General features: G+C 37.9%; 1 protein-coding gene across 7 annotated transcripts; it reads right to left on the bottom strand.

Annotated features, from left to right (window-relative positions):
* Nucleotides 1-12,452: 12,452 nt before the first annotated feature.
* SESTD1 (SEC14 and spectrin domain containing 1) lies at nt 12,453-67,462 on the bottom strand. 7 transcript variants are annotated; one of them, XM_068138459.1, is made up of 20 exons: nt 67,159-67,462; nt 63,593-63,660; nt 63,044-63,143; nt 54,567-54,646; nt 48,997-49,105; nt 45,537-45,627; nt 43,513-43,626; nt 35,546-35,659; nt 33,714-33,811; nt 33,278-33,333; nt 31,651-31,853; nt 27,524-27,646; nt 24,696-24,890; nt 23,481-23,595; nt 21,652-21,811; nt 18,491-18,572; nt 18,034-18,156; nt 16,610-16,801; nt 14,943-15,064; nt 12,453-13,210 (listed from the first exon to the last, which is right to left on the bottom strand). In XM_068138459.1, exons 4-20 carry the CDS (start codon nt 54,619-54,621, stop codon nt 13,081-13,083), a joined length of 2,082 nt encoding a protein of 693 aa, XP_067994560.1. In that variant the 5' UTR covers nt 54,622-54,646; nt 63,044-63,143; nt 63,593-63,660; nt 67,159-67,462; the 3' UTR covers nt 12,453-13,080. The 7 variants fall into 7 exon arrangements, with proteins under 7 accessions (XP_067994560.1, XP_067994554.1, XP_067994555.1 ...); XM_068138453.1 differs by having other exon boundaries at nt 31,642-31,853; nt 67,159-67,461; XM_068138454.1 differs by lacking the exon at nt 67,159-67,462 and adding an exon at nt 66,789-66,884 and having other exon boundaries at nt 31,642-31,853.
* Between the last annotated feature and the right edge of the window lie 730 nt (nt 67,463-68,192).

Below are 68,192 nucleotides of genomic sequence, written 5' to 3'. Positions count from 1 at the left end.
CCATCTTGTATTTTGAGAAGGTAGTATTTTCATATATCACACATGACAGCATGAGGGAATGAAAGTAAGTAGCTTGTAAGTCTTCCCAGGTTCATAAAGAGACTGTGAAGCCGTGGAAGTCACATACAAAGTTGAGAGTCGAGCAGGAGAGATAGGTATGTCTTCTGAAAGAGCCTTCTTTACACTGGCTGTACAAGTTTCTAAGGTGACAAACTGATTAAAATACAAATGAAGTCTTGCCATTTCTAAAAACCAAAACTAATTATGATAAAAACCATCCCAGCACCAGTAGCACTCAGGGAACAAAGGCAGGAAGCAGAGAGACCTCCTCCCAGATTTCAAAGAGTATGCATGGGGAACAGTAACTTCTAATATCTCTTTCTTAACACTTTAGAAATATTCCTTGTAGAGAACTGCACTACCAGAAAGCAGAAGGAAACTGAGACCCTTACAGAAAGTACCTGTTTTTGTGGGGCCATTGAGGCAGAACAAGTGGTGACAGACAGAAACTAGCTTTCCAGTAGAGCAAGCAATAGTGTGAGCTACTACAATGACCCCACCAAGGCTAAAAGATTCAGACACAGGCCAAATCTGAGGGAATTCTATCCTCCCATGACCCCTGGATCACGTGGGGCAAAGGGTGGCCCAGCTCAACCTCGCACCCTTCATGGCAGTAACGGGTTTCTGCCACCAAACCCCCTCCCCTGAGGTACATTCTCCATGCTCGTAAAAGCAAGGTTACTATTACCTGCAAGAGAGAGAAGGGTTGGGCAAGGTAAATGAGAATAGCTTCAGATAAGTAACAGTTGAAGCATGGGTAGAATTAATTTTCTTGTCAGCTTCAAGTCCATGAGCTTAAGAAAAGGCAGCCTTAAAATAGCCCTGGACAGTGATGGCCCCAAATAGGGAATTGTCTTTGGAAAGAGAAGGCACAGAAGTCTCAGCAAAGGGCTAGGAAACAGTTGTGAAAGAGCACCTGAAGGGTAAGACAGCCCACACCCCTTCAGTAAAAACTTTTTTATGAATGAACCATGTTGTCTGGATTATTGTTTGATAGTTCCCAGATTGATTTTATTTAAAAACATACAAGTATAATGAAGCATTATATCTTATGCCTTCCCATTCTTCCTGTTTATCACCCTGACAAAAACCTTTTCACTCTTGCTCCTTCGTCACCATTCCTGAAGAGACTTTATACCAGCATAAACAGTGAAACTACCCAAAAAACATCATCACACAAAGCAAAGACTGAAAGAAAAAGTATCCTGGTTCATCCTTGTCACACTGAGCATGTTTCCATGAAAGACCTAAACACAACAATTCTAATTGTAAAAACAACAAAGTACTGGAAGATCAAGAAGCTGGCTATCAATGTAACACTAGTATTTCAGTGCAATAGTAAAAGTAAAATCACTATTTATTTGCCTCCAAGGACAACAACATGTAAAAAAGCCATACAGTAAACAGACCTGGGAAGCAATGACAGTTGATACATTTCAGTCCAGCGGTCATTAATTTTTCATGTCCTACTCTTTCATTCCAGAGTATTCTCTTACCTGTACCCCTCTTTGTGGTTCCCAGAGGATTTCCACAAAGCACACATGCTATTTGTACCTGGTACTTGTCAAAATGGTACCTAAATCCCTACTATTTATTAAATCATAGAAGAGATCCACCAAATTTTACTAGGGCTTACAACCACATGTTATATCGCTTCAGCCTCCACTGTTATTTTAAGAAAGCTCATATAGCCTTTAAATATAGAACTCCAGCTTCTAAATGTTATATAAATAAAGACTACTTTTTCTAGCATCTGTTACTATAAAAAACTGTCTTCCCATTCTTTACCTGGCTTACATATGGCATAAAGAGAAATGCTGGCACATATGAAATGCTTACATTTTTATTTACCAGGTATCATACTACTTGAATCCCTGATGAGTAGACAATAGGCCTGATTGTTTTCAAATAATCAGAAAAAATAAACACAAGACTCAAGATGGGCAGCACAGAAAACTGAGATGTTGGCATCTCCACTCAAAAACATTTCTTATTCTGAGAATGCATTGAAATGTTAGTGCTTTCAGAAAGAATCTGATTTTCTTCTTAAACATATCATACAAAAATGTATTTCTTTAGATTATTTACTTGCAAAGAAGCTTGAGATTGCATGCAACAAAAACAATGAAGGAAGAAGAAACATAGGGAAAGGAAAAGAGAGACGGAAAGAGTAGTACAGGTCTGTATGATAATTCTGAAGCCATTGGCAGCTCTGACTGATTAACAGATCTGCCTCTAAGCCAACTCAACTGAACAGGTGTCCAAAATCCAAACACATTAATTGCTAGGTATAATTTTTCTCTGCAAGCTGGATTTTATTTTGCTGTCACAGACAACAACAAAACAAAACCACCACAAACCACAAGCTGAATTTATACCTTTCCTTAAAGTATAGTTCCTTAAACTATAGGAAAGACTGAAACAAAAAAAATTACTTGATGACTATCCAAGTGTAAATCTAATGGCAAAATATAAACAATAAAAAATTAAAGTATAGAAGGGGTTGAAAAGATTAGACCAAAGAGGAATGCATAAGAGTGAAGCACAAAGTGACCACAGTCTCTCACATCCCAGGTGAAGAGACCAGCACATTCTCATCAGTTTGTGAAAGAAATGGCAAGAGAGACTACCTTCACTTCAATTTTCTCAGAATCTGCTGGAAAGTGAACTTACCCCATCAGCACCCCCAGGGAAGCTCAACATTTCTCTCTCACTGGGTGTTGTCCAAAACAAATGTTGCACAGCCTATGGAGCACTCCGATGAACACAAAAGTGAAGCAGTTTTAATAGGTCACAGGTGACACATACAGTGGTCAGCCCAATTGCAAGCTTGTCAACGGGGAAAAAGGTGGCTCAGTTTCTTCAAGTCTGTCAGGAGAATGAAGAGACATTAGATAGTTCATTAGTCTATTGCTCAGGCTCCATCAGCAGTAGCAGAGAACAGTTTATTGCACAAGATTAGTATGTTCCCTCGCCCATGCATGCAAGTAAAGCCAGCAGGACTTTCATTACTAAATTCCTTGGGAGCATTTGAAATTCCTTCCTGATGCGGTGTGTTAGCACAGTACAGTATGCACTCTGCACCAAATATAGATGCAAGACAGGCTACGCTTTCTCCCTGTAAAGAAGGAAGATTAAGATGCAGATTGCAACATACATCTGTACCCCAAGGCAGCTGCAAACTAACCCACTACTAAGGCAACTACAATGACAGTTTTGCCCCATGTCACTAATTTCTTAATTTAACTTACATTTCCAGTTTAACTGTGTTAAAGGACCCTTTCTCTTTAATTATTTGTGGTTTTACATTAATACAGATGTTTGTATTAAACTTGTGAAATAAATACATCAATTAAAAATACCACAATGACTCTTCAAAGAGATAGTTACATCAGTGTAAGAGGGAAATATCTCTCTTTCAATCTAATAGAAAGCAATCAGCCAGCAATAATGCAAGATGATCAGTATGAGTCATTCATTTAAAAGACTAAGACATAATCATGCTACCAACATCATAACATTGAAGCCATATTGCTAGTATTGTTTGGAAGAGCTGATTTAAATGGACACAAATTTCAGCAAACTAAATTTAGAACAAGTACAGAAATATGTTACACAGTCACATCTCTAATAGCACATTACTTTAGACATCTGATATTGGGGTGGCCTTATCCACCCCAAAACTCATCAGGGAAGTTGAATTTTAAGTGTTCAAAAATCATAAGGCTTTAGAATCCTTGTTAAAAAGTAATTTATTGTGAAGTTATAAATAGCAGTGCTTTGTTTTGTTTTAATAAAATAACTCCATTATTTATAAGTGCTACTTGTAGGTTCACACTGATGAGTAATCCTTTGTACATTTTGGTCAAAATTTTCCCTCTTCTAGATCATGGTACCTCAAACAGCAAGGACATGCTGGGTCCTGCCTGTCCCTTTCACATCACATAAGTGTCAAATTTTGTGACTGACTTAGACAAAGTTAAAATGCAGAAAGTATTTAAATCTTACTCCCTCTTTTCTGCTTATTTCTCTGTAACAGGGCTGCTAAGCAGCTGTGTCCTCCCTGCTGACACCTAAGGTAACAGGAGTGTAACTACAGAATACGATGCTGCTGTTCCCAGGTTGTGACCCATCCCACTACAGAATATGGTATGCAACACTTCAGAATTCAAATCCCACATGAATTTTGGAAGCATTGCCTATAATTAAAACAAAAATTCAACCTCTTTCAGCACTAACTGAAGAGCAGTTAAGATGACTTCACAGGTTTCAGAGACATTGTTTGCTATCTGCGATTGCAGCTGTGCAATCACCAGGAATAAGTGATTTGTTCTTCGTTCTGGGCCTCAGTACTCAGACTTTTGAGTTTTATCTGAATGCTGTTGAATGCAGTAGCAGGTGGTTCAGTGCAACAGGGGAGCTTCAGTGGACTTTATACCGCTTCCAAGTAACACCATGATGATTGGGCTGTTTGCATGGCAGTGTGTACTAGAAATACCATAACAGGGAGAGCAGTAGAGTAGAACAGAATAGAATAGACCAGACCAGACCAGGCTGGAAGAGACCTTCAAGATCATCGCATCCAACCTATCATCCAACACCACCTAATCAACTAACCCATGTAACCAAGCACCCTGTCAAGTCTCCTCCTGAACACCTCCAGTGACGGCGACTCCACCACCTGCCTGGGCAGTCCATTCCAATGGGCAATCACCCTCTCTGTGTAAAACTTCCTCCTGACCTCCAGCCTGAACCTCCCCTGGTGCAGCCTGAGACTGTGTCCTCTTGTTCTGGTGCTGGCTGCCTGGGAGAAGAGACCAACCTCTGCCTGTTTACAACCCCCCTTCAGGCAGTTGTAGAGAGCAATAAGGTCACCCCTGAGTCTCCTCCTCTTCAGGCTAAGCAGCCCCAGCTCCCTCAGACTTAATGCTGTGAAGAAATCATCTTGAATGGACATATGCTTTTCCTGGTGGACATCTTGTGAAGAAAAACAGGAGCAACATGTTTTTCCTAAGACTCCTTTCTGCTGGAATGGCTTTCATTGTAACTGTAAGTAACAAAACAGTGCTTTGAGAGGCTGATATGCAATGAATAAACACAGCTAGGAGTTCACCTTAAAACCGCAGTATTGATGCAAAACTAATCACCAAATGTGACCATCAGTGACCATGCTGTTGATGTTAAACCTGAAAAGTATAGGTTCCATTTACAAAGCATAGGTTCCATCATCTACTCTGATCATGCAAATAAACCAAGTTCTCAAACAAATCTTTCACAAGAGCTTTATCAGCCTCAGTAACATCTCCAGGATCCTTTTGCCAGGACAGAAGTCTTTTCTCAAACTAGCTTCATCTGAAGTATCAGTACTATTGTGAATTCTGCAGTCAGCTGCTTTAAGAATCCCTATTGATGAATTACCTTAAATTTTACACAAAATAGGTTTTCTCAGGTCAATAACCACAATCTTTGTTTGAAAAAGGATATAAATTGAGGTTTAATGTTGTTGTGGATGCAAGATTTTCTGGTATGATATCCTGTGATCTTCCTCAGTGTGGAGGCAAGCAGTCTAGTTGTAATACAGTCAGACACAAAGCTACACTGGGGATTAGAGGAGAAAGGAAATATCAAATTAGTAGAACTGTAAGCTTATTGTATTTTTGAAATTGCACAGAGGTTCTTGTTTTGTTTTTAACCTTAACACAATTTCAGTATTAGAATGCTTGAGGAAGAGTCTTGAGGGATATATTCTCAGGCAACACATTAATTTGCCTGAATGACCAGGGAAGAGTGCTGTGCATTCACTGGCAACAATAACATCACCAGGGTGCTGAGGTAAAATTCACATGATACAAAATGACTTTCAAATTAAAGTTTTGACAGGTCACATTAAAAATACCATAGCAGCACTGGCTGTGAAGTAGGTTTAGCTCCAGTCTGCTCTATCCTCTAATCTGAAATCATCATAAACCAGGGTGTTACTCCTGAGGCATCTTGCCAGGTCCTGAGGTAAAAGGGATAAAGATCAAGTACATTTAAGATAATAATAATGGTAATGGAGCTCCACATCTTTAGATGTGCATATCTGTCTATTTTTTGCACTGGTTCTTTAATATCATGCAGTGTGTTTTACAATATGCTTCAGATTTAAAAACAAAACCAAAACCTTAGATAATCTTCTAAATTTGCAAGATGCAGTAACAGATTTAGCTTTTTCCCAATTATACAATTACTGGGGGCTTTCTATTCCTTTAACTAAATCTAAAGACATTTTTTAAAAAGAAACAATATCGCTGCTGCTATTTAAATTACTGAACTTGAATCCCAGAACTTGGCCTAAACTAACAGAAAATTTCCAGTTCATCATTTCATCACATAGAAGCTTTTCGGAAGGCAGAGAGCCTATAGGTCTCACTACCATGTACAGGGTAATGCCCCATCACCTCAGCGTTCTAAGATGAAAATTATTTGAGCTGTGCTTTTTATACCCTCTTAGGAATGTGTATGATTTCCATGACATCACAACCACTCTTGAATATTAATGAAGTTTCCTTCCTAACAACCCCTTGAAGCAGGGGACACAGCTGTCACCCACTCTCAGCACACACACACTGGCATCAGCAACCAATTCATCCTTAAAGTAAATCCTTCCCTGAGAACAATGAAGGAACTCTGTAAAACTGCTGTGTCACTTGAAATGTCTTTGACAAAATTGTTATCAGAGAAGACAGTTTAAAAGTGGACCTATCTATGATAAGGTCCAGAAACTAAGACAATACCTAGAGAATAGGTAAGAGCTAACAGTGAATTGAAGAATGAACCCAAACAGGTCGCAGTTCTGTCACCTGTAAGAGCAAATGTCCTGGCTTCTTCATGAACAGCTGCTTCTGGAGAGGTAATGTACCATGAAATGATGCCTGCAAATGGCAGCTACCTAATGAATTGACCATATACAATGGGTGGAAATAAAAACCTTACAAGGCTTATTGAGCATTTGGCTTGTTGCAGCCTTTTGATGCTCTTTCAAACAAAACATTAACAAAAACTCTGGATACAGGTGACCACATTACTCTGTTTCTTTGGATACATTTGTCTTGGAGAGAAGGCAGGCCATGTTCTGAGAGGCAGTGAGTGATATAAAGCAGACAGTGGAGCATCACAGTCACATCATCACCACAGATATGTGGAGCAGCAGTCAAATGTGTTGAATACATTGTACAATCTTCACCCTGCTGAGACCAGCTTGCAGTTATCTGTCATCCAGTAGCGGCATGCAGAGAGCTGCATACAAGAGTTCAGAAAGAGAATGGTCTGCACTTAGTACCAGTTTAGAATGTGGCTTGTTTCCAAGTCTCTGAAAGTCAGACTCACACCACACAATAGTATTAAATACCAAGTAACCATGCTACACACTTGCCTGTGGGAATGATTAAGACAAAATGAAAGCTACTCTCTTTCCTAGTAATCTAAAAGCCTTAAGAGGAGAACAGAATGTTAAAAGACACTTATCACTTGGCCAAGAACTATAAAAATCCCAGCAAACAAAACAAACAAACAAACCCAAATAAAAACCTTCACACTGTACTTGAGAGAGATGTCCTACTGGAGCTCTCCAGCCCAGTGGAATTCTGCAGCCTCTAATCCTGTGAAGCATGGGGATCATGAGCAATCCAGGCATACCTCCAAATGAACAGTAGCAATGGGGATGTGCTGTCACACATTTGCATCTGCAACTCTTCCTGACGAAATGAACAAGGGAAAAAGAACCCCCAAAACTGAGATGACAATCCATACACTGCAAACATGGTGAACCATGTCAAAAATTATACCACAGAAATTAACAAATTGAGTGCTCCTGTCATACTACAGTGTTTGAGAAGTTTGAGATGTTAATTTACATCTTTGTTCTACACCTTGTAAACTGTAAATATTACAATGTACAAAATAAGCTGAACTTTTCCAACTGAAGTTAAAGAACTGGGATTTTCACTTTGCTTTTGAATTTTCCAACTTATTTCCTTAGCACATTTCAAATTTTAGGAAAGTATTTCCCCCCCCCCCCCTTCTCTCCATTCAAGAGGAGTTTATGTCCTGACTCAGCCTTCCTGTTGTCTTTGTATTATATTACCATAATCTTTGCAGTAGTAGTGACCTATGTAAGCTGAAGTCAACTGACAGGAAAAGAAAAAGTTGCTGCCTTAATTTTCATTGCACATTTTTGTATTCGCATAACTGATTTTTTTTTATAGTCACACAAGCATCTATCCTTATTAATACGTTTTCTCCCACTCTGGAGAGAATCAGAGATTTTCTCACAGGTTCCTTTAATGATTCACCGTCAGGTTCCAAATTAACCTTGAAGTCACAGAAAAATGGTCCTAAACTACCACGTTTTGAGGTCTGTACAAAGGGACCCATTAAAAGCGGGAAACCAAACTCATTTTTGGGTGGGTTATTTACCTGTATTTCCAGATGGTAAGTCTCCACAACAAAACTACCTCCACTAAACATCAGAGGAAGAATATCTTAAAGAACTCCTTGCCTCTCTATCCTTGCAAAAGGCATGCAATTAATCCATTTCTAATAGAATTTTCAACTCAAATGCAGTCTTGACAGGCATCAGTATTATAACAACAGGAGTATTTAGTTGGAGAAAAAAAAAAGTAAGATGGACTGTGGGAATTAATGATTTTTTAAATGATGACCTAGTGTACTTTTCTAGCATCCAAATTCAGCTTCCCAGGAGTAACATAGCATAGCAACCCTACAATAGCCTGTGCATGATGAAATTGTGGAAATTACACTACAAAAAAGGTTCAGTCTACTGAGAATTGAAATGACTATGCAAGTTGCAACCAGAACATACTGCTTGACTGTTTGCCTTTGTACTGTATTTCAGAGTAGATCACTTTTTACACACCTGAAAAAGACAACAGACATCTCTGCAAAGAGAGATCATGAATTATTTACCTTGTAGAACAATGTTATGCAAATTCCAGGTACTCAAGCATGTTTTGGTCCTGCAGTTTAAACTGTTTTGTTTAAACTAGAAGTCTAACATAACTACTAAGCATTTTTATAGTGATGACTCTCTTCTTACTGCTGCAAGAATTTGGAGAGATGGGAGATGGACAGAAGCTAGGAATCACCAAAACTTTGCTTTCATCACTGTTTCTCAGCATTTTAGCTTCAGAACTCACTTAATGTACTATTATAGAATTTCATCTGTAGCTCTAAGAAGTTTCCTTTCTTCCTCCTTCCCTCCTTACATAGATTAAAATTATCCTGTAGAAACATTTCAGGAAACTGGAGGTTAGCGTAATATCATTACACGTCATTACTGTTGTTGAAAGCCCATTGTTGAAAGCTCCTTGTAATCGTGAATTACTGACACATTTAACTGGGATGGAAAAATCTCCCTCCTGTCTTTTTTGTCAGCTAGCACTTATATTCTTAGGCTAGCATGATGGTATAAGAGGTGCTATACAATCCCACTGTACATACAACCCTTCTCCATCTACCCCTGTACGTCTAGAGTAAATCTAAGTTAGCCACACAAGCTATGAGTCTCCATGTTCCAAACCTGCTTTGTTTCCAGGAAGAAAATTACTCAGTCCGACCTGCCAGGAAAGTTGTGGAGTTCCCTTCTCTGGACACTTTCAAAACCCACCTGGATGCATTCCTGCATGTACTACCCTAAGTGATCCTGCTTTGGCAGGGGGGTTGGACCCAGTGATCTCTTGAGGTCCCTTCCAACCTCTACTATACTGTGATACTAATAAAATCTCAAAGTTAGTAGGCAGTAAACAAAATCAAACATTGTTATGGAAACTAATGCAAACACCCACACACCTTTCACAATTAAAAGAGCTTACTGTAGAAGCATTTTATATGAATACCAAGATATCCAAGTGATGCCCAACTGAAAATGGATGACTCCTAGTAAGCTGCCCACCTTTCAGGGGTGCTGTCATGAAAACAAACAAACATAAACCAACCAAAAAAAACCCCAAACCCACAACCACAAACCAAACCACACCACCAAACACACCCCAACCCCCCCCCCCCCCAAACACACTCAGAATTACATTACCAGAAGAAAGTGACAAAGATTACATTTCCTAAATAGACTAAAAAATACTTACCATTTTTAAAGCATTTCAAATGTATCCAAACTTGGCAAACAGGAACTTAGAAATTCTTGTTATTGGCTTTGTTACAATGGAACACTGTTGACTCTGTACCTTCCAAGTCATTAATTGTAATATATTTAGGAGCATTATAACTACAATTCTTAGAACCAATCCTTCCTACCTTCTATTGGTATCTCCAGACCTCACAGGTAGCACTATATCGTTCACTGCAGCTGATTTGTTTAAAAAAATAAAACAAGAAGCCAACACCCACACAAAACCAACAAAACCACCCACAAACCACCACATATTTGCATCTCCTGAACTCTGTTGTTTGAATTGTTTTTGCAACCAAAAAGAGCAGAGAGAGAGCCTCAGCTAAGAGTCATCACTACCACATGCAGTAGTAGCTGCCCAGACAAGTGAAAATAGATTACTTGAGCACAAATATAGAGACATGCTAAAAGGCAAGTACATCACTGACTTTGTATGCAATTAAGGATTGTATATTCCTAAACATTCAGTAGTAGTTACAATCACAGATGGTTGACTGACTAAGACAACCAGCATAAAAATCTTAACAGATGGTATTTATTCCATTGAAGAGTTCATAGGAAGAAGTCAGAACTATCTGGCAGGCTCATGCAACAAGACCTGGAAAACTACTTACCATCACTCCTGATACATAGAAAATAGGCAAAGTGCTAATAAATAGCACCTTAACAAGCACCTGATTTCCCTAAAAGCGTGGGATTCCACAGAGAAAAGGGAAGGAAGTCCAAAAGCTGCCATAGCCCAGCAGGGTATATTAAGACTAGATGAGACACTAAATTCAGAATGCACTGGCTTCTAGGAATGCTGGACAATGGTTAAGAACAGTCCCAAGGTTGGACTTCATACACTGAGCCAAAATTAATGTGGGGGGTTACTACGGTGAACAGTCACCTGTCCAAATTTGTGCATGCAGCTATCTATTGTTTTAAGCTAAATGGCCCCTCTAGAAAGGACAAGGAGGGTGGGGTGGTCAGGGCTACCCCCCACTCAGTTGCACAGAGTAACAGAGCAGGCCAGATCATGCTCACTGCACATGCTCACACCATGCTCACTGCATGACTGGAAAAAAGCTGGCCAGAGTTTATGGGACTTACAATATATTTTATGGCTTGTGAAGTTTCCTGTGTCAGGTTTTTGCTGTTTCTTCCCCAGTTTCTGGGCTGGAGTTTGTTCCCTTTGTTGTGGTTTCGGTTTGCACATGGCAGCAATGGTTTTCACAGTTTTGTCTGCTGCAGGCACTGGGACCTTATCTCAGATGACAGTCCAGCTTTCCCAGCTCCTTTCCTCCTTGCTCACCCAGAGCAGAGCAGGGGAGAGGAGAAAACCCCTCTGTTTTAACTGGACTGCTGGGACTCAGCTGCCTGCTGAGTTAAAACCAGGACAGAGGAAAAGATACTTTTGTCACTAAAGTTACAGATAATTATCTGTAACTAAGTAACACTAAAGTTAAGTTATTATTTTAACACAGAAGTTGCTTTACTTTTTTTCCTCCAGGGATTATGTGGGAAAAACTGAGACCAATAGCCAAATATATTTGAAAGACAGATCCATCAAGAAAACCTGAAAAGTAGTAACAATGCTCAGAAGAGCAAAATGTAGTGCAGTAACAACATTGGGTACTTAGACCTATAGCTGATTGTTTCACACACACTATTTTAACATGCTCGGATACCACACAATCTTTCAGTAAATATAATATTGAGTGTATCCAGATTAAATCCTGAGGAGTAAAGAGTTCACCAATTTATGCACACAGCTGATTTTTAAAATCCAATTTCCTTCTCTTAATAAATTTCTCTTTATTACTGCTCTCCTGGTTCTAAGAACTTCATGTTAATTTTTCATTAGATGAAAACCCTTAACCTCAAAGGGATATTCACAGTATCCAAGATTCTTCACTCCAAGGGAGACAAGAGTTAGAAATGAAGCGCAAGAGCTGTGTACCAGTCCTACATGGGGACAAAACCATTATTAATCTAACACTGATTTATGCAAGTACTACTATCAGAAAGCAAGGGGAAAAAAACCACCACAGACTCACTCCTATTAATAATGGTTCAAGAGCAGCCCGCCTTACAGCTGTGTGTTAAAGAGTATTTCATAACAAAAATGATACAGACTTCTGAGAAATATTCAGGGAATTATGATTTTTACTACCACTTACCAAATGTATCACAAATGATGTTAGGGAACACAGACCAGAACAAATTTGTATTAGACTTCAAAAAGATGTTTTTTATTAAGCACAAACAGCTTTTAATACATTATCAATACAAATAGGAAAACATCTGTTTAATGAATTTGATATATCAAAGATTTGATGGGCAGGTTGCATACTGGCACAATAAAAATGATCTTTTTGTTAAAAAGCATTTCAAATTAAAATTATAGGGTCAACACTGTCTACACTGCAGGAACTTCACCTGCAGTCTAAAATTACTACATCACCTGGGCATAGGGGGAAGCAAAGTCTACAATTTCATAATATGGAACTCCTAACACTTTAGTTAGCACCATTCAAAGCTTGCATCAGCTGTTTAACTATGAAGCAGCTGACAGGTCAGGTAAAGCTTTACAGCAAATTTCAGTGCAAAATTTACAGTTCCTTTTCATAAGATACTTGGAATCTATGGTTTCATAGCATGTTAAATAATTATGGCTTGATAGATGTACGGTGTTAAGATGCTGAGAACATTTACTTTGAAAAAAAAAAAGATGAGACTTATAACAGCTGTGAAATGCATTTTAATATATTATGCCAATTTCTGTAATATGCAAACACCATGCTGGATTACAAACTGAAGTCCTATTATGAATTCATAGACATGGGTCAGTATTAGCTCTCTGGGGTAATAGCTTCTGGTTGTCTCAGCTGCTGCTTTTTCAGGCTAACTAGCTTCATCTTCTCTCTAATGTGTTCTGCTGCAGAAGCCATATCACTGGGACTCCCAAAATACTGCTCAGACCTGCAAGAACCCAAACCACAAAAGTTACCACTGAAAAGTACAACACAGGTCAAGATACACACGGTTGACACTGTAAAACAATACAGAAAAACAGGCACTTTTCCCTCTTGAAATTTAAGAGCCACGTTAAAAAGGCTTCGCAGACTCAGTGATGAGACTTGACAGCGTATCTTTATGAAATTATTACAAATAATTACAAAGACCCTTTTCATACTCAAAAGATTCTCTTCACAGCAGGGCACTGTTCCACAAGGGCAACTACATACTTCCTAAAACTCCTTTTTAACCTCCTCCTCTGGCTACCTGCCAAGTCAGTCTGGCAGTTTGGAGGACTATGACAATCAAGGAAATCTGTCTATACATGAATCCTGAGGCTATACAACTGCTGCATTATAGAAGCGCTCTGTGAATGTGAATTCAGCCCACATGCTGACAAATTATGTCATCTCTCTCAGACCGAAAAGTACATGTGTCTATAAGTTCATTTCTCCCATTCAAATACAACAAAAGAACAGCTAAAATGTTAATGAAATGACTAACCAAGCTGTCAACAAAAGGAGGATTTGAACAGAATACACATTCCAGCAAAATAACAGGTATCAAGGAAGACTTTGGAAACAGTGGCAGGGCAAATAATTTCATACAGAGCAGGGGGGATAAGCCTAAGTGGACAGAAAAGTTACTTCATGCAGGTGTAGACTAATTTGGCTAGGGAACTCCAATGACAGACTGCATGACAGTGCCCCAGATGACTATATGGGCAAAAGTCTTTCCTAATACAGATTAGGATACATGAGAAGGACAGAGAATAGGAACCTGGATACTTTCAAGAGAATACTAACAAAGTTTGAAGGACTGAAAAGGCTAATGAGAACGCCTCCAAACATTTTATGATGTTTTCTATGTCCCTACATTTCTTAAATTATTTGTGAACCCTCCGTGAATTGCTTGTTAAATGCTTCAAAACAAGAATGTCTAGAGATGATGAGCAAGGAATCCTAGAATTCAGAACACTAGGATCCTACTCTCAGGAAGCGGGACACACAGAACTCTGCTAATATGCAAGAGGGGTCTACAAATAATGTTCAGGACTTAGTCACTCAAGTCTAAAACACAGGTGTATATACAGCTATAGGAGATTTATGTTAGGACTTAAACCTCAAGGTGTGGCAAGTGTCTTTCACTGAGAGCTGTTCCAGGTTCTAAGGTTTGCTTTCACTTTAATAATTACATTAATTTAAAGCATAAGTAACAGTTGCTATTTTTACTGGCTCATTAATATCTGCTATGCCCTTTTTTTTTCCCAAACCTGGGTCCAACCTGGTTTATTCTATTCTATCTTCAGGCACAGCACTCCTTACTAAAGGAAATAATGCACAGGGAATATGATACTTTGTTGCCTAATGCATCTGCCTGATACAATCTCCTACAGTTTCAGTCTCTAATTCAAAACACTAATTTCAGGTCTCATTCTTTACAGTGTGGGATCCTACACACCCACCAGAAACATTCCAAGCTTTGGTGTGAAAAAGTCACTACCTTTCCAAAAGTGAGCATGTTGCCTGTGGAAAGTTTCAATGTGCTTTCTGTGAAAGATGGAAAATAAATTTTGATAAGTATTTGTGGGCTGGTTTGTTAGTTTCAGCAATTTCAGGACTCTTCTGCATGAAAGACTACTATGAAATTTCACCAAAAGAATACTCAGAAGGAACTAGAAGAACATTTTGCATACCCATCGGGATAAACTACAGGCACTGTTAGTCTGTCCAACAGTGACTTCCCAACTGCTTCAATTTCATCAAATTGTTCCACGTCACTAAAAGCTTCAGGCTGCTCTGGACATTCTTGCAAAATCTGTTAAAAAAAAGATATAGAAGAGACAGAATGTAGTTTTTTTCAGTGCCATTAGCTGATAGAGTCAGCATCTTCATTGACACATTTATATAAGATTCATCAAAACACTCATAACTGGAAGAAAAGAAAATGTGAATTAAACTGTATTAAGAAGATAGTCAGGGCTTCCACTGTTCTGTATATCTAAGAGGGAATAATGAATTAGTTTTACTAGACAGCAACAAATATAAAATGCATAAAAATATTAACTTCCATCACGAAATGTACAAGACAGTCATACAAAACAAAAGATACAGAGATAACAGAGGGTCCCTTACAGTTTCAAAACTAAATCCACATCTAATACAGAACAGGTGGGGTAAAAAAAGTCTGAGCACCAGTGTTTCCAGACAGGATTGGGACCCAGTACCACCCAATGCTCGTAATACGGACTGAGATAACCAGCTCTTTCAAAAGTTTATGAACCACTGAATTCCAATTTTGGTACCAGGTAAAATATTTTACAGACATCTGTGGCAGCATATAGATGATATATTTATTTTGTGAACCTCCCATCAATTACCAAAGCCTACAAAGCACCTTTAGGTAATACAAAAAAGAAATTAATACAAGCAAGGAGAACACAAAGCAACTTCACATCTATGCTTTCCTTGTATGACAGAATGAAATAACTGACCATGCACAAGGTGGGCTTTTTTTGCAGTTATATGACATTTTATTGTCAGTACTAGAGATACTCTAAATACCTTTTCCAAAATGTGTCACAGGCCTACCTCTCATTCTTCATTAACAGACACTGTCTTAAATTCAGGCATTTGAGAACTCTCAACATTCCTCCACAGCAATAAGTTGTTAGTGAGCAACAATTATTCCTCCTAACACTGTTGATTGCTCATCCTGCTCTGGCTTCTAGCATCACCCAACTGAGTACAGAACTGAGACAATTGCATATGGGAGTTTAAAACCATACCAAGGCAGAGGTGTGTTCTGAAAAAAAAAAGCCCTTCAAGTGCAAAATACAAGATGCAGTAACACAGAACACTGAAAACTAAATTCCTTTACATAGTTTGTGAGGATATCACATTCAAAAATGCTCACAACTTAAAAAGGCAATACTTCTTTTAACTCTCCAAAGATTTTAAAAGATACCATAGCTTTGTATTACACCTTGCAAAAGCACACAGATCAAGAAGAGTTCCTTGCCTTTAGGAATTAGTCTAAAACACAAAAAGTAATGTTTTGTGATCAATGTCAGAGTTCCCCTCTGAAGAGACAAACCCATATTCTTCCCTGTCCCAGATCAATGCACTTGAACATTAGGGCTGCCATTCTCCTTTTTGTAAAGCAGGCCCTATACAAATATATGTATCCATGCATGCAGTAATTGCATTAAGTATCAAAATTAACCATCAGACAAATAGGATTAAATTAATTTTTCTGCATTTTTAATCTATTGGGGGATACACACTGGCAACTTCCTTATTCTTACACTTTGTTGGCTTAAATTCTGATATGAAATTTTTCTTTTGTAAACACAACAATCACCTTTTCAGCACTTGAATGAAATGCAACAGCTGTTTCCAGTCGGTGTACTCTTTCTTCAGAAGTTATTGTAAACTGTTTCCACACTCTATTAAGTCTTGGAAGCGTATCCCCCGAGGACCTTGAAGTACATCGCAGGGACTGGCACAGAACAACAGTTGCCTGCAGTAACTGTCTCCCATAATCATAAGTACTCTAAATGTCGGAAGAGATGGAAAAGAACACACAAAACCCCTGCATTTAACTTACAAGCTAATTGACATCTTAAAATAACAGTACATGTGTTCACGAATGCTCCTCAGTTTGGGTCCACAAAATATATTGAAGTCATCTGCTCTACTAGAATATGCTGCTGAAGCATGAATAAAACAGAAATGACCTAACAGTGCTTTTTGAAAGAACAATAAAAACGTGTAAGCTCCTGTTGACTGACATTCACACTGGCAGAAGAAAGAGCTTCCTGAAAATTTCAAGTAGCTGCATGAATGATCTTACAAGGGATACTTGATATCTACTGTCAGCAAGGTGACTGTCTTGCTGACTTCACTATCACCACGTTTGTGGACACCCAGCATCTAAGTGCATTGTGGCACATCATTGTAACAACAAGCTACCCTCCTGTCATTATCAGCTCAACATAACCAAAAGAGGACGTCAGCTCCAGTGTAACAGATGCAACTCAAAACCATCACATCTATGAACTGGCAATTTTGAATAAACAAACTCCTAGAAGCAGTATACATCTGAAAAAAGCACCAGAGAACAGCTCAGCTTTCATACTTCCTACTCTTCAGTGACATCTTTCACATGTATCTCACACCTGCTGGCATATTCAAGATTTGCAAACAGGTGTTTAAACATGGCCTATGGCAGCAGCAATTTCAGTAGACTCAGCAGCAGGATTCCTTAGTTGGCTGCTACAGTCAAGAATTAAAGCTGTCAGTTTTGCTCAACCACCAACTCTGCTAGTGCCAAAACTCCTTGTATGAGGAGGACTACCATACACCAACATTCAACTCTATCTGGAAAATTAATAGAAAGACAGGCTCCATCTCATGAAATACCTCAGGAAAAACAAAAGACTGAAACCAAGTGGCTCATCTGTATTTCAGTCTTCTATTGGAGTCTTTCCAATCTAATTATAAAGACTGTTTGAAATATGTGCCTTAAGAAATTACATGTAAAGTCTGTATTTTGTGGTTTGCACTGCCCATGTGAAGCAGATAAACTGAGATAGTAAACTACAGTGCTGCTAATATTGATGGAATGTCAAAACTTCATTAGGCTCATCACTAGTTCCAGCAATCATCAGGTCTTCATTCAAAGATATCAAGACTAACCATTAAGACTAGTAACAGCTGTTCCATGATTGTCCATTAGACCTTCTGAAACTGTACAAACCCCACATTGCTAAAAAAATATTTCACCTGTGCAACATCAACAAACTTTCGATGTTTCTCCAATAGAACTTTTGTTTCTTGAGTATCATCTCCCAATCGGATGTGCGTCTTCAGCAGAGCATCCAAAAGTTCACTTAACCATTCTACTGCCTTAAAAACAGAAGTTAAAAGCATGTAAGTATATTAAATTAAAACAACAAACTTTACAAAAAAAAAAAAAGGGGGGGGAAATTCCAGAAGGGTGAGCTGACTTGAGTAGAAGTATATACTATTGACAGGAAAAAAGTTAGGAGAGATATCATGAACTGGTAGATCATGCACGCAATCACCAATCACTTTCAGTCAATGCTACAGCCTTAATTTTCACAGCACAAATAAAACTACATTTGAGAGTGACAAAAGTACTGTACAATTATCAACACCACAAATTTAACCAGTGCACTATGAAGTCCAGAACGATGAAATTCTGTAGGTATTGCCATACCTGGGCAGCATCCTCTTCACATTTGAATAACTGTACCATCTGAAGCATCTTCAGTCTCCGCACATCAACCATATCCTCACACCTGAAACAACAGCACAAAAAGACTCACCAACACATGTATTGCAGACACACAGAGTTTGACAACGTTTTCAGCAAGCAACGTTTTGATGCAAGTGCTCATAAAAAGCTGATTAAAGCATTTTTGCCCTGCTTACCTTGACCAAAATGTATAATGCTTCACATAACAAATACGTGATAAATAGAACTATGCAACAGAAGCCTCCGAAATCATGAGCCTCAAAATTCATTGCAAGGCTAACCTGTAAGTAGTAGTACTAGCACTATCTACAAGGCCTTCTGTGGTGGTGAAAGAAGTTCAGTTCTCGCCCCCGCCCCCTCCCCCCCCCGAGAAACCACAGCTAACTCAGTCGGAGGAAGAGATGGAAAAGCAATATTTTACAAGCAGGATGAAATGCGATGAATATATACACAATATACAGTATTTACAGTATATACAAAAATATACAGCAAAAAAAGTAACACAGAAGACCTGCCCCTCCCCTCCCACTGGAGGAGGGTCCCCCCAAAAAAACCCCTTTTCCCCCTTCCTCCCTTTTTTCCCAAAAAGGGTTAGAGAGAGAAAAGTTAAGGGGGAAATTCTGTTAGTTTAGAGCATATGCTAAGGCAAGAAAAAGAATTAGTTTCTTATCTCATTAGTCCAAGGTCAGCCAAGCACAGAAAGCCAGCAGCTACCTAGGCAGACAGAGGCAGACAGAAACAGACAGACTGGGCTAAAACTAAAAATCCCTAAGTTACATTGCTACAAATCCACCAATGAAATTCGTTTAGAACTACCTTGGTTTTAACTTTTCACACCAAAACATTCAGCTAGAGTGCTCCAGCAACTGTCTCTTCTTAAAGGCATAGCCTAAACCAGTCACACCTTCCAGCAGCATTTTGTGTTCCTTACCTTGCTGCGCTGGTAAGATTCGCCACACAGATGCTTACATGGCTAAGACAGAGTTTATTTCAACTGAAGTCTAGGCGAAAGCTACGCTTTAACCTAGTTCTGATTTGTACTTTAAGCTGGTGGCAAAATTTTCTTGGTGAATGAAATGAGGACTGTTTGAGAGATGTTAAAACATCTTTCCATTTGTCTTTTTATCAAACATTATGATAATCAAACCCTGATATGTCCTTTGCTGTAACTTGTTAAGAAGCATTTCAAGAACCAATTCATATAAAAACTTATTCTAATTCTTTTGCAAAATTAAGCACATTTTACATTTCTTTCTATAATTAGAATTTTTTAAAAAATTAAAAAAAAAAACTTTTCTTTCCACAGCAAGAGCTAAATACATTTACCAAAATGACCTTTTCACTTGAATTTCTGAGCCTGCTAAGTAGACACAAGATTCAGAGTCCTGCCCAGTGCAAATGGAATTACTGATGTCAACAGTCACCAGCTTAAGTGACTGCAGAAGTCAGTTTGCATGAACCTGTTTTTCCAAACTAACTGCACACAGAAGCACTTCCAAGAATAGTTTGTTAGTGCACTGCATTTTGTACCCTGTCCTCTAGTGCTGTGATGCTTACAGAATGGAAATTTATTGCTCTAATAATGCAAGAAAGTAATTTCTGGGTTCCAAATACCTAACTAGAGCCAGCAGAATGTCCCTAGAAATAAACATTATACTTGGTGCATGATAAATAATGAGAAACATTCAACAGAACTTGAACTGTTGCAAAAATTACTACTGAATGCTACTGAGAGATGGTAGTCTATTGTACTTTTTTGTCTCTCATCCAGGATGAAGAACCCTATTTAATCATACATCATCTGGAAGCTGTTTCATACCTTTCCCTGGACATTTGATTGACTTTTTGATTCTCTAACTGCCTTCCTACACTTATATATCCCTTCTGAGAATACAGACCAGAATTGTGCAACAAGCAAAACATGGCCTACAAATTTATAAAGCAACAAAATTACATTTCCTTTTTAGTTTTCTATTCCTTTCCTAACAATCCTTAAAGTTCTACTTGCTTCTCACAGTACAACTGAACACCAATCTTTCTGAACATTTTCCAATGTTTAACAGCTGCTTCAGAGTCCATTACTATGCATTTTAAAGCTTTTCCTTCTCCCATGTGCATCTTTTATTAGTTCCGAATTCCAACTGCCATTGTATCACACAGTGACACATGCTTACACTAAACTTCCTAAGAAAGCAATTTGTGACTGGTAGAATTAATTCCTAAAGTGAGCAACTTGATGCTCATTAAAGGCACTGAATTCTTTTTGTTCCTAGAGGCACCTTTTTGTTCGGTCTTTGCACTCAAATTTCAGGCACTTCCTATGGAAAGTATTGTCTTAGGGGTTACAGTAGTAATAATGAGCAACTTCATCTAAGTCTTGCACACTGGTGAGTAGAAAAGGAGGCAGGGTTATAGCCAAATACCAGTACTACTGCATTTTCAGGAAAAAATAATCAGCTAGAAGTCTTGGAGAAAGAGGATGATGGCAAAAATCTACCCTTTCACAAATTCAACTCTCCTCAGCATTTCTCCCTACTACAACTTTATTCTCTGCTCTACCTTATTCCAAAACTCACAAACCCCCCACATTCTGATAACTGAACTCTGTGCCTCTGTTTTGTACCCTGTCCCACTGACACCATCTTACTTGTCTTCCTGTCTTCAGGATTGAAAAGGCTATGTTCAAAGGCTAGAAATTGAGAGAAAGGAGAGGAAAAACGAGTCTACACAACCAACACGGAAATTTCAGATCCATCGTCACTACTGTGGTATTATTATACCTTTCATCTCAAACTGCTAACATAAAAGGTGCCTCTTGTATTCATTCCATAACTCATGTAAGAGGAATATATGACTCTTGATGAGCATTTACAAGTACAGGAAAGCACTCAATATTCCACCTAGTACTAAAATACAAAAGGTGCTTGGATTTAGAAATATGCCAGAATGGATTAGGCAGGGATGTTTTTGGACCATTTAAGTACATTGCAAATATGTAAGTTTCTAACACACATTTTCACACGTATGGAATTTTTTAGGAAAAAAATTGACAACATTTTTTCCACACACTTATCAGCACACAGGAAGTCTAGTCATTTAAGACATTTGTGGTTTATTTTTACCTTTGTTTTCTAAGCTGCATGTCTTCCATTACTCCCTGGATATGGTCCACATTTTCTTTGTTTTCAATGGTCACATCTTTTCCATAGGCCCAGGATGCCTGGTTGGATATCTGATCAAGAAGACTTTGACCTTTCTCACGCAAGCCTTGCAAGCCTAAGTCTAATGGGGAAAAAAAGAGAAGGAAGTCTACGTTCACTTTTACATACTTGTTAATTTTTTCCCCCTAAGGAAATATATGACATGCAACAGAATCTAAAATGGAAGGCCTGAAAGTAAAAAGGACATTACTATGTGTCTTTCACTGCCCTTTCCAACTTTTGAAGGATCACTTGTCTATATTAACTAAAGCTTTGGTACTTTATGGCCTAGCTGATAACATGAAAAACAAATAAAAGCTGACAGCAAGTATTAACTTTTCAGCATACAAATACCTCATTAAATGTCTTTCATCCACACAGTTGCACAGTACTCAAAATATTTATCACTGCCAAGCAGTTGCAGCCTAAAGGCTCTTCAATAGCTGGCAGAAGTTACTATTTCATAATACATCCCAAACAGCTGATACATTTTTCTACACTGAAATATGCCAGCCCTTAGAAACTGCTGTTCTACTGTTTGCCAGCTCTATTATCTGTTTTTCTAAAGGAATATCTAGTTTATGCATCAAACTGTTATATTCAAATCACGACTACTTCAGCCATGCATGACCTTCAAAACTCTTTCTACAACACTGTAGATTCCCCCCTAACTGAAATATTCTAGTATATATTCTTGACAGTGTAGCAACCTTAAATCTGCCATATATTGACATGGATATAACCGAAGCTAATGCAAAACACTTAGTACAAGTACTATAAAACTGAATAGGTAACAATCTTAATCCTGGCCTGCATTAAGAATAGTGTGGCCAGCAGGAGCAGAGAAGTCATTGTGCCCCTGTACTCAGCACTGCTTAGGCCACACCTCGAGACTGTGTCCAGTTCTGGGCCCCTCAGTTTAAGAAGGACACTGAGACTCTTGAATGTGTCCAGAGAAGGGCAACGAGGCTGGTGAGAGGCCTTGAGCACAAGCCCTCTGAGATGAGGCTGAGGGAGCTGGGATTCTTTAGCCTGGAGAAGAGGAGGCTCAGGGGTGACCTCATTGCCCTCTACAACTACCTGAAGGGTGGTTGTAGCCAGGAGGGGGTTGGTCTCTTCACCCAGGCAGCCAGCACCAGAACAAGAGGACACAGTCTCAAGCTGCACCAAGGGAAGTTTAGGCTTGGAGTTAGGAGAAAGTTCTTCACTGAGAGAGTTGTTAGGCACTGGAATAGGCTGCCCAGGGAGGTGGTAGAGTCACCATCCCTGGAGGTGTTCAGCAGGGGACTGGATGTGGCACTTGCATGCCATGGTTTAGTCATGAGGTCTGTGGTGACAGGCTGGACTTGGTGATCTTTGAGGTCTCTTCCAACCTTGGTGATTCTGTGATTGAGGGGCAGTTATGGAGACAAAAAGAACATCCAAGTGCAATATTCCTAAGATACTACAATTGATTAGTGGGAGGGGAAAAAAAGTTTCTTTAAAGATAAAGTGCATGATAATGATATAGAATAAATATATATTACGCTTAAACCAAAAACATTTCTAAGTATTTTTCCAGGTAGAACTATGCAGAAAACAGAATAAGCAATTCAAAAGTAACTAGGTGGAATATGACTTAGCTAGGAATCAGAAAAAGGTAATTTTTCTTTTTTCTGTCTTTAAAGGGGGTGAAGGGTAAGTGGTTGGGTATTTTTCTCCTTTAATGCACTCACTAGAATGTATCTGAAACAAAGAAATACTTTGCTTACCAACACTTTTTAATTTTTCTTCCAGTAGTTTTAAAGTTTGCTGAATTGATGCTCCATCTGCTGGTGCCACATCTACACACAACATTCCCAATAAGCCATCCAGTTGCTGAGACAACTAAAATGAAAAACAACAGAAAAGTTATCTTTAAAAGGAAGCTTCAGCTTCAGACAGTTCTAAATGTTTGGAAATCCGTCATTTTAAAAGTTTCTCTGTTCATCACAGGAAATTCAAACCAGGATAAATGACCCATCTGCCTATAAAATTGCAGGAGCATACATCCCTAAATGGGGGCAGGGAGGCAAGGTATGATTATTTTTCATTGACAGATATAGGAAAGGAATAAATGCCAATTTAAAGAAAAACAAAGAACATGGTAGGTACATCAAATTGCTGTTTAATTAACAAAACAAAACAACAAAAACAAAAGAGGCAAAAAGGCATCTTTTTAAGTAGCAACCATTTTCTCTCAAATGTTATTGAAATGTAAGACATATTACAGAATAAAGAATTAACCAGGTTGGAAGAGACCATCATGACCATCAAGTCCAATTTATCACCCAACACCATCTAATCAACTAAACCACAGTACTAAGTGCGCCATCCAGTCTCTTCCTAAACACCTCCAGTGATGGTGACTCCACCACCTCCCTGGGCAGCCCATTCCAATGGCCAATCACTCTTTCTGTGAAGAATTTCTTCCCAATATGCAGCCTAAACCTCCCCTGGTACAGCTTAAGGTTGTGTCCTCTTGTTCTGTTGATGGCTGCCTGGGAGAAGAGACCAACCCCTGGCTGGCTACAACCACCCTTCAGGTAGTTGTAGACGGGAACAAGGTCTCTCCTGAGCCTCCTCTTCTCCAGGCTAGACAACCCCATCTCCCTCAGCCGTTCCTCATAGGGCTTGTGCTCCTCACCAGCTTTGTTGCCCTCTTCTGGACATGTTCAACTCAACATCACCTAATCTGGGGGGTCCAGAACTGGACATGGTACTCCAGGTGTGGCCTAACCAGTGCAGAGTACTTACAAAGCAATTCTCACCTAAAAAGGGGAATTCCAGCTTCCTAGTGTTTCAATTACAGCAAGTGAAGACTCACAGCATTTTCCATGTAACATTATGTTTCTCCCCATCCTCTGAAGACTTTTTCCAACATTTGTAATACCAAAGAAACAAAATATTGAGAAGTGAACCTATGAAAAGTGAAAAAGAAAACTTACATCCTGGGCAACACTGTGGAATTCAAGTGCTGCTTGTAATAGATTCTGCCTGAATTCCAGCTGACTGGCCTGTCGGTAACACACATCGCTCAGCTGTTGCTGCAATGCTTTCAATTCCACAAGGTCCTCCTCATCCCCTGCATTTAGAAGAGCTGCTATCTGCTGATTAAGCTCAACATAAACAGCAAACCACTCCTACAAACACAAGAAAATTAAGTATTAAAACAATTCTATTTCAAATGGCATACTGTAGACTAATGAATAATCAAATTTAAAGAGGAATGTATTACAGCTTACTCGACAAAAATCTCACGTGGGCAGAAAGCACACTCCTCATGTCCAATCAACTCAGAGAATGCTTAGCACATTTTAATATAATTACTGTGGCATAAAAAAAAAAATACAAGGTACAGAAATCTAGAAAGATTACAAGGCATGACTACTAGCTCCCAGTACAAACTCCCACTCACACTATTTAATTGCACCAGCAGTGGAACTCCACCACTTTTAAACAAATCTCTAATGCTTACATATCTTTAGGCTCTGCTGAAACAAAAGACCTTTTGCCAAGTGGTAAGCAATTACAAAAAGATGTCACTGAAAGTAACACCTAGATAGTCTTATAAGCATGACTGAAACCAGAAATAATTTTCTTGAAACATTTGGAAAATAATACTAATGTTGACAAAGTGGAGCTATTCTCTTCCGAATAAAACCAAGTATGGACGTACAGAAACATCAATATGACCCTTGTTTCTTAGTTAAGGGAAACTTAATACTACTTAATTAAAAATTTATCGATTTGTTTTTCAAATGCTTTAATTACCGAATGCATACATAGGAGTTGGTTATGTTGTCACAATATTTGCAAAACAGAATAGACCAAATACTTAACAATTTTGGGAGATTTAAAACCAAGTTGCTACCTCAAGATTACATTCATATCTTCCATGACTGAGATGCCTACAAAGCAAAATATGTTTGCTCAACAGCTTTTATTTTGGCCTACAGTAAAGTGACCTTCAAATGCCCTATGCATTTCTAATGCTATGGAACAGCACCATCTGTTGGACTGAGATACCCAATTCAGTTAGCATTCCTGTCACACTCCTATTGGAATGCTTGCAATTTTTCAAGTTATGCCTCTGGGTTTTGCATAATTTATTTACAAAGCATGCAAAACTGAGTATAAATCTCCATATTCTGAACTTTTTTTTTCTTTTAACCAAAGCTGCATCTACCATCTGCTTACAGGAAGAAACAGACTATGAAAAGAACCATGGAGGGAAAGAAGTAATGAAAAGGTTAAATTAGCAATTAGCCAAGAATTTAAGAGAAAATAATTCTGACATCTACCCCAAAAAGGGAACCAAGATGACATAATATGGAAACATCTTTCATTGTCACATATGTACTATAGACATATAGGCTTCAATAAACTCACTTTACACAACATTACTTGGTATTACCTTTAGACACTGGAAACACAAATCTAGCTTATTGAATGTGACAAGTGAATTACAATACTTAAAGAAAAAATTCTAGATTAATACTTTTTTGGTTTTACTTTTAGCATTAAGCAAGCCTGCTGTAGCAACTGATTTTGGTCAAGCCATCAGTGAAATTAAGAGACCAGCAAACCAGATGTAAAAAGTGTGATTCTGATTCTTTTGATAAGGAGTAATTTGGCACAGCTATATGGCACAACTCAGAACCATGGAAAAAAGGCCAGTATTGGCTCAACAATAAAAAGTCTAGTATATTCTTCACAATTAAAATGGAAACCCCAAAATCCAAACAACCCTGCCCCCAAAACACAAACAAGAAACAGACAGTGGGGAAAAAAAAAAAAGCCTGAGGAAATTTTTTCACTTCAGAGTTAACTGAAGTAGCCTTTCATACAAAGCAAGCATTTTTGCAAGTATCTTCAAAATAGAAGTAATATAATTAACAATAAATAGGAGATGAAAGAAAGCAAGCATAGAAACTGTTAATTACTAGAATAGGAAAAAAGAGAAAAGTAGTGAAAGAGGAAGAGAACATTCAGCTGTTATGAGACATTTAAAAACCAAAGAAAACAGCAAAGCACATTTTTCCAGTGCTGCCAAAAAATTGCTTTAATTTATAAAAAGGCATCTAATTATAGGGTAGGCAAGTGGTCTCTCTACTTTTCACACAAAATTACTAATTTTTCTGACTGTTGTTTCTACAAACTTCTGCCAACACCTGAGCAACATTCCATCTTTGTCAGTACTTCAGTGATACACAAACTTTAGGTCAGCATGCAAACCTCAGTGGGATTCGCATGATTTTGAAGACTGTAATTACCCCAGATAAAGCAGAGTTCTCTGTTACACCTATACAGGTGAGAAAAAAAGTATATTCAATCTTGTTTTCTAACACATACTAATATGAATGAAAGATACTCAAAATAGGTTTTGGTAACGAAGTAAGCAAGAGATTTTTTTTTTTTTTTCAATTGGGAATTTAACTGTAAAATGTTTTATGTGTTACATTTCAGAAGTTTTTCAGAGTAGGATGAAAACCAAAATCTACTCCTCCTACTCAACATGAAAAATCTAAGAACTGCTGTAATAAAAATTAAGAAAAATCATAGACAGAAAGTATCATTTTTCTACACTAGAACAAAAACCAAACAGTATGTACATATAATTACCATATATAGTTCTTAAACTGTTTGGGTACTTTCCTCTGTAGCACAAACGCACTACACAAAATTCCTAAATACTCATAACCAAAAGGCATTGTTCGTAACTGCATGTACTTAGAATTATTTTGCTACTTGAAAAGGGTATGGGAAATCTCACACTGTGCTGACTCTCAATCTCTTCATGTTTCTGCTGCAAAGCTTGTGAAGCTCTAATTGAATCACCTATTCCCCACTGGGTTCTTAGCTGTTCTGATCCAGGTCCTTCAAGCCAGTTGACTACCTGTCAGTAAGACAAAGATGACAAAAATAAAGTAGCACATCAACCACAGGAGAACTGGTATAAAAAGCATTTTGTTACACATGGGTACATTTATGAAAAAATACTCTCCCCAAAATAATCTTTTATGACCTATAAAGTCTTCCAATCACACCTTCAAAAGCTTTAACTAGAAACTAGTATTCTTTAATCTCAACTTATCAGTTCCACAAAAGCAAGTGGCAGCTAGCAGATTTGTCACATACATACCTGTCATTTCATATCTCTGTCAATAAAAGAGATTTTATCTTGACTACAGACCTCTTGTGTTTGATGCCGAATTTTGCCCCAAAAGGCAAGAATAACTGCCTAAGAGACTCAGTTTAAGTCAGATAGACAGGAGGTATTTTATTAGCAACGCGTTGGAGAAATCACTAAATGGATTTCTGCCTTTCCCGTAACAAAAGCATGTCTTTTATACAGTTTTGGATGTGGTATTGCATCACATAATCATATCTCTGCATACATATTCATAAGAGGCGTGGTGTAGGCGGAGCGTGGGCGGGGACATCTCTTTTGAGGATCCTCTTGGTGGTCATTCCGGTGGCCTTCATCATGGGCAGGGGTCTTCTGATGAGTCTTCCTCTCAAACTTTTGAACCCTTTCCTAATTTGGTCAATTCCCGGTGTGCCTGGCTTAGTTTTACTGACTGGACAAGGCTGTTAGGGTCAGTTTGACCTTTCTGGTTCTGAATCATGCTCATTTCGTCAGCCCTTATCACTTATCTCCTTTTTCTGTCACAGTGTCCCAGGCCTCAGCTGATTTATTACTCTATGTGGTTTGTGCTCCCTTCCATTGCTTCACATTCTTGAAAGCTATCTGTTTTGGGGCTTCATTTTTAAACAAGAATTTTTTTGTCTAAGTGATGCTCACACCTGAGCATCTTCTCTTTAATTTGCTAAATCTATTAACACTCAAGTACAGGATATGTACTCAGTCCAAAATTAAATTTACACAACAATTAGCTTTTTATGTCTTTCAGCTTGCTCTATTCAAGAAAGAATCCTCTTCCAGATTTTTAACACCCACATCCCATGAGATCTGCCTTTCGCAGAGTCACGGCAATCAATTTTGGACTACAGTACTTGATTTCTGTTATTATGTCAAAAATAGTTCATTCAATATTAGTATTATTTAAAGAAAAGCACAATATCTCAAATTTTGGGTTTGTGATACAAATTTCAATTATCTGATTATATCTATGATAAAAATTTATTATAAAATTTCAAACATCTAGAAAACAGAGACAGCTGGAAGGAAATGTAGCAATAAAGTCACTACTGAAGTCCTGAAGTAAGGAAATGCGAAAATACTCACAAATTATGAAACTTAACGAAAAAGCATAGGAAGCAAGCTTCCTCTCTTTAATGTGACTTTTGTTTAAACAAAGATGACAAAACAGCTTCACACAGTTTTTCAGGAAATAAAATACAATATACAATGTAACCCCGTAACAACAAGTGAAAAAGGGACTAATTGGACCATGTTCCTAGCTCTGCCAAGCTACACTGCAACGGTAACCAAAAATTATCATCCCCATTATAGAAGGCCACACAATTCACCTCAACTTTTAGTCATCGAGTCTGTCTTCCCACTCACTTTTTTGTATGTCATGTTTCCCTTGCACCCAAGAACAACTCTTTATGAGCATAGATTCTTTGCTCCAAAAGTATCTTGAGCCTTCCATGCTTCCATAATTTCTAGGGCAAATTAACTCTAAAATTCTAGGTTCTTTTGGTTTAAACACAAACTCCCTGTTGTGCTCAACACCACAGCACAGCTGTTGCTGATTAAATATGGAACAGACCGAGAAGTGAAGGTACCTATATGTCCTCCTACAACCATAATGTGGTCAGAAAAACTCACATATGGAAACAACAGTTCTCATGCAAGTCTGAAACAGCGTGCAAGACTACTGCATAGTAGTGCCCTCTCTGACCAAGTTCACATCCTCATTACACATTTCCAGCAATTAATACAAGTATTTTTTGAAACTGCTTAGCTTAGCACATAGCCATATTTGTGCAATAGATACTTGAGCTGAAGAGAGAAATGTCACTAGGAGACTTGCAGAAAGAAATGATTACATTTTTCCCAAAATACATTTTAAAATAGTTGATGACTAGACTTCTGCAAGGCCTGACATCTATTTTTGTGAATATTAGAAAAGCAACAATTAACACCTCTGCCTCTGGACAAAGCTAGAATTTATCATAACAGACTCTTCATCTGTCTGTTTAGTAGACCTGCTTGTCAGGGAACATCTGGAAATCATTGTCACCTTTACACTGTGGAATGAAAAACAAAGGAAGGGGAAGCAAAACTATGGCACAGAGGTAAGGCTGGTAGATAAAACAGGGTAGAATAATGAAGGCACAAAGAGAGATGGTTATGAATAAGAAGGCTTTGAGACAGGAGTAAAATAAGCAGTTCACAATAAGCAGAAAATAATGAAAATGAAGCAGGTACTATAAAAGAAATCCAGGAGTGCTTATCAATATAAGAAGCTATACATAGAATTAAATAGGAATGTAGTGGTAATGAAAGCTAACATGATATTAGAACACACAAAATAGGAAACATAAGTTTATTTCCCTTATGTACACACTCGTTCTAATTGAAAACATGACAAGCATGCTATAGTGTAACTTCTGTTTGTTTTAGCAAAATAAATTCCATGCCCTTCTGCCTCTACTGGTTTCCTCAAGTTATCATTACCATCTTTGCTGTTGTAAGTCTCTAGTTCACTCTGGTAAGTGAAGAAGAAACTAAATGAATGTATCAAATTTTGGATTAATTTTTCCTGTAGATTTGTATGCCCTTTTAAATGAATTTCATAAAACTGATTAGCTTGGTAAAACAGCAAAACACATTCTTCCTGTGTGCTGAGACTCAAGCTTATTACTATGTAGCTTCAATAGTGTAAACAAAGTAAATAATTATTTCTAGTACAAATACTGCAAAATGAAGCTGATGTTCCAGTGAACAAGTCTATTGAAATATATTAACAAAGTCTGTTTCCTAAAGTACATTATAAATTTAATTTCAATCAGCACATCTTCTGCAACCACTGTAATTTTTAACACAAGGGGGGAAAAAAATAATCCAACCTGAATCTAACTTGATAATACCTAGGGCTGTGATAGCATGTTCTACATATTTTTTTCATCTCTTATGCATTTTTATTATTTCCAGCTTAACATATCATGAGATGACATATGATTTTCATGTTTTTTAGTAATAATCTGAACTACTACATAAGTGAAAATTATTTCCTCAGTAGATTTCTATTTACACTGCTAGAAAGAACAAGATTATTTGCCCACATCTGGAACACTGTCAAGCGCAAGTACTTGATTTGTACTCCTCATGCATTAGAAATATCAGTATTGATGAGTTAAAAACAGTATCAATTCTATTTTCTGCATATTCAAACTACACAGAGCTTAAAACCACAAAAATAGTAGATTAATTCCATTTCTTTGATTTTCTCTACTGAGACTCTAGTATGAAAATGTTTAAAAGTGCTAATTATATGCCTGTTTTAAGACATGTCTGATAGAAACATTTATGTTCATTGTTGTCAGGGAATCCTTCAAATCCAGAGAGTTCAAACATTAGACAAATAAAGGAATAAATAATGGCTCATCTTCAGTAACAGGAGCAGTTACAGTCAGATGTTTCTTGTTTGTCAGTGTCCCTCTTTGCTAACAGGTCAGGCATTTGCCCTGACAACACAGTGGTACATTGCCACAATACAGAATAAAGGGACACCACGGAAGTTGTTCAGCATAATGCCAAAACATATCACCTCCACATATCAGAATAGCCTTTAAAAATTCACTGTGGGAGCCCTAATGCAAAGTGTCAAGTGAAACAAGCACACAGACGAAGTAAGAAACAGTCTAGCACTCGTCAAACCGCTACCTCACAGTATTAAAGAGGAACTCCAAGCTTACCTGCATTACCTTCTGTTGAATCTCCTCTAGTTGTGTGCGTTTGCTACGCTGCCTGCAAACTTCTTGGTAGCGGGTATATTGCTCTCTGAGTGAGTCTAGGAGCTTCATGACCTGTGGCTGAGCAAGGAGTTCATCATCCATGGGAGACCAGGACACCCCTCCATCTGAACCATTAAATCGACGCTGTTGTAACTCAGATAGTAACTCGTGACCTTTAACAACACATACAATCATGTGGTTAATGTTGTTTAATACAAAACAAAAAATAAGGACATTAAAATTATTATTAGCAAGCATGCCTGCTTTTAGCCTACCAATGGTGTATGTCTGCATTTACTGATCTTTAATGTACAGGGTGCATTCAATGATGCCATTTCATGCAGAGCACTAGCCTAGTTGAGGTGTTGTATCAGTCATTTCAAAAAGGGGTGAAATCATGTGGTATACTTTAGATACATAAAAGACACTATGGCTAACATTCACACTGACAATAGTATTGATTACTGTAGAAACAATTGCAAAGCACAATCCTGAAACATAGTTAAAAATTGTGCGAAACAACTATTAAGTACTCTGGTTCACTGCATAATATTTTGTAGCATCCAGAGCGTTTCTCTCAAATAGTTCATATTCTTAAATTAAAATGGATGACCTAGAAGCACTAATTATGCATATAATTTCTCTTCAGGATTTCTATAGTAAGTACAAAAGCTTCCCAAAAGTCTGAAGCTAGATCCTCAATTTGTTCCCTAAAAGCTCAGTGAACAGGTTAGTAAATGAAACAGTTTGGCCACTACAGAAAGAGTGTAAAAGTGACAATCTGCCAATTTCACACCATCAGTTCTGCAAGTCTTACACTGGTAAAATGCCTGTTCACTGAAAGAAAAAAAATTACCACTGAAATAGCAACTAGCACCTCAAAGAAAATACAGAAATACAAACTCTAAATTCAGCTGGTATTATCTAGACAAAGGCTTTAGATATTGCAGCAAGCAATTTTAAATTATTCAGCATGTATTGTTGTGCAGTGAACATATCTCAAGGATTCAAATACATTTTGCCATAGTATGGAAATACATATCTTTGATCTCATCTTTCATAATACTGTACAGATAGGCACAGATAGCTCCAGAGCAAACAGACTTAAAGGCCTAATACTGTCAATAGGAAGTTCACCCTTAAAAACCCAACACTTATGTAAGTTGAAGAACACCAAACTGTTTAGTGCTGAAGGAAAAGTCTAGAAAGTGAAGACTAAGAAGATTGTATGCTCCACTCTTACAAGTGGTCAGGTCCAAAGCTAACATCTACTATTGGAATATGTAGGAAAATGCTATGTATACAGTAACCATTTGAGACAAACTCACTCTTTAAGGTCAACAACTATATCATCTAGAAACAATGCTTTCTCACAATTAAATGTTAAAGATGTTATCAGGACTACCAAAAGCTATATTTAAAAACACACATTTGGAAGTAAATAACTTTTTAAGCCAAAAATTACATTAATTGATAAGCTTGTTACACCATGACAGTAGATAAGATAAAATGATTATTGTCCTCTGTGCATTCACTTGAGACTTATAAATGAATGTTACACTCTTGACCAACATTATGATTTTTCAACTTACTATACCTGTCTGCAATACCATCTCAGGATCCACTGATGGAAGGAAGTTCAAATCTACAGATCTTGAATAAAGCAACAAACATATAAACTTAATAATGAAGTAGCAAATGTTATAATGAAGTAGCAAACATTATTAATAATTTGTATTATAGTAGCATGAAAATATTCAGCTAAGGCTGCAGTTACTTGATGCTGATAACGAGGCCATAATAAATCCCTCAATTTTTAACTCACTGTATCAAAACAAGTGCAACTGCTTGTAGTTACTAGCCAAATGAGCATCCATACACACACACACTAACTTTGTAGTCTACATACCAAATTTTCTGAATTTCTTTACACATTTCAAATACTTAAGGCACATTGTGTTTCCAGTGTTGTCTGGCTTTCCAATGAAAACTTATCATCCAAAAGCATTGATTGCAAAAAGCAAATCACACACCTTTCTTTTTCTTGTTGAGTTCCTTTATCACTTCCATTGTTAATGAGAGCAAGCTCATCCAGTAAGGACGTTGATTCTTTTGTGAACTTTTCAAATACCTGAATAAGAGGCAGGTTTTAATTTAACAAATGAAATCTGTGTAAAAGTGGTAGCATTGAAGGAATCAGTGGAAATTTACCCACTAGTTCTGTTAGCGTACTTCAATCACTTGAACACGGCTCACATGAACAAACTAAAATAATGAATGTTGTGAAGACTCTGGTTTTAATCACTAGTAGTATAAGCTATGTTGTAATAAATAACTAAGACAAAAGTAGTATTACATGGAAAGAAATATCCCTATCAATTTCTCTGAATACAGAGACTTACTGATTTTAGATAACAAGGTCAGACACCAGGTACCATACCTGACTTGAGGGCTATTCTTGGTTTTGCTTTAACAGACCTGAGCATGATCAGGTGCCATAAGTGACATGAGCAGTACCTTTCAGGTCTTTTTGGTGTTAATAAATTAGTAATCAGTAGTCCGCAGATGAACATTCCATAACCTACATAAGACTACTTAAATTTCAGGGAAACCCATAAAGGACATGAGGTGCATGGCTCATGTGGTTTATAAAAAACAAGATACAATCAGCTGTTAAAAAGGGAAAAACAAAAAATCCATACAATTAAAAACAGCTGTAAACTATTTTTCAGCTGGTACCTTAACCTTTCTGCCTTCTTGTCTAGTTTCAGAATTCAGGAGTTGAAATGGAGAAGGTTCCTCATTAACATATAAAACAAGTGGAATGGGGCAAGAGAGAGAAGAAACTGAAGCTTTTCACTTGTAGCGTGAACCAGATATAAATCAAATGTAAAGCCCTTGTGTCCAGGCACTCTCAGTTTCAGGCAGAGAACAAGTGAGCTGCCGTGCCCTAATTTACACATGCATGAATGCCATGCAACGACCAGTAGATTAAAAAAGGCTCTCTCTTCCCCTGTGTCTGAACACACAATTTGGTGACATTCAGAAAAAAAACGAAACAAAACATGGTACACATAGTATAAGCCCTTAAATTTCTTGAGGGGAAAGTACTGCTGTGAGACTGCCTGAAGGGTATGTTCAAAGGTTTTAAGTAGTTGCAGTATTCCTTGACCAGCATACCATCTGGAGATCCTACATGCAAATGCACATTTTAAGGGTAGCTTGCACAGGAAAGGAACACACTACTTCATTGATGATTATAAATACTGTTTTGAAAATTCAATTTAAGTAACTGAAAAACAAGTATCAAGGAAGAATGGATTAAAAATGTTCTGTGTGCACCAGCAGTTAGAACCACAGGAGTGTATTTGCTCACAGACATTTGCTACATCTGAATCTACTGGAGAAACTGCACTGACAGGTTTATTGTAGGACAGCTTAAAATCTGATTCTTAGACCACAGGAACCAAGGTCTAATAGAACCTCAGAAGATCTGCAGAGTCCAAGTATTTCCTTCTTTGTTTGGATTTGTCCTATCAATCAACAGCCATACAACTTCCCTCTGTAGTGACTATACCCTTAGTCTCTTTTAGAGTGAGGGTCTACAAGAGAGCATTCACTGAGGAACTTTTTGGTTGAGCAAACTGATTACATAAGCTTTATCATCCCTTGAGCAAATCCAGTTTCAGTTATCATTGTAAAACTATTTATGCATTTGCACATCGTCTACACATAGCAACTTCTATCTATTTAGCAGTTCCCATACAAATAAAAATCCATAGCTCAAGAATGAGACATCTGAAGCAAAAAGGTAGACACAAAACCAAAAATACAAACAACCAAAAAAACAAATTAGAAAACTAACCAGCCTCTTATTCAACCAATCCATGTGATCATAAGTGAGGGTTCCTCCAAAATCTTCTGTTAGTTGGCATGGTTCTATATATCGTGTCAGCTTGTTAGCAGATACTAAGATAACCTGAAACAGGAAGAGAAATTTCAGGTACCCTTGTAAGTCATGATTGCATTTCTCCTTAAGCACCTGAGAAGTTCTGTTAAGTGTGTCCAGAAGCAGTGAGCAGATCTATTTGCATTCTACAGGCACCCGTTTTGAGCCCTAGTTATATAAACCTAAATCAAAAATTAGCAAACAAGGTTGCTTGGATGCATGGTATGCTAAGAGTGGAGTAGTTTCTGTGGAAAACTCACAGCTATCTATGGAACCAGACATATTGGCAATATACAGCCAGAATGAAAAATAGCACTGAGAGAAATTTGAGAATCCACCAGATCATACAGCAGAAAGTTTTCCTACTTCTAGTCCGCCTCTATGTTCCTAAACATGTTAAGTTTTCTTCTTAAAATTATCTCAAAGTGTTCACCTTCCACTACTCCATGACCAATCAGACCTCTTTAGATGACTAAACCAATTTTATCTATCAAATCATTAATGAAAATACTACATTTCTGAGACAGGTTTTGTGATGAAAAGACATTCAAGTCAACAATCATTGGTCATCTTTAAAAGCTCAAAGTAGCAGTTATGCAGCATTCAGCAAGCATGGGCCATTCTCCTGTATTCATAAGAGTATTCAGCTGCCATAAATAGAATTAACTTCTAGTTTCATTAAGTAATGACAGTGATCAGCCCAAACCCCAGATGACTCTAGGTCCAAGAAAATGAAAGCCTTTGTTCTTCCTTCTTTAGACACACATTTATATTTCAGGTCATTTTTACATTCCTTTTCATCTCTACGAGCTCATTAAAAAGGAGATAATTAATTTACTCAATCAGGACATTTTGGTATGGAAGCTAAAGAAAATAGGACACCTGGTTCTTAAAAAAAAAAACACAACACACCAAAAAACACAAAACCTGTCAAATAGTCTGAGAAGAATTGAATTGCGTTGAAACTTCTTTTTTCTGGTTTTTTTTGAACTGAGATCCTTCAGGACAGAAAGTTGACATGGGATATGTTTTACAAACCTTTACCAGGGAAACATGTAAAAAACCTGCAAAGCAAAACTTGCTTGTAACAAATGTATCAGTTATACGAAAAAACAATCCCCCTTCTAAAAAAGGAGAAACCATCCCACAAGTGAGATTTGATCAAAGAACATAAACGTCTTCTGTGCCTTATTGGAATAACGTTGAAAAACTACCACAATAGTAAACCTTCTTGCAATTTAGGATGATGCTAAAAAAACAAACAAACAAACCATTAATTCTCCAGGTTTCTTTATTAAAGAACATTTTACTTTATTTCTAAAAATCCTGTCTGAAGAATTTAGTAAACAAATACTTGAATTTTTGACAAGATGGAAGCAGAAAGGAGGTTTCTGAACAGAATTTCACTCTTGTTCTAGACCTAGGCTACTGCAAAATTGCCTTGTTTCTCAGGAATGAGACTGCAGTTATTTTTCTAGTAACATGATTTTGACCTGGGCAACACCACCATTAACATTTATAATACCTAATAGAAGAGGTTTGAATACTATTTGTACAAAACTGATCTCCCTCTACCTGTCATTTGCCAGGTTTTGCAATTATTTTCACCAATCATCTGCAACAAGATACAGCTACATGTTAAGATGAGAGAGGAATTCTGGATTAAGTGTGAATCCTAATTCCCTTCTAAAGCACATCAAAGATTCATCTTTGACTTTGTGGGTTTTTTTTTTGAGTTAGATGTACTCATTCAACAGCAAACACAGCTGCTGTAAAAACTTAAATATGGTCACAACTATTCTCCTGATGCTTTTTCATGAACTATGGAATTGTAAAGCAAAGACTTCCTCTGCCCGAGGCAAAGAATCCCATTGTTTGATGATAAATATTACTTCAATTTTTTGAAAAGCTATTTGATTAAACACCGAGAAGGCCTGAGTATTATTTGTTAATATGGAACACTGATCTGTACAATGATCAGTTGCTTTAACATTACACCATGAAGCACAAGTCAAATATTTATCTGGCGATTATTACAGAGAAAACCAGCATACCAGAAACTCAAGAGCAGCTACCAGAATCCACATTTGCACTCGACTAATTTGTCAGCTTCATCCCCGGTAACTGTCTCCTTCACTTGCAAGCACTCATGGTTTTGCCCACTCATTCACCTTCCTCTCCAGGGCTCATAATAATTATTAACATGCTACCTTTTTTCAATCCCAGAGAAGCGACTAATGGGCACACACAATCTGGTATTTTCCAACACACCCTTCTTTAGGGCTGAATTTAGAACGTGATGTTAACACAGGCTTATGTACTCCAACTCCACAGAGGCAATTCCCTGATTTGGCCCAGGTGTTTAAAAGAAGGGACCCCGTTACCTCCAGCATCGAAACAGCAACAAGAAAACATTCAGAAGACAGATGTATTTAAATAAAAAAACCAAACATACATCTCCTGCAAAGTGCTATGCAGTCTTCATCGTATGGGCCAATATTCTGCATACTAGCATTATTTTTAAAAGTTAAACTAAGTATGGTTGTGCCACAATTAATTTCTAAGTAGAGTATAAAAAGCTATTGTATTAAGGAAGGCATAGGAAAACCAGTTAATTTCAAAGTATCAGCACAGTATAAAAACCTCTTGTAGTAATACAGTAATCCATTCTGGACCACAAAATGTTTTCAGTGGCACGACAGAAAGCAGGCATATGCAAGTGTTTCAAGGGGATTTTTGTATTTTGGAACACTAAGGATTACTATAACCACACAACAGGCATTTAATCACTTCCAGAACAAAGGCTGTTTGTCTAGGCAAGGCAGTATCATAGGTATGTACCAATCACCAAAAGCTAAGGTAATTGTGTAATGGATCATTTCCAGCAAAACTCGATCTCAACTCAGAGGGTTCTTTCAGGTTATTTTCCCTCCCATCCGTGTGAGGGGAGAGGGGCCTGCGTTAACCCAGGACAGTTACACTAGTCCTCTTCGTATGAAAAGCTCACAATCAAATATAACACAGCACAGCTACCAACACATCATGTCACTATCTCAAGTATATTAATAAAAAAAGCCAAAAGCAACACCTCCCAAACCTTCTAAATATATTTAGAAATATTTTTATTCAAATCTAGTTCTTCATTAATTTAAAAACATGAACAGTATTACATTATTACAGCGTAGCATACGCAACATTTCAGCTGAAAGACATTCTTGGAACAAGTAAGACAATTCTGTAATGAAGCATGGGCAGAAGATCAGAAAAAAATGCTTCAGCGAACACACAAATTGGTTGCTAACAAGTATTTTAGTGAGGAATAAAGGAACAGAAGAATGCTCTGCTGGAGGATCAATGGGACTTCACCTGAGGCAGGTCCAAAATCAACACTAATCCTAACCAGGAATGAGGATATCGATTTTACTCAGCTGAATCAGGCCACTTCTTTATACTTAACCACCCAGCCTTTTGATCTCAGCTCCCACATTTACTTTCAGTGCTTTTCAACTGATCACCACCACATGTCACTTTGAAGCAGAGGAATCTCCTCCTCTGAACAGAAAGGAAAGCATTGTGATTAATAGCAAGGTATTAAAAACAGACCAGGTTACAGGAAAAAGGAGGCAGATGTGATGCCCCATTAGAAATCACAGTTACATATCATTTAAATTAAATTATACTCTCAAGCGAAAGCATGAAAGCTTGTTTATTTAATTATTCAGATTATATTCATTCCACTGGTGCAAAAACATTCTTGGATTTCTGTAGCATTTATGTAAATCTAACCCATGGTCCAAAAAGAGGTTGGGTGTTGTTTAGTTTTATACTGCCAGTAATATACAGTTATGCTGCTGCAGATTTGTCAATGAGTTAGCGGATTCCACAGCCTTATCAGTGCCCTGCACTTATATCAGGACTAGAGCAGGGACATACTACTATCTCTAACACAATTATTTGGAGCACAGACAAGGCAATTTTTACTAAGCCAGTCTTCCTAATCACAGATAGCTAAAAGGTAACGAATGGTGAAGAATGAAGGCTTGCATAATATCAAGGGTGCTTCTTCATTACATGCAATAACAATATTTTTCCTACTGTGCTCTCAGCTTTCTCTGTTCTTTAATGAAGAATGCCCTTTGAAAAAAGAAAAAAAAAGGGGGGGGGAGGGAAAAAAAACCCACCACCACCACACCAAGAAAGTGAAGTAGTGCAGAAAGTGCAGCATATAAGGAAAAGCCATGGTATCATACAGTGTCTTCAGAAACATCTATAGCAACTGTACCAACAGCTGCTCATTATCCAACTTCAGTTACATGACAACTGCCCCAAAACTGATGATAGGGCCCCTGCAAGCCAGCAATGTCCCCACTTCAATGCTTCTGTATTGGCAGAAGGGCAACTCAACAGCAAAATCGAGCAACTAAAACAAGAATTCAGCAGTTACATGTTATTATCCTCTATTCATACAAACTTATGATCTGTCCATGCATCAAGCCAAGATACAAAGAGGCATTAGGAAATTAATCTGACATTTTCCTCCAGCCTAAGAAGCAGCTGCTATGTTTTAACACTGTGATAATTATTCTTGTTAAATGACAGATCACTGACTACTTTTGTTATAACTGACACATTTTCATGTGTTTGTTTGAAATGCATCCCTAATACTTAATTATTTTCTTCTTCCTAAACATTCAGAACTAGCAATTTAACAGAATCTTAGATCAAAATTTCAAGTCAGGAAGAAATATTAATACTTCAGTAATGCAAAAGTTGGTTTAGAAACAGAATCCAAAAGATTTAGTTACACAATTCCAATGGTCTGTGCCAAAGCAGCCAGCATCATCACTGGCACAGAACACACTTCATAAAGTTACAAAGCTTTCATTGCACAATTATAATTGAAAGACTCATAGCCAATTCTTAGAGTCAACCAAAAAAAAAATTCCATGTAAAATGATCCCTGTTTCATTAACATATATTCTACAGGCTTTCTGCTTATTTGTCTAGAAATAGATTCTAGCAGAGTCATATTGAAGAAAAATCCACCAAGTATTTCAGAGAATTAATTTCCAAACTGGCAATACCATTATGTATACAGTAACAACCACTGTATGAAGTTCTGTTAAACCACAACTTCAAAGGCTTCCTGAACTTGTCCAGATTAACAGGTGTGTAGATGGAAAAATAAAATTTAAATCAGACAGTAGGGACTGCTAAAGACAGGAGGTCACCTATACTACTGTCATTCTCTGGACTGTGGTGTTCACCCCTGTCCTGAAAGCATCTGTGTGAAACTTAACATTGCAAACTTAAGTCACTTTCTGAAGACAAGCTGTTAAGTCATCCTTTTGAGTACATTCATTGTACTCCAAACAATAAGATAGCTTATAAAAGACAGGCAGCATCATACCTATGTTTTTATTAAAGAAGCCATGACTGAGCCGCCACATGCTGAACTTGACAATGGAAATATACTTTGACCTCACCTCCTTGCCAATCCCCTTGGGCGATTCAGGTGAAGGGACAGACAGAAACCAAAGAAAGTTTAGCTGCAATGCAAGTCACAAGATTATCATGGAACCACTTCCAGTACCAAAATCCCAGACACTTCACTACCTTTATCAGTGAATACCTTGCTGGTTGCAGACTTCAAAAAGGTACAAGTGGCCATGCATAGATTCTTTGAATTGCCTGTTGAACTTGGGCTACTTTTCAAATTTGCCTTTGAAGAATTACTCAGAAAGAAAAGATAATCTTAAATTGTAAAACATACAACCTGAAGCAATACATGCAGGATTTTCTTATTTTAAGACACTAAGGCAGATTACAAAAAAAATGAAGTAATAATAAAAGGAATTTTAAAGCAGATAAAAGATTAACAAAACAAAAAACCAAAAAAGGCAGCTTGGTCATCTGATTGAAGACAGGAATTATACCCCTTAACCCCAGAGCACTTTCACATGCAGGAACTGTTTCTTAAAAATGAAGTCCTGTATTCTAGGCAAAGTGTGATGCAAGAGTTAATGAGACACAGCTCGTACGAATGAATGACAGTATCTCTAGATGACAGGGTCTTTAGGTTTATATTGCTCAGCACTTAAAGGACTTTCCAATTTCCATTTTCCCTGAACTAAATTTTGTACAGGAATATTCAAGAACAATATAATTTTGCCATCAGAAAGGACCACATAACATCTGACAAGGCTGCAAAATGTATCTAATGGAGTCCCTCAGGGGTTAGTACTGGGACCCATGCTGTTCAATATATTCATCAACGACCTGGATGAGGGCACCAAGTGCACTGTCAGCAAGTTTGCTGATGACCAAACTGGCTGGAGTGGCTGACACACCAGAGGATTATGCTACCATTCAGCAGGACTTGGACAGGCTAGAGAGCTGGGCAGGGAGAAATTTAAAAGTTCAACGAGGGCAAGTGTAGAGTCTTGGACCTGGGAAAGAGCAACTCCATGTACCAGTATGAACTGGGGACTGACCTGCTGGAGAGCAGTGAAGGGGAACAGGACCTGGGAGTTCTAGCAGATGGAAGGTTGACCATGAGCCAGCAATGTGCTCTTGTGGCCAAGGCGGCCAACGATATCCTGGGTTGTATTAGAAGGGGTGTGGTCAGTAGGTCGAGAGAGATTCTCCTCCCTCTCTACTCTGCCCTGGTGAGGCCACACATGGAACACTGTGTCCAGTTCTGGGCCTCTCAGCTCAAGGACAGGGAACTACTTGAAAGAGTCCAGCACAGAGCCACAAAAATCATTAAGGAACATCTTCCTCACAAGGAGAGACTGAAGGAGCTGAGGCTCTTCAGTTTGGACAAGAGGACACTAAGGGGTGACCTCATTAAACCTCATGTTTATAAATATGTAAAGGATGAATGCCAAGAGGATGGAGCCAGGCTCTTCTTGGTGATGCCCCATGACAAGACAAGGGGCAATGGGTAGAAGTTGAGGCGTAGGAAGTTCCGTGGAAACAGCAGGAAAAATTATTTCACTCTGAGGGTGACAGAACAATGGAACAGGCTGCTCAGGGGGTTTGCGGAGCCTCCCCCTCTGGAGACATTCACGACCCACCTGGAGGAGTTCATGTGTGACCTGGTGTAGGTGATCCTGCTTTGGCAGGGGGGGGTTGGACTCTCTCAAGGTCCCTTTCAGCCCTCCACATTCTGTGAATCTCTTTCACAGAAAAAATGCTGAGAGCTTTTCAGAAAGCAAGTAGACATTTTAGTGTTGGTGAGCACAGCAAGCCTGTTGTAGTTCAAGCAACATTATCTTCAAAAGTGACTGGAAAAGACTGACAATACAGATAATTTTTTTAAAAAATGAAGCTTCCATTAACATCCCCAAAAGAACAGAACTTCAAACATTAGCATATACTGTTTTGTACACACTCTGCTTCACACACTAAGAATAGTTTTAGCTTCTACAGGCAGCTGAAGGATAGACACTTTTGTAACTTATGTCAAAAGAAATCAAAAACTGAGAGAAGATGCATGGCACAGTAACAAGGTGTTCTTCAAAATGGTTATTCTTATTTAGTGACAAACATTCAACATGCATCTCTACAGTTTATTGCAGCAGTCATGGAAAATAATTCACACTAAACCCTGTACAACAGTTTTCTTACCCAAATTTCACAGTATGCAAACTGCTTTATCTTCTTGCTGCACAAAGCATTAAATGCCATACATATCTAATTTGAGACCTACTTAACATTTTTATTGAAGGAAAAAGTGAAAAAGCCACTGTAGTTTGTAAAGGATATGCACAAAGCACCTGGAATATAGCTATTTTTAAGGAGATATTAACTTTCATCTAATTATTCTAGTAGTCTAGAAATGGTATTTCTGACTGAAGTAGACAGAAAATTCTACATACCTCAAAGCCAAGTCTATCTTTCTCTTTCCAAAAACAGAAATGTGTAACCTTCTTATCCCAAAATTCATCTGGCTTTACTACACAAACAAGTGATACCTCAGCTGGAACAACATTCTGTAAAAGAAATGGAAAAAGTGAAAGTCAGGATTAAACCTTCATTTACCACAGAACTGAATTCCACTAACATGTCATCGTCTATTCAAGAACTGAAAATCTGCAGACAGAAATTAAACTAAGTCTGCTGCATCAACATTACAGGTCAGTTCCATCATGCTTTGGAGGCAATTGCACTAAATTTCATCACAAAACTGTGTCAGAACTGAAAATAAAAATCTAATCTCTTTATTCCCAGTCCTGAGGCCTAACCATTAGTCCATGCTACGTTAGTATGTAAAAACATTAATTATTCTCTAGACTTAATTTATGACATTTCGTTAAAAAGAAAGAAAATGTAAGGAAAAAGTTCTCAACCAATGTCATACACTATGTAAAATGAAAAAGTAATCATAAGAGTTAGAAAATAACTGTATACTTTGTTATTAAATCACATGTCAAGATTATGTTCTATTTGTCTAGTACATATTGCTTAGACTACAATGAAAAGGCTTAATTGAACATTTCACTATATTAATGCATAAAAGTATTACCAGCAAAACATTTCTCAGCCTAAAGTAGTAATTTCATCATCATTTCATAAAGTTGATTTTATGTTGTCACACTGAATGTAGATCAAGGAACAGAGACTCTTGATTACTCCTAAGTCATCAGCTATAGCAATAAGCAACAGTTAGATAATCACAGTACAGACAAAGGTGACACAAAATACAGGATTTCTCTTCAAACACCTCATCTCATTCTCACACCATGTCAATGGATAGGCACAAACTATTTAAAAGTAGACAGTATTTCTGTTGCAGAAGTGTAAGTCTGATGACCAGCCAGCACCTCTGAGAGCTACAGGTGTCTAAGCAGAAAGAAATTTCAAGTGGTCTGCACAAGTGATCAGTTTACATAGGAAAATCTTCCTTTATTGGTTCAAGTTAGGTACAGATGTGCAGCTCATATTTCTGCAGGTTTCTGTCAGGAAGCATGCTGATGGGAAGCCAGTGAAATCTGAGCACAGGCAGATAGATACCTTCCCCACTAGCTGAAGTTCCCACTAAATGTCACAACTGCACATCAGCTAACATGAAGGTTCAGACAAGATCACAATCAAAACATAGTGGATCCAATTATTATAACTCTATTAATAGGAATGCAACCTTAGGCAAGGTGAAAGACACCTTGAAATGGGCTTAAAAATCCAGGAGCAATAACGAGCCAAAAGGACAACAAAACAAATTTGTTTTGTATTTAACACACTTTCTGAGGCTTCATCAATGAGGAAAACTGCTCTGATAAAGCTAAGTCATCTGTGCAATAAGAAAGGAAGTAGTCCAAGTTCTTTAATCTACTCAAGAGTGCTGTAATTTGTATTTTCTTTGACTACAAAGACCAGAAAATAAGCTACCATATTTAGCAGAAATAAGACTTCATTGTAACCCCACAGTTCTGAAAAGCTCAAGTAATAAAGTTGCTATGAATTTCTTTAATTGGGAATTGTCACTTTTTTCCATCTCCTACTCGGTATAGCAATAATAATAATTTTTGACTGGGAGTTCTACACACAACAAAGTCAACAATAGCCAATTCCAATGGAAAGCAAGTAGTACAGCACATTGATTCCATCAGCACCTGCTCAGCTGCACTACTGGAATGAGCTGCTGTCCTGCAGACATTCAGGCTACTCACAGTAGAAGTCTATTTCTGTATTTAACTAAAACTCTGTTTTAACTTGTGAGGTATATCATCTACTTTTCAGACTGTTTCTTCTTGCATAGAACTCCATCACAGAACCAGTTTGCTGGTTTTTAAGACCATTAATTGTCTATTTCTCAATTAAGATATTACTGCCTCTACAATGACACAGCTATCAGGTGCAAATCTAAGAATGCCCAAATATGAATGTATAACATTTTCTTTACCTGCAGCATTAACACAACCGTCTTGACCACATTCCATTGTGATTTTCTGCCATCCACTATCACAGTAAATCCTCTAGCTTTACACTTCTCACTAAAAGAAGAAAAACACTTAGAAAAAAAATAAAATTCATGGACAAGTGTCATATCACAATAACTTTGATCTTTGCTACATAGTTTGTTTATCAAAATACTGTCTTATAAGCTTTAGGTTTATTCATTCAGAAATCACTTTTAATTTTAATACTCAAGTATATTAACAGATATTTCAAATTACAATTTTGCACTTTCATAAGGAAGACAAAGAGATGTCAGTTTTCATACTCTTACTTGTGAATTGGGGCAGATTTAGGAATATAATTATGTATCACCTGATATATGTCCGAGCAGGAAGCCTTTTAAACATGCTTATGTTTCTTTCCTGAACATACAGAAAATTGCAGTGCACAAAAAGCCTCTACAAGGACAATGGCTTTGCATATGGATCTACAAGAAAGAATACTATAAACTAACACAATCTCTTTTTCTTCTAATAAGGTTTGAGTCTGTGTATCCTAAAAAAAAATCCAATAAAAACCACCACCACCCACCCAAACAAACGAAAAACTCCAATCTGCTGAAAACAGCTGCAAAACCAAAAATTCAAAATGTACTTCTACTTAAGTACCAGGTAAGAGAAAGCTGTGAATAGTTTCTTCACTCCTTGTATATTCCCACAGAGACCTCTCCATCTTGTTTCTAACTGATACTTGAAACAAGCTGCTGACAACAGCTGGGCAGTGTTCAATGGTGGCAGCAACCCCTGGACATCAACTACTGGGAAGCATGAGCTCCTCAAAACCAGTACAGCAGCCAAAAGAGGGCATGGAATTGAGCCTGTAATTTTTGCATTAGTTAAAACATTAGATACATTGTCTCAGGTTGAAATTTTTGTGCCCAGCAATGTTATGAGTAGCTAAAACCCCAACATTTACATGGAGTAGAATAGCGTTATCTTCAGCACACAAATCTGCAATTACCAAACAATGCCATTTCTGTGATTTCCACAGCTTAAGAAAAAACAAAGTAATTTTCATGTAACAATATGCTTTACACCAAGACATTTAACTGTTAATGTTTGAGCTGAACTTCATCAGGTATAAGATGGAAAACAAATCTACCTTGGAATTTTAAAAAAGGGGTGAAACCTCACCTTACTAGACTATTTAGGGGGAAAAAATTACAAAGTAGGCTGCCAATTAAAACATGCTTTTGTTTTTAAGGAACTTCTAAGATCACACTCAATTTTTATGGAAGCCCTCTGAACATCCAGGCTTTGTGTGTGCAACATTTAATCTGAAAAAAAAAAAAATAATCAACAGGCACACTACTACTTTTAAAAACTATTATTACAGCATACTGAGAGATAACTTCCTTAGGCTCAGTGAAATTTAGCAATATCAGCATCTGTTCTTCTCTATTACTAAAACTATTAAAAAACCCAAAAGACTCAAACAAGCAACCATATTCAAAAGTAAGCCACCACTTCTGAAAAGTCCAGGCAACACAAACAAGTTTTTGCATAAAAGTTTGGGTTTTTTCAATTAAAAAATGAAAAAGTTACTTTGTGATTTAAGCCATGATACAAAGAATATAACAAAGGAAGCAAACTCTAGCATACATGACGACAGCTTAACATTGCCATTTTTCTTTTTCCTGGATTCTGAAAAGTTTTCCCCAGAATCTGAGAATTTTAAATAGCATCAAAGACAGACATAACAGTAAATCTGAACACTAAGTCATCTTAAGTTTTAGGAAAGTTTTACAGATAGATACACACTCTTCAAACCACCCCTCACAAAGAAATTTCGCTCAAGACAGTATAAACAGTTACGCCTCTCAAATACTGGACACAACTTCCAGAACAGTTATAGTTATGACATACACCATGCTAACTGCATTAGAAGTGAAATACAATACGTTATCCTGCACACAGAATTTGCAGGGGGAAAAGTAACTGTTTCTTGGATAGCTATCTAGTTTTCGGACAACACACCTCCCTACACTCCTCTTTTCTTTGAGTAGTCTTATTTTTCAAATAGTCCTTTCAAAAAGTCTTTTTGGAGCAAAGAAAGGCAAGCTCCTAAGCCAAAACATTTGTATTTCTCACTTAAAAACAACATGCAAAGATAAACAACAGTGATTTTTTTTCCGTACGGCCACAAAGTTGAGGTCATCTTTTCCACGACTGGCAAACAGAACATTAAAGCGGAAACACCCGAACATCACTTTCAGATTTTGCAGTTTGTATGGAGCAAAGAATACTTTAGTTGTATTTCCAGTTATTTTTACATTAACATATGTAAAAACATACACCAGGGTGAGACTGGAATAATTAATGCTTGCTAGAACAAGAACACTGTTCCACAAATATGGCCAGCCCTTAATTCAACAGGATGGCTTGTGCTGATACCTTTTGGGATTTTCACCACTTCACAAAAGACAAGATGTCTGAAAACCCCTAAGACTTCTATGACTAAAATATTGCGCAAAACACTCATCTAGTTATTGGTGTTTTACCTGTAAGGAACCTGAATTTATTCTTTGCTTCTCTCCCCAGTCAGAATTTTTTTTTTACAGTCTTAACTACAAATAAATTGTATCAATGAATTGTGTTTTGAAAACATTTAAGATTGCGATAAGCCAAGCACATTAAACAGTTTCTGTTTAAATTGTTCCTGTTTCCAGAAAAGGAATTCAAAGGGATACAAAAGCAATCATTTATGCAAAAGGCATCTCTCTTTTTTTAATAATCCATGATAAAAGTCTGTCTTCAGATCCTATGAAAAAATGCAGTGAACTAAGCTAGGACCAAGAACTGACACTGTAAGCTTGCAGGGTTACATGCACAGAAATTAATGAACAATGATTTTACAGCAAGATCTGGATGACAGATACTCATCATCATTCAGCACAGTTCAGCAGTACCCTCACATTACATCTGAGCTGCTCACTAACTTCAGTAAGACTTCAAATGTTTTCAGACTCAGTGCACAGTTAAGCATTACAAGCTATAAATACTAGGCACATAGCTAAGAAAGAAGAGGAAGCTTTTTTAATTCAGCCAACGCTTCATTAGAATGACTCATTAATTTACATAGTAATTTAAGTGCACTGTCATTTTTAAAAAATTATCAAAGTTATCCCAAGGAAGGAGTGTGGAAACACACACACAGAGAAAAGAAACAATAAATCCAGATACAAAGAATAAAAGGATGTATACAAGTATTACTGGATATCCCTTAGTTCATTTGTTTATAGATTTCTGTTCTAATTCAGTCAGTCAGACATTTCCACATTTTAAATAAACATTTATGTGAAGTCAATTTGGTATTGAAAGGCAATTAGAAAGAAAAAACAATTTTAAAATCCCCTCCAACCATGGAAAATAAGGCAGCCCTGAACAAAATGCCTTTGAAATCACCTTGGGATACTTAGAAGATAGTCTAGTGTGACACTCAGTTCATCCATACTTGTCTGTTCAAGGCATAATGGAATTGTCAGAATGAGGCCACTTCTTCTGTCCTTCCCTCCTGTTTCGGGGGGAAAAAGTCATTAGAAGGGTAATGTAATGGCTTAAGGTAAATTAAATATTTTGTAACTACATACATCTTAAAAGTAATCTTTAAAGTTGCTGTGAATATCACAATTGACATTTCACCTCTCTGTTTTGAAGATTCATTCACCACGTCAAGATCTATGCTCTGAAGCCTTAAATATCACCTGTAGCTGTCATTGTTTCTTTATCTAACAGTTTCAGTATAACACAAATCAAGTTGTCCAGAAGCATTACTTGTGCATATCTAGGTTATTTTGTTTAAAAGTACCTCCTAGACCATCTACATTATCAACCTCTCAGAAACTTGGTACATTCCCAAGATAAGCATCTACCCAGCATTTCCAGCTGGAATACACCACTTCCTAGGAACAGGCTACACAAAGGAGGATCTCGTACCACACAAGCTGTCCACGGCACATACCTTGAATTGCTAGCTCATTCATCAAACATGCAAGATTTCCAGACCCAATTACAAACACAATAGTCACCTCACCATTAAGATTAGTATTTCAAAACAATTGTTTTTATCTCCACATGCAATCCTTCTGGTAAATGTTATACAAACGTATAAAAACAACAACAGAAAAAAAATAATTAAAAGTCTCTGGCATAGTACAGTTTATTTAATAATTTTTTTAAAAAATATTGTTAAAACTTAAATTTTCTCTTCTGGCCTTCTGAAAGATGGGATTTTGAGTCACATAGTTCTGAACCAGTAACCTAAATGGATCTGGACTCAATTCTTAATCATAGCTTAAATGGAAAGTGAAGCCAAATCCACTGATTACAAGACAACATGAAAAATTAATATTGACAGAGGTTCCCAAAAGGGTCATCTGCCAAGTGCTGCAGAGTGAAGGATATCAAATGTGCAACCGACTCTGTTATCACCCTATGTCCAAGTACAGACACATCACTGGTGATCTTTTGAAGACAGAAGGCCTTGAGACCAAAACGTTTACCCCTAAATAGTTGCTAACTCCTCCAAAGGCAGCCTTGACTTCTTTCCACTGAATTTGGAGCAACTCATAGGTCTTACAGTCATCATCTTGAGAAAACAATCTTATCTGCTGTTTTTCACTCTCTGCTCTTGAATCTTTTCATGTCTATAACCAACAAAAAGAGGGATTTTAATTTCAAAACCCAATCAAATAATTTGTTGATTAACCGGAAGGAAAAGCATGAAAAGTGGGTAAGGGGAATTTGCGCATGAAGCAAAGAACATTTATGGCTTATTATATCACGACTTCAGTCTTTTTAAATCTTTTTTTTTTTTTTTTTTTTTTTTGTTAATAAAAAAACTAACACCCATCTCTATACTAAACCAGTTTGCATAATCTGGAGTAGCTGAAAGCCTTTCCAATTTTATTCAATATTTTAGAGTAAGTTATAGTACATTAGCTATTTTATTAAAAGATAATACCAGAGCCATCCAAGGACATGTAAGGAGGTAATTACTAAAGAATTTTCTCTGTATTTTAGAAAAACTGTACAAAGATAATGATAACCTCTGCTTTCAGGTGAGAAATAAGCATAATAAATTTCTATAACCTGAGAAAGAATACCTTTATTTTTGTTATTCACATGAATAAAGCCATTAAATCATGGTTTGCCTTCATAAAGTTTTTTAATGTTGGTAGAAGTAAAGCTCAATCTCATCAGCAAGAACAACTTTTCACAGAATAGTAACAGCTGTGCAGAAATGGGACAAAAGCACAGGAGCGCAGTAATGCTTGCAGATGGATAAACATACACTGATATCATAATTCCCTTAATCCATTAGAGATGCAAGCAAGATAATGAAAAAATGTTGTTTGTTTACACAACATATGGTAGCATCTTAATTGCAATAGTTGTTTTTCCTCTTTGTTTCCAAAGCTGTGTAACCTCCCCAAAAAGCATTAAATATCCACCAATGCACACGCAGTTTCCATATCTTCATAAAGGACCTGCTACTTCAACTTGCACATTGCAATAGTTGTTCTCTTGCATTTTGCTTTTTTTCAGGATAGAATTGTTGCTGGAAAACAGCAATGGGCTTTTAAATATCTGCATTTCCACACAAAAGAATTAAAGAGCGGTGCTATATGAGTGAGAACAAATGGACAGAAACTAAGAGAAAGTCACAGTTTAAAACAAGTTATTTATAAATTGTCCATCCTTCTCTGTTTCTGAATGGCAGAAAAAAAAAAGGGAAGGAAGAACAGCTCATTGCTTTAAAAACTGGACTTCCATTTCACCTGTACACTTGAAGTGAAAAAAATACTTTGTCTCCACTTGCTACACTGCTTAGTGAGTGCACATTACACCCAGAGTTTGGGAATGCAGAGTAGCAATACTTCAGAAACCATACTGATTCAGTGGTAGCTTAACAGCTACCATCTCTCAGTAAGAATAAAACATTATAAATAAATAAAGCCTTTTATTAGGTGTTCAGGCATCATCTGATCTTTCCTTACCCATAGGCAATCCTCAGAGAACAGAAGGTAGCAGTTTTTAGGAATATAGAAAATAAATGAGTCGAAACTAAAATCTGCAACTGTCAGGTTTAACAAAGGGTTACACATTGTGAAATGGAAGAACTGTGAAAAAGTTACTGGAGTAAAGAAACACTGTCAGAAGTTTTAATAAAAATTTAAACCACAAACTGAACAGAACTCGGTGCTGAAATTGAGCAAGTCTGTGATAGCAAAGTAAGAAAATAAGAGGTTATTTCTGGAGGAAAGAGTAGAAAAACTACCTTGAACCAGCTCTGAGTCCAAAATTCCAGGCCCTATAGCAGCAGCTCAAGACTCCAATGTATACTGTATTTGTAAGAACTGTATCTAATGCTTCCTCTACCTCTCTACTCACAAACCCCTGAGTGCAGCTTTCCCCTATGGCTGGGGAAGGAAGGGTTTGCAGAAAACAACATTTTCTTCTTGCATTATAGCAAGTTAGTCTTGCCACAGCTGATTCATAACTGGAAGGGATATGTTCTCTTCAAAATTACATCTGGATTCATGAGACAAAACACCTCCCCCCATAGAAGTAGTTAAGTATTACTAGTAGTTCATGTTTTCTTTACAAAAACTTCAAAGTCTCCAGTGTTGAATGGGGTATAACTAAAGCAAGTTCAGCATTGGCACTTGAAGCAGCATTTGCTGAACCACCACCAAAAATAAATTAAACAATAAACAATAAAAAAACCAAACCAACCAACCCCAAACCACAACAACAACAAAAAAAAAACCCACACAACAAAAACCACCTATCACAACAAAACCCCAAATGCTATAATCTCCTGGCATTTCACAGAAAGACCACAGTAATTATCCAAATTATTCAGTTTCATGACGAGTCATCTTGTCTCCCAACTGACAGGTTTTTTCCCCCAGCTTGTAAACACCACGAGAAAAGATTCAAACATCTGTATTCTGCCTACACTGTGATTTTTATGCAGCACTCTTGCTTTGAAGCATATACACAGACTGGGTAAATATTCTGTCAACCTGTCACGGAAAAGGGGAAAATGAAAACAACAGAAAACAAACCTAGGAGTTATCACCAATTCTTATCCTCAGTGTAAAATTATGACTGATAACTGATCTAGCCATCTAAGAATCACTAACTCAAAACTGTCTTTCTAAAGGGAAATACTGAAAAAAAAAATGAATGGGGCTTGAAAGGAATACCAACTAAAATCACCAGTTAAGAACAAGTTTTCTTTGACCTTCATTGTACGCAGCTCCTTTCTAAAAATTAAACATTGTATAAATATTTACCACTGCTTCCAGAATACAACGCTTAGTGAGATAAAGCCCATCGTGCCATGAGTCTATGCATGGCAAACAATACCACCTTGTCTTACAAAATAGCGCTACACTCAGATTGAGTCTTCAGGCTTAGAATTAAATCTCAATAAAACCAAGAAAAATCAATTTGATGTGTGTTGTAACTCAGGAAAAGTGGTACAGTTTATCAAGTGCAAACATTTTGATTTTAGGATAGAAACAAGAGCATCACACACAAAAAAGTAAATTAATTTTGCACTTAAGTGGTTATTTGGGTTTCTTGCCAAGCCAGTAGCTTGTCTTTTTTTCCTCCTCTGCTATTTGTAATGACTTATCAGCATGGAAGCTACATAGGCACAGATCTCAAATCTGAGGAGGAGACACTGCACCATTACAAACCATTCCCTAAAAAAAATTATTTTTCTCTTGTTTTTAATCATTAATGTTTACATTTATAAAACTGCTTTAAAATAAAATTGAAGAACTGGTTTCTGTGTCAAGTTCTTTCACCTACACTGAAGAACACTTAAAAGAATTACTGCATGAATCTTTATCATTCATTATAGTACCCATTAATATTATACAATTCCATAAAGGTCAAATCTACTTAAAAATACATAAGCTGGAAAAGGTTACTAGCATTTAAACTGCCACTCAAATTAGATTCCACTAAGAACATCTACATTTCAGTATGTATCAGGCAGTTTTAATAGCAAATCAAAAATGCACTCTAGTTAATAAGAACTTCCCGTTGCAATATAATGCTGAACAATCAACATACTATGCATCGGCTATTACTGCAGAAGAAACTGCTCATTGTCCCAGGCTTTAATGTAAGCTGAGTTTGGAGGGTTTTTTCATTTGTTTTAAAATAGGAATTGTTTGACTTGCAGTTCCTGGGGACTCTGGGCACATTCAAAGCAAAACAGTTTCCATTAACAAAAAGGAACAGGTTTCACTTCAAGTGACCAGAGCAGGGTAAACCAGAATAATTAAAATAAACTAAATGACAATAATATTTATGGCACTACTTGTCAATTTGTGAAATTGAGAAGTATTCTGCAAGTTACCTACCTACCCTAGAGTGGACAAACACACAGAGTCAACACAGCCATCTATGACAGCAGTGATATCAGCAAGAGAATATCATTCATCATTTTAAGTATTCTCTTATGTTGTTTTCTTCCGGCATCAGAGAAAAGAAAGCTATGTTCAAGCAAAGATTCAAGAAGTTTTAATAAAAACAGTAATTCCAGCCTGGCCTGAACTAACTACTTGGCAAAACCAAGAATGTTGCAATGTGTGGCTAATTCTGTTTCCACCCATTTCTAATTTGGAGGAAATACAGGAGAGAAAAAAGAAGGAAAAATTCTCTAAGGAAAATTCTGTAAACATTTGCTATTTCTAAAACAACATTAAAAAATTATGAACAGATTATTCTTGGTGCCTGCTAAATCATTCTTTTAGATATAGACTTAAACCTCAGGACAGCAATAACTTGGCTATTAGATTAAAATTTTCAGAAATCCTTTTGAAAGAACGACAAAGCACTAACCATCAACATATTTTTGTTCAATATATCCAGCAAATCCAAATAACCAACGTAAAATTTCCAGCCAAATTACACAGGGAGGAACCAACTGAGAAAGACAGAAACCATACCTGAAAGAAAAGCCAATTTTTTCTTCAGAATGGGTAATATCACTGAAGCTTCCATTCTACTTCAGATAATTTTCACAGCTCTGAAACACAAGAAGTTGAAGCTGTAATCAATTTTGCATGCTTGACAACAGTTCACTAGAATGAGCAATGGCCAAAACACATTTGTACAGAGCACTATAACCAAAATCCAAAGTATTGTAAAGAATACTGAACAAAAAAGCACTACCATACATATTTTATTTAAATATTTACATAGTAAAAAAAAAAAAAAAAAAAAAATCAAAGCAGAATCTCAACCAAGGATACTGAGAAGATTTATACAAAAGCCCTATTTGCCAAACTCGTTAATTTGCAATTAATTTACAGGTATATATTCTATGTATTCATTGATTCAGGTGTAAAATAAGTAAATCAAGTAACATCTTTGTATAATCTGATATTACCAAGAATATAGTAATTATTTAAATGCATTATGCTACATTTATGTCAGGACACTGCCACTACCCTGCCATTAGTAGGTTTTAAATTAAAGAAACAAAAAAAAAAAACCCAAAACATCCAGCAGTTAGAATAAGTATGTCTAACCTATAGCTGGAAATGCTTCTGCTACTTTTGCCTCAAATCTGGTCTCACTCTCATCCCATTTTATTGCATTATCAACTGCACTACACTGTGATTAAACTTCTGTGTTCCACTAACAAATCAACAGGATGCTTAAACTGCAACCTCTTCTTCCAGCCTACGCAAAGTAGTAACTGGCACCTGCTGGTAAGTCACTCTGAATTCGTACTTGCACAAATCAACCCATATAATAAAATAAACCAAATTCTGCACAGAAATGAGTAATTCTAGGTATGTGCCAGTACAGAGTCAAAATAAAAAACAGATCAAGTAAGTTGTTTGGGTTTCTTAATTTAATTCCAGGCACAGGGCTTCAGACTGTAACATGGAGCTTTCCATCTGGATACTTTAGCACTCACGTACACAAAAAACTTTTTGTTTCTGGTGAGGGAGGGAAGTTAAATGAATCAAAACTGCAAATGATCTAGGAGATAGAGGGGGAAAATAAAACAAAACAAAACACACAAAACCCCCAACGACGCCAACCAATTGAACCAAGAACTCCAAATAGAAAGCTTGAGGTAAAACAGAATAGTTATTCCTTCTCTTTTTTTAAAGACTTATGTTCATTACAAACAGAAAAAAAAATTATTATGAAAAAGAAATAATATTTCAGTATCTTTTAACTGTCCTTCTGTATTTCAATGCATACTTCGTAACATTACCATCCCTTGTTCCACAATCACCATATTATAGAAACAAATTTAAGGAAATTGAGTCCCAGGACAGCTCACACTTTAAACAATCACTCAAATAAGCATCCTATTGAAGCTTCCTGTATGGTTCAGACAAAAGTTTATACGTTATTTGTTGCATAAAACAAAACTCAATACTGAGTCATGCAGTCATTTTTGTTTCTCAAACACTATGCTCAAATGAGCCTAAGCCATTTAACTTTGGCAGTATTTTTTTTCCTGAAGATGTGGAATACACAGTCAGTAATGATTTCTCCCTCTCCTCTCCCAACTTATATTTCAAAATTATTACAAATGGCTCTTTTATTACAATCAATGAAGAAAGTCCAAGGTTACACACACACTTCACTGTCTTCATACTTTCCAATACAAATGGAAGTTTGCATCAACTTACTGACTCCAGGAAGGATGCTTCTTTGCTGTTGTGAAAGACCAGTTTATTTAATATGAAAGCACTGCCTGGCTTTCTGCCACAGTAGTGGCACTGCAGATGGATCAAAATAATTCTTTTGTTCAGTATTTCCTGGAAACAAAGGAAGCATTCTGTTCAGAGTGGAGGGAGGCAAGACAGAACAATTAGAACAACTGTATCATTTTGCCACCACCATTTCAAACACCTAGCCTTTGTTCCAGGAACTTCTGAAGTTTTCAATTACCTGTCTTCTGTGAGAGCTTTCCTATGCTTGATCTAGAAGAAAGCTCCCACTGGAATAGGTGATGAGAATACACAAGAAAATCTTCAGGTTTAAAAATTAAATTTAACATTCTTCTTCATCTTCAACACTCCAGAGAATCTCAGGATGTACTAAACTAAATGCTGGGGTTTGGTGGTGGTGATCTGGGTTTTGTGTTGGTTGGTTTGGTTTGTTTGTTTTAAGTATTGGAAAGTGAAACAATGTCAAGACAGTTGGTGTTTACTTTTCACTGGGAGCTATCAAAGGCATTTTAAAAAGGTACACTGCTAAAAAGCCAAAGTAAATGCACACTTCATTTGTAGGTCTAAATAATGTCTCTAACTTGTTCAGAGAAAGACAAAAATGACGGGTTCCTGAACTAACCATCAAGGTTTCAATTTAGACTGAGAAAAGAATTATGTTTTGCTCACTGTCACACCACTGTTCAGATGGAAGAAAGAGACCCAGCATCTATTTATCAATTAAAAGAATGCATTTTGACTCATTAAATAGAAAAAAAAGTGCAGAATAAAAACAGGAGCACCAAAGAGAACAGATTTCATTTGAGGAAATTGAACTACTTCAAGAAGCTGGGTTTTATCAAATTTTATCACTTCCAAAACAAAATACCTAACTTCTATTTTTAGAGAGGTTAAATCTGTTTACTGAATTTCAGAAACAACCTAGAGTGCAGTATACCTGCCTGCAATCTACTTTGCCAATTAAAATACCATATGCCAAATGGCAAAACTTGTGGGTATAGCAGACACACTAAACACTGAAGAACCTCACTGAAGTTGTTTAGAATGATCTGGGCCTTCAGGCTTACAAATCAGTAATGTTAATCTTCAACAAGACACACACGGTTTTGAAGATTTCCACAGAAAAGTGTCAAGATGACATTTACATAATAGCTGTACTTTAAACCTAGGTGTTTTTAAGGTGTTCCAGTGAATTACCAAATTCCAAACCCTTGTCAAGACGAAACTAATACAACCTGTGCAGAAAATACTCTTTAATATAGACTTAAATGAAACAGACATATACTACAGGGAGGGTAAGAGGATGCAGACACAGTAAACAAATAGTAGAAAACCAACCAACCAACCCCCACAATTTACAGAACAGAAAAAAAGGGAAAGTATTTCAAGCTGTTCTCCAACACAACAGGCAATCATGACTTGGTAGGCTACATGCCCTATCGCTTCTAGGATCAGGAAAGATTGTAAATTTCTCTGCATTACTCAACTTAAAATTTCTTTCAAAAACAAAATAAAACAAGCAAAAAACACCCAACACACACACAACCCAAAAGCGACAAAAGTCACACACAAGAAAAATTACATACAATTCAGCACGCAAGTGCCTAATTTCCTAATGCCTATAACCTGCATTTTCCCCTACATATCATCACTCTCATCTAATTCAAAAAAACAAAATGAAACAAAACAAAATCATGTAAGAACCAAACATCTAGACACTGTTTAAAAAAATATTTTGAAAGTTAGTGATGGGAGACATTGACAAATTTGCATTGACTAGATGGCTGAAAGATGTTAGAGGAGCTGGCCTTCAAGTAACACGTGTTTGCATGCTAGACAGCCCAGTGGAAACCACTGTTCAAACAAATCAAGAATCAAAATTAATTCAGGTTCAATTAGAATTAATAGAAACGTTCTTACTCAAATTCACTGGACCTGAAATATTTAATACTCAATACACGGTGTAAGGGTCTTTAAAAGCATTAGTCTGTTCACTAGCAACCCTTGCAAGTTTCAAAGAATGAGTACTTTATTCCCTCATATATCAAACAAGACAGTAACTGGTTTGTTAAGCACAGAACTGAAAGTCAGGAAGAAAAAATAAAAAAAATTCAAATTTGGCTTCTGTTTCTTGTTCTGCTATGAAATATACATATGGCTTTCAGCAAGTCATTTATCCCTTTTAGTCTTCATTCAGTCCCTCCATCTAATTCCCTTTTTACAAGAGTATTGTGATGTTTAATTCATTAATGTTTTAGAAGACTTGAGATTAGAAGGAACTGCACAGATCTGCCTATAAAAAAAAAAACAAGCAGCAGATGGGCAGCTACATTCAAAACTATAGCAGCTTGCAAGCCCAGGCACAAACAATAGCATGCACAGACATTCTGAAATACCACAAAAAATGGAAAGCCGCAATCACACAGGATGACTTCTTTTTTTCTTTTAAAAATCCACTTCTGAATTGCAGACCTTCAAAATTAACAGCTTCATTTCCTCATGTCAACATGCAAGTTTTCCCTGATGCTAACTTCAGCACACAAAACATCACTCCATGCTTCCAAATCCACGTGTAAATGGCAGAGAAAGCTGAATATCACAATTATTTCACCTTCCTTTAAACTATATTAAAGGATATCATCTCTCCCACACCTAAGAGGCAAAAAGATATCGACAACAAAAATGAAGGTGTCTCCAGGGCTTACAACCCAGGGTAATTTGAGAACCACAAACTGCCCCAAAAGTAAAAAGAGCCTCTAAACATTCATTAGTTAATACTGTTTTCAACTGAAGAGGACATGGATCTGAGTTACTCAGCTGTACAGTTTCAATATAACAAAAAAACCCAACAGATGAACATTAACTTAGTACTCAAATACAGTGCCTGGGTTTTGCTTTTAACTTATTATGAGCAGCACTAATAATTTTTTAGCAGGAGAGCCCTTTATGACCTCAATAGAACTAACAACTGAGCATATCTAGGGAAGACCAAGTTTTTTGCTTTTTTCAACCATGTTGTTATTTTTATTTGTTTTCTTGACTATCTGTAGAAACCATCTACAGAAAAGGGCATAGTGGCATTTTAAATTATGTCTAATTTTCAAGTTATATACAAAGACAATATCCTTCCAAAAACCTGTTAATTCACACCAAAGGATTAGGTAAATAATAACCACAGAATCAGTAGATGCTATGGACATGCAAGCTTGTTTTGATTTTAAAGCAGAATGTCAGTTTCACTATGCATAAATAGTCAGCACTCTCAACTCAGCAGCTAGTGACAGATGAATGGACAGATTGATAGTGTGTTCAGTTTTTGGTTAAATCCAGAGTTACCAGCTTCCTAGGCCATGATTCAAAAGCATATTGTCACAATCATGTCAAATTTAAGCTTGGAAAAACTCCATTTCTTCTGCCCCATTTTCACCTGGAAGGTTCAAATCTTAGCTTGTACAATAGGGTCTTCTAACTAGCTAATAACAGAATTTTAAAAAGCTGTTAAAAAAATCCTCTATTTAACCCATCTTCCATGTGCTTCCCACCATTTTTCATCTTTTCAGCATACTGTGAAAAGTGAAATTGATGAGTGGCAAAAAGAAGTGATGAACAATACAATGAGGAGTGAGCCAGCAAAGGGAGAACAAGTGAATAAGAGATTGTGCTATCCAAAACAGACATTGTGCTCACAAGTTTGAACTTTGATCTCAGTCAACTATTCATTTCACAAAATGGAAGTTTTTCCTCAGAACAAGTGTCAGAGGGGAAGAAAACAGAAACAATATAACTGAGGATGAACAATAACATCTGTATTTACAGCTGCGAAACACAATACCAACACTGCAGTCTTTTCGTAACAGAAGGCCATGCACAGGATACTGTGTAGCAATTAGTTCTCTCTCAAAGAATAGCCCTTCTCTGGAATCAGAGGCCATGTTCACAGACAGCAGGATTGCACCAACCCAAGGGAACCACTGCAGAAGTTTCTAACAACATGACAACACAACATACAGAATAGAATAGAATAGAACAGAACAGACCAGACCAGACCAGGTTGGAAGAGACCTTCAAGATCATCACGTCCAACCTATCACCCAACACCACCTAATCAACTAACCCATGTAACCAAGCACCCTGTCAAGTCTCCTCCTGGACACCTCCAGTGACGGCGACTCCACCACCTCCCTGGGCAGTCCATTCCAATGGGCAATCACTCTCTCTGTGTAAAACTTCCTCCTGACCTCCAGCCTGAACTTCCCCTGGCGCAGCCTGAGACTGTGTCCTCTTGTTCTGGTGATAGAATACTAGAGTTTTGTACCCTTTCCAGCCCCCAGGTCCATATGGTGTATGTTGAATTATATTTTCAGGCTTCTTTAATCTAGATTAGTAAAGAAATTACGGGGTTTGGACATATCTCTGTATTGTTTTTCTTCCAGACCTTCAGAAAGATACCATGTTTACCTTCCTGCAGAACCCTAAAGCTTGCCCCTGCAGAACATTACCACAGGCAACAGAAGACTCATCTACCTCATGCTCTCCCTTCAAGAGGCAACCAAACCAGAAGTTGCAGTCATCTGGTACAGTCATAATTCACTTTGCAGCATCAAGTGACCACAGAATACTAAAAATCCTTTGTAAATGAGATGTTGCTTCTTCCACCATTTTCCACATAGCAGTAAGTCAATTGAAATGCTATGTTCAAAACAGCACAGACAAGATTTCTCTTTCTGGTCACATTTTCCTAAAGCCCATGAAAAAAACAAAACCCAAAAAAAAACCCCATAAAAATCTCAGCTCTTAAAATTTTACTGAAGAGTTCACTTGCAATTAAGACACAAATCACACAAATTGTAAATTCTCTCACAGAAATAGTTTTTTAGTCACAGCTTGGGGAAGAAGAAAATTAATGAATTAATAGTAAAATAAAATTACATACTCCTAGTTCCCTCTACTAAAACAATTTTGGAAGAAAACAAAAAAGTTCTTACACCTCCAGTACTTCACAAAATTAAGTGGGAGGGGGAAGAATGAGATTAGACAATTGGGGTCATTAGCAGCTAAGTCAAAATATTAACAGCTGCACTGATGAGTGCAACTGTTGGCAATCTGGAGCAAATCAAAAATCACATTCCTCTGGGGTGCAAGTTTAGAACTTCTTGTTCCTTTCATAACATTCATATAAGAAAATCTACAACTTCACAACAACACACATACTTGGCATTAACTATAAGCGTGTACGGCTCAGGCCCTCAGGAATCACTTGTCACCTCAGTATACTGAATGGAACAACAACTGAATGGAAGCTAAAAGAAATGCTCCTCTGAACTGAAAGCCATCTGGAGTTGTAGAGCGTATGAAAGCACAAGCTTTTTTGAGAGGAAACGTAGGGTGGAGTGTGTGGACAGAAGTGTAGCAGACACAAAAGCAGTCATCCCTTTTAGGTGGGGGAAAGTGATTCAAAACAGGAAGAAAACAAATAAGCTAATAGAAAGCCTGCTTACAGATCTCTAAAACTCTGGGTTTGATACTTGATCAAGAGGTTCCTCACCTGTGTGTAGACCTTGAAACATCCTGAAAAATTTCCTCTTAGTGTTTGTTTGTGGGGAGGCTGGGAGGCTATGTATGTTTGTTTGCATTTGGGTTTTGTTGCGGGTTTGGTTCAGGATTTTGTTGTTGTTGTAGGTTTGGGTTTTGGCTTGGAAGGGGGGTATGTTTGGTGTGGTTTTGTTGGGGTTTCTTTTATGTTGGTTGGGGTTTTTTTAAATTATGGCAGTGGTTTTCCTCACTGAATAAAAAGGTAGACACAATAGGGATGATACTAAAAAACCTTCATACAGAATAAAAAGTAATTTCAGAATTCTGCTAAGCTAAACCAAACATGAAACTAGAGGAGATGGAAATATGCCAGATGTGGTACATAACTTGTTCATTCACATTATTGAACTTCAAAATATTCCAGATTTATGTTAATTCATTCTTACACAAAATAAAAATTATCTATGCTGCCCCTGAATTAGTTTGTGCAGGAGAAATAAATCTTTCTTATGACTTGCACTGATGTCTTCAGTTTTTGTATTAAAGTTTAAAATTCTGAACATTACAACTGCAAATCACAAACTGGCCACAGCAACCACAACTCTCCCACCTCCTCAAAATAGTATCCAACTACCATAAACAAATGGTCACATATAGACATCAAACTCTCTAAACTGCTACCTGAAGCATCTTGCATAGATGTAACAATCATTTTCCACTGTACTATTTTCTAGAGCCAAATTAAAATGTAACATGAAAAAATTATCAAACACTATTCTAGCAGCAAGAAATTGGACAACCTGTGTTGAGGTTACATTAATTAAAAAGAAACAATTAAGCTTTTACCAACACTGAAGCCTAGATAAGCCTGTCATCTTTCATCTCCACATGATGTGTCCATCCTGACCCTCTCCCTCATGTAGGGCCATTTATTTTCTCAGGTTCAGTCATACATATTATTTAGTAACCAAAACATCAAGTTAACATCAAATCCATTAGTCTTACTGTTCCAATGGTCTTTTTTCTTTTGACCTTACTTGGTCCAATCAACATTTACCCTGCAAGATAACCAAGAACACATCTCAAATTCCCCTCTGCCAATACGTGACAAGTTTAGCTTGACTCTGAATTCTCATGGGCCTACTACAGCTGTCTCCTTTGAATCACTGATTCTGCAAAGCCCTAAGTCATACCTTCATCTCCTCTTAACTACCGTAATTTCCTTAATAGGTTCTTTATGTCCCAATGTTCCAAACTTCAGCTTGTCCAAAAGGCAGCAGCTCATCTTCTCACCTAGAAACAGGAAAACAACACTCCATATTGATTTTCACTTGCTTCCTTGTCAAGTTTAGTGTCTGCTCTAAGGAAATCCTTACCTTAAAATTATCTCTCACTTAGTCTAAAGAGTAAAAAGTTTTGCAGTGCATCTTTCTATGTGCTCACTCAAGGTGCTCAAGTGTCTCATTTCTCTTCTCTACAAAAGCTTATCAACCCCAGAGTAGCAACAATCTACTGCTGCTTTTAACACTTCTTTCCATACTCTCACCTCCAACCACAGTTTCTTCTTTCAAACAGAATTCCTAAAGAAGGCATGAGTTACAGCCTAAATAAGTTTGTGTAAAACCAACTACAACGAAATGGTTCTATGTAATGTATTCATCAGTGTCAATGCTTCATAAGAACCAAATACATTGCATGAAAATTTAAAGAGCTTAGTTTTGGAAGAGATTGATTTTACTTACCATTGGTAGTGGAAGGCAATGTTTGTTAAAGATACAAGTCTGAGTTCTGGATCCTGGATTCTGCAAATCTAAATGAAAAAAAAGTATTTGAGTATTAACATCTAAAATTATGGTCAATCTAAAATTTTATTTCTTTGGAAGCCTGAAACGAGAGTTTACTACAAGTTGACACAGTAAGAGCAGTCAATATTTCCATTACATGTTCACAAGTACTTGTAAGCTAGGCATTCATGTTGAGTGGGACAGCAGGAATCCCGTATTTTCTACCAAAACATATGGTAGAGATCAACATTGTTTATAATTAGCAAGTAATGCTCCTGAGGCAGCACCGGAAGCAGTGGGAAAGTAACAAGAACCAGAATCTCTGTAGTATGCTTTCAGTCAGAGGTAGTCTACACAGTTTTAAGCAAAACTGAACAGTGATAGTGCTTTTTGTGAAAAGGAAGAGGCATTCCTACAAACTCAGTTAATCACTGCTACAAAATTTTAAAAGGCAAACTATAATTTGAAATAAGAAAGATAAATAGCATAGTCCCTATTTGTATTAGAAGATGCAGAATTAAGAGTTAAGCATCAGACTTCAGCAGATTAGAATAAAACCTTTATTAGAATAAACCAAACCAGGTTGGAAGAGACCTTCAAGATCATCGCGTCCAACCCATCAACCAATCCAACCCACCCAAACAGATAACACATGGCACCAAGCACCCCATCAAGTCTCCTTCTGAACACCTTCAATGACGGCGACTCCACCACCTCCCTGGGCAACCCATTCCATAGCGCAATCACTCTTTCTGTATAGAACTTCTTCCTAACATCCAACCTGAACCTCCCCTGGCGCAGCCTGAGACTGTGTCCTCTTGTTCTGGTACTGGGTGCCTGGGAGAAGAGACCATCATCAGCCTGTCTACAACCTCCCTTCAGGTAGTTGTAGAGAGTGATAAGGTCACCCCTGAGTCTCCTCTTCTCCAGGCTAAGCAGCCCCAGCTCCCTCAGCCTCTCCTCATAGGGCTTGTGTTCCAAACCCCTCACCAACTTTGTTGCTCTTCTCTTAGATGCTCTAAGACCGGCATAGAATCTTATGATTTACAGAATTGCACTCACCAGCAAAATCCAAAAAACTCAAAATTAGTGTACACTGTGTTGCAGATGAAGTCAAGATGCTAAACACAGTTATTCAGATACAGCACTCATTACATATTAGTAATCTGTCTTAAAAGTTTTAAATTTTAAAAAGCCTCCTACCAACACAAGTTTTCAAGTTCAGGCAAAAAAACAGAGGCCCTAAAAAGATGGAGAGAAGAAAAGAATACACACCTACAGATAAGGAAGAGAAAAATCAATAGGAAGCACTCAAGACAGCCTGAACAGAGGCACAATGGAAATCCTGCAACATCATTTCTTATCCCCACAGGACCCTGTGGTAGGTTGTGCCTGCTTTACCAGAAGCTACCTATTGATGGTATTCTGCATTTTCCCAAGCATTCAAAGTCACTGGGTTCATCTTAATATTAGATTCTTAAGGACTCTTGACAGTTATGTAGCATTGTATTAAAAGTCACCATCAACACACAATAGTCTCTTCCAGAAGTACCTTCAGTTCCCCTCCCTACTACCACTCAGCAAGAAACTGAGCTGAACTTCATGTGACTGTCCTGCTGCTGCAAAATAACAAAATGGTGTACATCTACCCTGTTTACATCAGCTTTACTGAGAAATGTAATTCCACAGCCCATTTAGAATAACAGTCTACAATGCCAGGAAACATCACAATGTTGTTTCTTGTAATACACCTATTTTCTTTTGTTTCTATGAAAAGTGATGTTACACATCCTCCAAAAGGCAAATGAAAGATCACCTACTAGCACACTGCCTTGAGAAAAACAGTTGGCTGCAGTGATTTTACAGGATTCTTCAAGCAGCAATCTAGGATGTAAAGAATTGCAAAATAAAAAAATCCATTACTAAAAAAACCCTAGTTCCTAGCTTTGGTGGGAGGTTGTCGTATTTGTTTGTTTGGGCTTTTTTGTGTGTGTGGTTTTTTGTTTGCTTTTCACCTGGCAGAGGAAAGCATGATCAGCACCTTATTAAGCAGAAGGCCTTCCTGATCAAGTTTCAGTTCTGTGGTCCACCAAGTTTCTGCTTGGTGTAAACAAAGGCACTAGGATTGTAAAAATTCACATTCCTTAGAAAAATAACCCTTATTAGTGCAAAAGTGTAACCACCACTGTTCCTATAATGTAATGACAAATATTATTTACCATACACTGACTTGTAGCAGACAGTATCACAGAATAGAGAAAGGAGTAGAAAAAAAACGAGTAATTCCTCATCACAGTGAATTTCAACGCATGAGCAATGTCAACATCCAGTTTTTAGGACAATGCAGAGACTTTAATATTAAAAATGGAGAGAAGCAGTATTTCCCTTAGTATGAAAAAAGATGAAAGAATTGACAAAACCATCTACTAATACTCATCTGTGTAAGCCTTACTGGCTTTGCTTATTAAAAAATTACAGAAACTCAAACAAACCCAAAGATTCATTCTCCACTAATTGTCTCCACACATTTGTTCAAATTCTTTAAGAAAGAATCTCCTTTCAACAATTCCCTGGCCAAAAAGCTCTGTTAAGGGGCACCATGGGAAACTACAGTTATAAAGGGAAAGGCAAAGTAATTCGACAATGGGCCTGTCAAAAAGCAAAGAAATGTCAGTCATGGCTCTGAGCAACCACTGCTTCAGCAATGAATCAGCTTCCCGAACAAGCAGTGCTTCCACAAATCCTGGAGCGCCTGACGCCTGGGCAGTGACACGGCCGTGAGTCGACCTTCCCCCCCACGCCCCCAAGCCTGCCGCCGTACTGACCAGCAGCGACGCAATGAGAAAATCCCCACCAGAAGCCGAGTAGATCGGCGAGCTGGAGCGCGGGGTCCAGTCCCTGTCTCCATGCAGGGAGCTATCCCAAGCCCGAAGCTCTCTCCTTCCTTAGTTCCCAAGCCTGCCGTGACACTGGCGGAGTGGCCACGGCAGCGCCCGGCGGGAGGGGACCGCCAGCCCCGCACAAAGGCAGGCCCCACCGGCGGTGGCAGCGGCCGCTCGGCAGCCCCCACGCCACTGCGGCCACGTAGGTAGCGGCGGCACGAACCCAAACAATACTCAAACCTGTTGCATGGGTTCTCCTGGGCTGTACCGACCTGGCGTGCCCCCTCCGACCCAGGAACAGCCATCAGGACCCACAAAGAGAAAGGGAACCGTGACGGGGAAGGAGACACACTCTCCAGCCTGCAGCCAGATACTCCGGTCAGCGTTCCGGTCTGCCGCAGGGCTGCGACACCGGCCCAGAAGGCCGAGTGCAAGAGGACTGCTCTGCAGTAAGGCCGGGCCACAGCCAGTCCGGGAAGGGCCGGCAGCCAGCTGCTGCCCGGCGGAGCGGGACACACCACAGCTCCAGCGCCGCCGCCGGGGAACAAAGCGCAGCCAGGCCGCAGGGCCTGCACTGCGCGGGGAAAGGCCCCGCTACAGGACCGGGGCGAGGCACGAGCTCCTGCGGACGCGGCTACTTACCCGGCTGCGGCACTTCGTATGCCCAGGATAGGAGGACGCCGGCAGCAGGGCGGGTGGACGCGGGGCGGAGCCTGAACCCGCCAGCTCCGATTAGGCTGCGACGGATGCCCGCAGACCCCTCGGTACCGGCTTGCTAGCCTGGCAGTAGCGCCCGGAGATGGGGGCGGCTACGACCACTCCTCCGTCGGCAAGGCGACAAGAAGCACCGGGCGCTGCCGGGCCCGCCTCCACTCCGCTACACTCGCCTCACCCCCATGGAGCCACAGTACCACCCGCTCCTCCCGTGAAGCCGCCACGGCAGCTGCGCGGGACCCGGACCGGCCGCCAAACGACAGCACGAAACCCCACCCCGCTGGGAGACAATGCGGCGCCGCCCGCCCCGCTAGGGGGTGTCGAACGCCGCACCCCGCAGGCCTCGGCCACGCCAGGCCCCACCCGGCCCGGCTGCTCCCGGGCTTCGTTCCCGCCGCGTTGGTCGCTTGTCACTGAGGGGCCATTATAGCTATCCAGCATGGGGCTGGCCAGTGCGTGTCCCACCGCAGACATTTTATCGTTAGCAGCTCTCTTAAGGTAATAGCAGCCGCGCTTCACTATTTGGAATTACGTGTGGATGCATGTGTGTGGAATGCAAGTCAAATTGATCACACGTGAAAACTGGTCGGGGATAGTGACCAGATACCAGCTTCTACCTGTGGCCCGTTGCCCATCAGTGTTTCAGTAATCACAAGGTTAATGCATATTTTCTTTGCAGCCAATTACCTATTGTCTGTCCAGACTTGTGGACAAATATCCCAAAACACTGTCATGTCCAAGCAAAAATGTGGAAAGAAGTGCTGTGAAGAAAGCCAGCTGGAACCCTTGTCTTGCTTTCGGTCTGACTGCCTGAGGTGAAGCCGCTGTCCCTTGTAAATCCCCTGCTAAACAGAGCATTTTTAGGTTACATAATGGCTTTTTAAAAACAAAACGAACCCAAAAAAAGGTGACTTCCGGAAAGTCCATTTTAACAGTAACTTTGCTCTCATATTTTGCAAAGT

Source organism: Melanerpes formicivorus, unplaced genomic scaffold, assembly GCF_026170545.1.
Source record: "Melanerpes formicivorus ecotype bairdi unplaced genomic scaffold, bMelFor1.0.p_v2 SCAF_5, whole genome shotgun sequence".
In the NCBI taxonomy this organism is placed as follows: Eukaryota; Metazoa; Chordata; class Aves; order Piciformes; family Picidae; genus Melanerpes; species Melanerpes formicivorus.
The sequence above is the reverse complement of the archived record's forward strand: the minus strand, read 5'-3'. Positions and strand labels throughout refer to the sequence as shown.

Coding starts and splice junctions, on each gene's coding strand:
- SESTD1 (XM_068138453.1), bottom strand. CDS start 54,621: ATGGAAGCTTCAGTGATATTACCCATTCTGAAGAAAAAATTGGCTTTT. Junction 35,660..43,512: donor AAGATAGACTTGGCTTTGAG/GTATGTAGAATT, acceptor TTCCTGTTTCAG/GTTATCTTAGTATCTGCTAA. Junction 13,211..14,942: donor CCTGTAGTTTATCCCGATGG/GTATGCAAAATG, acceptor GGGTTCTTGCAG/GTCTGAGCAGTATTTTGGGA.